Here is a 72,089-nt window from a genome sequence, read left to right on the forward strand (position 1 = left end):
GCATAAAATATCTTGAAGTAACTCTAACCAAACAAGTGGAAGACCTGTATGACAAGAGCTTTAAATCTTTGAAGAAAGAAATTGAAGAAGACATGAGAAAATGGAAATATCTTCCATGCTCCTGGGTAGGTAGAATTAATATAGTAAAAATGGCAATATAGCCAAAAGCATTCTACAAATTCAATGCAATGCCTATCAAAATCCCAGCAAAATTCTTCACAGAACTTGAAAGAATGGTACTCAACTTCATAAGGAAAAGTAAAAAATTCAGGATAGCCAAAACAATCCTGTACAATAAAGGAACTTCTGGAGGTATCACAATCCCTATCTTCAAACTGTACTACAGAGCTACAGTACTGAAAACAGCCTGGTAATGGCATAAAAACAGACAGGACGATCAATGGAACCAAAGCAGAGACTCAGATATCAGTCCACACACCTATGAACACCTGACTTTTGACAAATAATCAAAAACTATAAAACGGAACAAAGAAAGCATATTCAACAAATTGTGCTGGCATACCTGGATATCAATATGTAGGAGAATGAAAATAGAACCATACTATCACCATGAATAAAATTTAAGTCCAAATGGATCAAAAACCTCAAAATAAAACCAATCACACCGAACCTCACAGAAGAGAAAGTGGAAAGTACACTTTAATGCATTACCACAGGAGACCACTTCCTAAATATAACTCCAATAGCACAGACACTGAAAACAACAATTAATAAATGGAATTTCATGAAACTGAGAAGCTTCTGTAAAGCAAAGAACATGATCAATGAAACAATACAGCAGCCTACAGAATGGGAAGAGATTTTCAACAACCGTACATAAAAAAAGAAGGTTGACCTTAAAAACATATAAAGAACTCAAGAAATAGGTCATCAAGAGAACAAATAATCCAATTAATATGGGGTACAGAACTAAACAAAGAACTCTCAAAAATGAATCTAACATGGTTGAAAGTCACTTCTTAAGGAAATACTCAACATCCTTAGCCCTCAGAGAAATGCAAATCAAAACAACTCTGAGATACCATCCACCTGTAAGAATTGCCAAGATCAAAAACAGCTTATGCTGGAGAGAATGTGGTGTAAAAAGAACACTCCTACATCGCTGGTGGGATTGTAAACTTGTACAGCTGCTTTGGAAATCAGTATGGTAATTTCTCAGAAAATTAAGAAACAACCTTCCTCAAGATCCAGCAATACCACTTCTGGGTATAGACCCAAAGGATGCTCAATCATTCAGTTATATTCATAGCAACATTATTTGTCATAGCCAGAACCTGAAAACAACCTAAATGCTCTTTGACTAAGAATGGATGAAGAAGATGTGGTACATTTATACAATGGAATTCTATACAGCAGAAAAAAAAATGACATCTTGAAATTTGTAGGCAAATAGATGGATCTAGAAAACATCATATTGAGTGAGGTAACCCAGACCCAGAAAGACAAATATCATATGTACTCACTCTTAAGTGGCTTTCACACCTAAAGCATAGAAAAAGCAGCCTACAATTAACAATCCCTGAGAATCTAGAAAACAAAGAGGACCCTAAAAGATACATACATGGATCTAATCTATATGGGAAGTAGAGAAAGACAAGATCTCCTAAGTAACTTGGTAACATAAGGATCATGGGAGAGGATAGAGGGGAGGGGGAGGAAAGGAGGGGAACAGAGAAAAATATATAACTCAATAAAAACAGTTTTAAAAAGAAAGACTAGAGCCAGCTGGGCAAACTACAAACTCTGCATCTCCATGTCTGCTGTCAAAACACTCTTCAGATCTCCAACTCTGTTCAACTTTTTGAATTCAAGACACTTCTTTTTCTTGTACTGTTTCCACTTTCTGTTAGTAACTTTCCTTGCCAGATATCCCATGACTCTGGCATCTCTAACATTTTGGGTTTTCCAATGTAATCCAGGCTTTAACTTCACAATTTCACACAATAGCCTTTCGGCATTTAGAGACATGCCTAACACATGCCTGGCTTAAGCTGGTTTCCTTAGACATGGAGGCCAGTTTCATAACCTGTTTGTTTCTTTTATCCTTAACTCTAAAGCCAGAACCACAGTGCTGAAGCTGCCAAGTTCTGCTGCTTGCTGGTGCTGGAACATGCCCTTCTTGTTCAATTACATCTTTACAAACTTTCTGTGTTTGATTGTTATCTTACTGCCTAAGTTTGGCTGTTCTAGAACTTGGTTTGTATATCGGGCTGGTCTCAAATTCAGGGATCTTTCAATTAAATCTTCTGCAGATTTCTGTTTTCCATAGATTTCTTCACTGCTTAATCTTGGCTGTTCTTTAACTTTCTCTGTAGACCATGCTGGCCTCAAAGATCAGAAATCCACAAGTCTCTGTCTTTGGAAGAAACAAAATTTCAAAGTCCATCCCACAGTGACTTCCTTCTTCTAACAAGGCCAGACCCATTCCAGAAAAGCCACATCTCCTGATAGTGCCATTCCCTATGGACTTCTGAGGTCCAATTATGTTCAAATTACCATATTCAGCTTCAGTTCAGTTCTACTCTATGAAAGCTCAGCATGCACAGAGACTGCTGAATTCCTCAGAATATTGCCTGGTCCTCTAACTAATGTAACCTCTAGGCTAACACCCTTGCTACAAACTTCTTAGATAATTTGACCAATGTTCCAAGTATCAGAAAAGATCACAAAACCTCACTATCAATAACAGCACTGGACAAGAAGTCATTTCAAGATACTCATTATATTTTGGTGGAAATATTAGCAATGAGAAAACAGTTGATGAGAACACTGTCTCTGAAGTTAGTTACATACTTGACATTTGTAAAGAAAAAGTCTACTCAGGCATGATTAGTGAAGACTTTTAACTGAGCATCTGAAGTTCAATAGCCACTGAACTACAAAAGATACATTAAACCATATATAGTATTTGCAAAAGATATCAGAAGCAACAACGAAATTCTTTAAATCACCCCCCAAGAAGTTTGGTTTAGGTGGTATAGAGTTGGAATAATGAGAAGGAATTTATTTTTTGAGAAACACATTTATTGAGAATTTGAAGGGAAAACTTGACTAGTGTTTCCTGCAATACATTTCTCCTGTGGTTGTCTAGCATCTGTCTCTGTCCTAACATCAGCTTAGGGTTAAGGTTAGGGTTAGGGTTAGAATAAGGGAAATGCTGGGCAGAGTCCCTAAAAGTAAAAACACAAAGTCCTGGTGCTATGTGAAGGTCACACTGTAAAGGCTATGAGTGAGAAAAAGCATCATGACATGGCATGTTCTTGTCTTTGCTGTCCTAGGAAAACCCTTCACACTCCTATATCCCCAAAATAAATATTTATTTTCTCTACATTCAAGAGGTTAGAGGGAGACAGACAATTAATTTTTATTTTATAAAATAAAATGTTTATAGAACTCCCTTATCAAGTTGTAGATCAAGAATATTAATTTTTAGAGCTTGCCTTATCTCTGCTGGGGCTTTTTTCCATGTGTATGAATTTTCCTTTTGTTTAATATATTCTTTGAAAGATATCTGTTGCACTATATTAAAATCTACTCACGTGACTTTGTTTCAAATTTTAATTTTTTGTTTCATTTTAAATGGCAATTGAACACTTGGTCTAAGACATATTAAGCAAGTCATTTATCTTTCATCCATATTTATAGTTTCTTTCCCTCTTTAAATTTGAGTGTTTGGGAAAACGGGTCTGTTCATTATCATGCTGGATGTGGAAAATGCATGTAACAGTGCTAATTAGCATAGTTACACTAGATCCATCCAATCAAAGAAGAGTGACGTATATTATAGCTGTAATAGGACAAAAGTTCTGGTATACAAAACTTGTTCATGTTACAGTGTGTATTGATGGTATAAAAACATCAGCACTAGAAGTATCTGAAGAACAAAAAAAGCATCATCAAGAGAACTGAAAGTGCTCAAGGCAAGACCACAACAATACCAACCCTCTGAGAACTTTCACAACCACAAACTACTTCTTGCCTTCCATCCCAGACTAAAGAATGAAAAATATGCTCAAGCAACTGGTAGATGTTGAAGGTGTGGGTTAGCCAAGAAAGGCGAATGAAGAAAACGTCATTCTTGATCGTACCAGTTAATCATTTTTGTATCATAGAAGCTCCCATCTGATCATGACATATAGAGGCCTTCAAGAAGGTTTACCCCTATGCAGAAAATGTTTCTTGATATCTTAATATTACATGAAATAGTACCTGCAAAAAGAACCATTAGTCTCTGGGGAATGAAATTAGTAGATAGTAACTATCATGGGCAGTTAGAAGAGAACTTCTTCCATTTAATATAGTTGTATCCTGTGCATAATATAGAAGGACTTGTCAAGTCAGAGTGGAGAAAAGCTGGCTCTTCAAACAAGCTCAAAGTTGACAGAGCAAGGCAACTAACAACCACATGTGCATCAAGACTCTCAGCTCACTTCCAGTCAGTAACTAATAGATTTACATGTAGAAAAGGGACAGGGGTGTTAGAGCAGGAAATGACTTAGTATAGAATTCTTACAGCACATAATCATGGATGCTTGACCTCACTAAATAACCACACCCATCAATCACATTTAACTTCTAATTGCTATAGACTAATAGTTTCAGCTTGAAGGTCCTTGAAATGTCTTCCCAGTCATAAACTTAAGTCTACAGGAAAGGCTTTGTGAATTTGTAATGGGAGGAACTTGATTTTGTGGTCAATTTACTCTAACTTCCCAACTAATTCCATGACAAATGATCTGCTACAATCAAAATGTCCTGGCAGTTCAATTGAAATGAATGACTGGTAGATGTGATTCAGTGCTTACCTGGTAGTTGTTGTGCACCAACATGTCAGGACTGCTTATTTTATGTTGTTTCTGAAAGACTTTATAGATCAGAGGCGATTCCAGGGGAGTTTCAAAGTCCCATGAAAAGCACTCATTTAAATTTCATCAGTGACCAATATGGATCAAAATGACAAGAACAAAAAGGAAAGAAAAAGAAAAAGTTATAATGCCTCATTGCAGAGAATGACCTGTTGTCCATGATCAAATTCCACTGTCAATTGTCTATCTATTATGGCACGCTGAGGTCTGAGAATCTTAACATCCTGATAGCTCATCATAGTGATAAAGCAGGGCTTCTTTTATTTGTTGTTTTTTAGAGTGTGTCTCATCAGTCACTCCTCAGGCAGGTTATAACTAAATATTTTCAGCTACCCAGCTAAGAGCAGGATATGACATGCCTCTCAAGGAAAGATTCACTGATCATTTGGGGTGTAGCTCTTACCTCCAGGGTGTTCAGAACTGTATGTCAGGGAGACTTGGTAGCTCTCTAATAATGATTCTCTTACTTCCAATATTTGTCTAACCATTCGGAATTCCTTGTGGCATTCTGCATCTTCACCATGCATGTGTGCTTTGATGTCTTTGTCCATCAGTCAGATGCAAAGAGACCTGGAATTAGACTGACATGTCCAGGCACAAAGAGGAAACACAGAGTGATACAGGCTGTTCTTTTCAACACGCACCTTTGGATTTTACACTGTCTGTCCTCACCCTGCTTTATTAAGTGTTTGGTATTAAAAGGGGAGAGAACTGAGCATTAGGATGTCAAAATAGATGTTATAAGGTCAAAACATGAATGTATGAATGGTAAGTAGAATATATGAAAACAGATGATCTTTTGGAAAGGACCCTAAGCTTTCATTCAGAATTGAGTGTAGCATTATCTAAATTACTTTCTCATAAACCCCTCCTTGGAATGTCACCTTTCAACTGTCTCTTAGTCTTTCTTCCCATTTTCTTTCCTGTAGTCTACTTTCTTCCTGTCACTTGACACTTGTTTACTTGCTGATGTGACAGCGCGAGACAATAAATTGGACTTTAGCATAACCTTTGATGATTATTCCATTCTTTTGTGAACTTAAACAAATGATTACATCTCTAAGAACTCTTTTTATTCTTTTCTAAATATATATGCAAATATATATATTACATATTACATTCTCTCATATATTACATTAGTTTCCTCTCTCTCCCCTCCTCCCAGTGTCTTTCCCCCACCCCACCTACCATGACTCATCCCTCTCTGTCACCCCTCAGAAAAAGAGTAGACCTCCCAGAGACATCAACCAAACATGACATACCAAGCTACAATACGGCCAGACACATACCATCACATCAAGATGGGACATCCCACTTATAAGGGAAAGAGTCCAACAAGTAGACAAAAGAATCAAATACAGGGCCCATTCCCACTGTTAAGAATCTTGCAAAACAAGCTACTCGGCCATAACATAGACACAGAGGACCTAGGTCAGACCTCTACAAACTCTCTATTCTCTTTAAGTCCCCATGAGTCCTGGTAGGTTGATTCTGTGGGCCATGTCCTTGTAGTGTTTCTGATCCCTCTGGTTCCCATGATATTTTCTCTCTGTCCTCCACAGTACCTTCAAGGATTCTAATATTTGTATGAGACACTGAATTTCTGAATAAAGTCTCTCAGGTCTCTTTGAAGACAAACCTGCAAGGCTCTGATCCCAGAACACTCTGCAGGCAGGACAAACTGTAGGATGAAGGTTTTGTGACTGGGTTGGTGTCCCAGTCCCTATACTTGAGGCCTCGCCTGGTAACAGAAAATGTCTGATTCAGGCTACATGTCCACTATTACTAGCAGTATATCCTGGGGTTACACTCATAGATTCCATGGAGTTTCCATTGCACTAGGTTTCCACCTCACTCCCCAAATGCTTCCCAGTTCTAGTCATTTCTTCTAGTGTTTTCTCATTCCCACCCACCCACAAACCACCTGTGAAATCTATTCTATATGGCCTTCACAGGGATAGTCTTGTGTCCTCTCTTAAGGTCTCCTTTCTATCTAGCTTCTCTGTGTCTGTGGGTTGTAGCATGTTTTTCTTTTACTTTACAGCTAATATCTACTTATAAGTGAGTAAATGCCATGTTTGTCTTTCTGGGTCGGGGTTGCCTCACTCAGGATGATTTTTTTCTAGTTGCATGCATTTGTCTTCAAATTTCATGGTGCCATTGTTTTAACAGCTGAGTAATACTCTGTTGGGTAAATGAATGACATTTTGTTTATCCATTCTTCTGTTGAGGAACATCTAGGTTGTTTTCCATTTATTCACAATAGGAGAATAAAGCTGCTATGAACATAGTTCAGCAAGTGTCCTTGTGAAAGGATGGAGCATTTTTCGGCTATATGACGAGGAGTGTTGTAGTTGGGTCTTGAACTTTATTGATTCTCAATTTTCTGAGAAACTGTCATACTGATTTCCAAAGAGGGAGAACTCTCATCTAGACTTCAATACAAAGGAAAAATATGAGAAAAATAATCTTTCTGCCATATGAATTGTTTAACAGCATATGTTATAAAACTGAAATATATCCTGAGCCTATTTCAGCCCTGAGGAGGGGGCTCTCATCCTAGGCAAGTGGGAGAATGAGGCAAGAGAACTACAAACTCAAAGCAGTTTAACTTCTGGGTTACAGAGTGACCTCTTGAAAAGTATGGACAAAATTTACAATAAAGTTCTAATGTCTTGTCATGGAACATGAATGCATAAGAACAAACTTACCTTTCTTAAGGAACACTCTAGAGGAAAGGGATAGGGATATAATCTTGAAAGCAAACACCAGAGACCCATGTGGCACTGGGGCCATTCTGCTTCTGCGCTGTAAGAATGTCAGTGTTTCACTTGAGAAATGTTGCCAGAGTTTTGCAAGTTGCTACAGTGGGGAGAAACTCAGCAAAAATTGCATGGTTTCCACTACGTTATTAGGAGAATACATGTAAAATTCAATGTCAACACATTACCAAACCGATTTAGATGTCTTTTTGTTTAATTATTTAAGATACCATAAGCTGGCTTTGAATACAAATATTATAATTTCTTAAAGTTTCCACCTAGCATTAAATGCTAAATCTGTAGGACATTTACCATAGGAAATGCACCTTCCTAATTTTGTTTCTCATTTCCATGCTACAGTCTGCTTCCTTCACACGCTTGGTCAGACCTGAACCAGGGAGCTATGGCAGCTCTTGCATGAAATCAAGATGAAACCATTTTTCCAGTAAAAAAACAACAACAACAAAAAAAAAACCAAAAAAAAAAACAAAAAAAAAACTTGCAGAATTTTTCACTGTCAATCATAGAAACTGTGTATTCTGCTTTATGATTATACAATTTTGTCCATACTTTTCCTCTTTTCTAATAGATTGAAGCATTGCACATTCAGGACATTTTATTTTTATGTGAAACAAATAATGTCTGAATGACACCTACAACAAAGCTGTCATAGGACAAGGAATTCACTCCTATGGTATCCTCTACATGTCTCAGTAATCCCTTCACAATACTTTGACACTTCATTGGCTATTCAGGAAATTTAATGTAATTTTATTGTTTTAACTAAATTATCAAGACTTCAAAAAGTAACAGGGGAAAAAAAGACCAAGAAAAAATATCCCAGTACAATAGACATCTGATTGCTTTATCTGAGGTCTGAAACTGTCCTTGCTTGAAGAGGAAAATCCCATTTTCTATCACTTAGCTTGCCAGTTGTGAAAATGAAAATCCTTCTGTTCCATAAACTTTGTGGACAATGAAATCATACTTCTAATTGCAAAACTAAATCCCTCATAAATTTCCTCACACGCAGGCTACAATAAATTCTGAAACATTCCAAAGTTTTAATCATTATTCTTGGTGTGTCCTTGATATGATTAATGAAATACAAAATCCTGTCCAGTGACTTGGGACCAGACAATGTAAAGCAGAAAGTTCTTGTTTAATCCTGTAATGACTTATTTATACAAGGAAGATTTAATTTTCAAATATTCAAACTGCTTCTGGATTTTGTCTTATTCCATGCTCAACCTTCTCTGTGATATGAGAAATGATCTTATGGGGTACATTGCCACAATAATCACGTCTGTTGGCTGACATATTTATACATGGTTCAAACACATCTCGTAAAAGTATAGGTACTCTTTGGGTTTAACAAAATGCAATCCACCTCTGTATATGAATATTTTTGTATTCTCAGTTACAATACACCTTTCAGGTTTTTGACAGACTTCCTTTTCTCCTGCTTTCAAAATGTCAGTAATTTTGCTCTAAGCCTTAAAAGGCAGTCAAATTGCAAAAATCTTCTAAGTTTATGCAAGCTTAACGAAACTTGAAGTGGGAGTTGCAATGACTTCAGGAGCTGCTGACTTCAGTCTCACGTTGCTCTGTGTGATGGCGGCATCTGTTAGAATGCTGCAATATCACTGTCACACGGCGTCTATTATTTAGAAATGATAAGCTCTTTTATTACAAAATCTGAGTTTGTAAACTGTTTTTCTAAAGAATCCAAACCATAAATTTTAAGTCACCAAGTAAGAATATTTGAGAATAAATACATCAACGCACAAATATTTTCCTGTTTTTACTTGATCCCAACTTGTTTTCCAATGTGGGAACTCAGGTCAGAGTGAGAAGGTCCTTGTTGCAAGGCATAATGGGAGCATGGGCTGTGAGTGTTATGCAGTGGACAGAAATTTGGAAGCTCCTTTGCTCTTCAGAGCACTCCCTCCAGCATCATAGCACCTTCCAGCAGGGCTCCCTAAATGTGCACTGGTGTTAAATAAGGCAAGAAGACAGGCAAGCTCATTATTAAACCAAATTTAGGAAAATGTCATCAGAAACCAAAATGAAACAAGATATGGGACTTTCCAAACCCTAGAAGGTTTTCACTATGTAACATAAAACTGCAGGAGAACATAGTGTATATAATACATCTAGATATATTTCTATGAACTATCCTGAGAAAAGACAGTGTTCTGTTTCTCTTTATGTCCTGAAAATTAACTCACTGTTTTGGTTCATTTACAGTCTGAGTTTCTGCAGTAATTCATTCTCATTTCCCAGAAATATATAACCCTTTACACATTACTACACCCAAGGCTGTAGATGTCTCATTCCTATTACATAATTCCTCCCTTTATTTATTTTATTCTTTGTACAAGCATAATGGGAGCATGGGCTGTGAGTGTTACATAGTGTTCTCCAGCAAACTAAACCACCTTAAAAGTGATATAATAATATAACACTTTTGACCAGAACTTCATAGTAATTCAGTAAGTGCTTTTCAAGTAAATGGAGTGCCAACCTTGGTCAACTTCATCCACATAAAATCTGAAAGAGCTTGGGAGAGAATTCTAGACCCAAAAGAACAGAGTTAAGAATTCTTGGTGGTAGCATCTTCTCTGGTGAGCTCTGTTTGCTAGAGGCAAGAAGAGGTTTGATTCCTTTAAGAGAAGGCTTCCTGACTCAGCATTAGCAGCAAAAATTGTGTGTCTTCTTTAAGAGCCGTCTTCCTGGTTTATGCAGCTGTAGTTATGGAGCACTTAAAAGGGCTCTATGAGCAGCATGTTACAAATTGCTTAATGGGGACATAGACTTGCTGCATCCCTAGAATTGGGGTGGTAAGCATGACTCACAGAGGCAGCGAACATGCCTCTGCCATGTTGAACTGGGAAGAGCAAACAGGCAGGGCCACAGAGTTCGTCCTATCTGGATCTGTTTAGCATTAAGAAAAACAAAACACTGCTGGGCAGAAAATGATTACAAATACCCAAAAAAGACAGACTCAGATAAAAAAAAAAAAAAAAAAACTCAGAATGGGTCACAGTGTTGGATAAGTGTATGTAGGCTTGGGAGAGAAGAGAAAAAGACTATAGACAGTTGTAAAAAGAAATAAGTTTAAAAATGAAACAAAGTCTAGCCGGGCGGTGGTGGCGCACGCCTTTAATCCCAGCACTCGGAAGGCAGAGGCAGGCAGATTTCTGTGAGTTCGAGACCAGCCTGGTCTACAAGAGCTAGTTCCAGGACAGGCTCCAAAGCTACAGAGAAACCCTGTCTCGAAAAACCAAAAAAAAAAAAAAATGAAACAAAGTCTTTAAAGACACAGTAAAGGAGGTAATATAAAAGAGTACAGACAGTTATAGATTAAAAGAGTAAAGAAAAGCCACATAAATATGGAATATACACTGAGAGTTTGGATTTTGCATATTGTGTTTTTTTTAATATTCTACTCTAGAGAGATATTTGATTCTGGGAATGCTAAACTGAAACAGCATTAAGATATCTTGACTTCAATATTTGGGTCTAAGGATATATTGCTTTGGAAAAGAGTTTCTGCATTTGTTTCCACAAAGGATGGGAACCTGTGGATTCTTTCCAGGCTAATGTGGTTTGATGGAATAAGATCCCATGAAAGGTCTTCGTGAACCTTAAAAATATTTCATGCAAGAAACAGCAGGAAGTATTTTTGAGAAAACTATGCCCAAATTCCCAAAATGATTGTTTATAAATGTTTGTTTTCATTTAAAGGGAGATGTGATAAAGAGATGAAAATTCTGCATTGGTATGAACTATTGAACTATTGGTACAAATTTAAGGTTGATTTGGTACACTATGTATACGTATTTCTGTTTTTGCTTAAGGTATTATGTTTATACAGCTCAGTTAAAATGCAATGGATAATTAAAAATTATAGATTAATAGTCATTTATAATAGTCAAACTAGTAATCATGTAGTTAGGTTTTCAGGATATTCAGAGATATATTTCAGTTAGATAGATCATCTTCAACACTTCAAAGAATATGACATTTAAATGTTTTAAGAACTTAGACTTTTCATGACAATGAGACACATCTCCTGGCAGCACCAATCTACTTCAGGAGGAAGATGAGCATCAAAGTAGCTCCTTATGGAATTTGTTATTCATTTGGACAAGAAACTGCTCTTGCCTGAATGACTTGCTGCTGTATGAACTGGACATGTAGGACCCACAGAAAAATACTGCTGAACTTGCCTAAACTGAAGGTGAGGCAATCATTTAGCATTCCTGTTTTGCAGAAAAAAAAATTGCCAGACATTCTGCAGGATGCAAAAGAAAGTAATTGATAAACTTAGCAATTATAAGGCAGAACAGATATTCAAATTTCCTGCTTAATGGAAAAGTCTGCTGGATACTTGGTGCAGGAAAATTGTCTGTATTCTGTCAATTATGTTTTAAATAAATGCTGATTGGCCAGGCAGGAAGTATAGGTGGGAAAACCAGACAGAAATTAGAAATGATGCAATGAGAACAGGAGAATTCTGGGAAGACGGAAGTTGATTCTTCCCAGTCCTGCGCAGATCACCGAGGAAGCAGGATGTGACCTGCAGCTGAAAAAGGTACCGAGCCATGTGGCTAAAATAGATCAGAATAATGGGTTAATATGAGTCATAAAAGTTAATAAGAAACCTGAGCTAATGGACCAATCAGCTTATAACTTATGGAGACCTCTCTGTGATTTTCTTTGGGGCTGGCCTGCTGTGGGGTACTGGGCTGGACATTAACCCCAAAAAGCAGGCCCCTTCATGTTATAGATACTATGGCCCTGTATCCTGAAGATGGATGCCCCAAAATTACAGAAGAACTTTGGCTAACTGTCCAGGCAGTAAGAAGATTCTGTCAATTCTAGAACTTTGGAAGTTGCTTAAAATGTACTTCCTGTTTACCTAGGTAATATTATAATCTTTTGGGGTCTTTGAAGAGTTAAAGACTAGATAGTTATAGTCATAGTATTCTTTAGTTGTGATAAAATATAAGTTAGTTATAAATATTGTAACTGTAATTTTTGCTTGATACCTGTTTTGTTATATGTAATACTACTATATTAAAGTTAAACTTTCCTTTCTATTTAGACAGAAAAGGGGAGGTGATGTGAGATTCCCCTATGTATGCTGCGAATATGTTTTATTATAATTAGTAAAGAAGTTGCTTCAGCCTATGGCAGAGCAAAATAAAGACAAACAGGAAATTTGAACAGAGACATAGAGAGAGAGTAGGCAGAGTCAAAGTGATCCCATGCAGCTGCTGAAGGAGAGAGGCACTGGAACCCTTATCAGTAGGCTACAGCCTCGTGGTGATACACAGATTAATAAAAATGGGTTCATGTAAGATGTAAGAGGTAGCTAGAACTATGCCTAAGTTATCAAGCAAGCAGTTTGGAATTAATGTATTTTCTGTGTGATTATTCGGGTCTGGGCAGCAAGGAACAAAAGAGTAGTATCTGCCTACAACTGCTGACCTTCTGTCTCAAATATGTGCTACTGACTTCAAATATTATTCACACAAATAGAATGTTTCTTTTCTGGCCCAAGGATGAATAAGTAATACTTTTATTTACTCAATTTATCTCTGTTTTTTAGGGATTGGATAGTTTATCACTATAATGCACCCTCACCCTTTAATGTGGCCCCCTAGATGGCTCAAGAGGGAAAGGTGCTGGCCTCTGAACCACATGAAAGGAAGAAAGAATCAATATTCCCAAGGTGTTATCTGAACTTCATGTGTGTCCTGTAGCACCTGCATTTACACAAACATACATACATACACACACTAAATAAAATCACACACTAAATAACCAAAATTAAAAATTTCAACTTGACATTCCTGGATTAGATGGGCCTAGAAGCCACATTGAAAGAAGAGGCTGATTATAGTTTCAGAAATTATGAGAATAGGTGTGCGTTATCAGTCTACCAGCTTCTTCCCCAGTCCTCAGAATCCATCTCAGCACGTTCCAGCAAGCCCCATTTTACTGAGCTTATTCCTGTGACTTCAATTAATATACTGCCCAATCTGGCAAAGTGATCAGAAAGACTTACACCATGAAACGTGCAAGGCCGTGCCTGTTAGGATTTCACAGAGAGTCGGCAGTGACTGCGGTCCTACCATTCTAACAATGGATTGTGAAACGGAAAACAAAGCACGAGCTTTAACTCTTGTTTTAGACGCCACACAGTCACTCCCTGCTGCTGGCCGAACAGGCTCACGTCAACTGTGGCTCCACAAGCTTTGCCTCAATCGCCCTGACTCACTGACAGCAAGTGGCTCTGCCTGAAATCTCACACAGAAGAGGAGCCTGAGTTTCTGACAAGTAAAGAACAGCACTTGCAGAAACCAGCACACAGCCTATCCTGCACTGTGCCTGGGAGATGCTGTAGCAGATCTGTCATGGACACAGAAACAACATCCAAGTCCGTTGTTTCAATTTCTAACATTTTCACTCTGTTCCCCCTACAACATCAGCTGTAGCAAGATAACACTGTTCCCTCCGGTTCACACCTTTCTCTGATTTGTGCTGTCTCTCTATCATCTCTGCCTTCTTTTTTTCTCTTATCCCATATCCTTTTTTCATAGTATTACATCTTCTAAAACCCAGAAATGAACCTTGTTTATGATACCTAGATATAGATCTTACTCTTCCTTCTAGTCTGCACCTAGCTAACATGCCAATATATTAACGCTACCTCTTCCTTGGCCTCTCTTATTTCGACTCCTACATGTCTCTGTCTCCTATCCTTTCCGTCTAACAAACTAATACTGCTCACGAGTCTTACCTTGATTGCTAACATCCTTTTCTTTTCCCTTCCACGCATTCCCACAATATCTAACATTGTCAAGACTGTCATCTATTCACAGTGCCATGACGATCCCTTTACTCACTTGTAAACTCAGTACTTCACCGGAAGCTGGTTATTGTCACAACCTGGCTCTCTGTTAATCATAGTGGGGTAACAGCTGGATAGTGACTTTTGCTGAAGACAATACTCAGCTCACTGAAGTTAGCTATAGCCAAAACCTGCTGCCTGGAGTAACATGGTAACAGAGGAAAACATAAGTAGAGCTCTCTCTCAGCCTAGTCTCTCCTGAATACTGCAAACACCTCCACTGAAATAAGAAACACAATCCAAATTAAAATAACCATAACAAAAAAAAAAACTAAAACAATGATCTAACGTTAGATGGGCAAATCCCAATGCAAAATACAGGTAAGAAGAAATAGTAAGATAGTTTTTTTTTCTCCTCAAAAATTATCAATCATGCAGTAATGCTCCTAACAACATAGATGAAATGCTAGATAATGAGTTCAAAAGAATGACTATAAATATGATCAAAAAACCCTGCTGTACTCAAAGGTTAGCACCTTGCTCAGCCATCATCAGAGAAGCTTCTTCCTGTAACAGATGGGATCAAATACAGAGACCCACAGCCAGAAGTAGGCAAAGATAGACTTTGGAGCAGTTGGTCCTAAATGGGATGTGTCCATCAAATCTTGCCCCAAATCTTCCTCTTCATCATTGGTTAAGGAATCAAGCTGATACTGCCTTAGGAACTTTCTGCCTACTCTCTTGCTTTCGAAGTAACAGAAGGTGCTATGCACATGGTGTGAATCATGTGAGCTACAACAACAAACTAAAAGGACTGAATATCAGACTTCCCCCAAAGACTTGTATCTTTGCACATATATTACTGCGTGTCTCTCTAGACAAGTTGCTTTTACAGGGAAGGATGGATAACATAGAGATTCACACCAGGCTAAAACGCAGAGAATAAATATCTGTGGAATGCTCAGCAATCAATGGGACTTAAATATTACCAGCACTCCCCGCAAGGCCCAGGGAACATTATTAAAGAAAGCTAAACATGTTATAAGGTGCAGAGATCAGGAAAGACTGCTAAAAAAAATATATACTGCCTTCAGGCATGACGGGTCACTGTGCTCATGAACTCATGGCAGTTGTGGTTAACTACATAAGACCTGCACAAGAAAAAGCCAGTCAATATTACAGAATGAATGCAGGAGCACTAAAGTCACCTTTGTAAAAGGAGCTATTTATTAGCAGTTGATGCCTTCTGGTAGAAGGGAAGTCAGTTTTCTCCAGAGATAGATTGGCTCCTGATAGATTGACTGTGTCCCCAATGAATGGCTCCACATCCGTGTACATATGGGCAGCATTAACTGGATTCAGTGAGAAACAATAAATTTAAAAGTACATGGAATTGGGAAGAGGATGTACATGGATGCAGATCTGGGGCGCCATAGGGGAGAGACGGTTTGAATAAGATCCTAACACACTGTACATATATATGAAATTTTCAAAGAATAAACATTTATTTTAAAAACTCAAGTTAAACAAAAATCTTGTGAGATTGCCTTTATTAAGCGTCACATTTTAATTCCAACTGGGCATTCTAGAAAACATTTCATGTCACTCAGAGGGGATAACCATAGGAAACAGAACAACTTACTCTGTAGTCATTAGGCATAATTCAAGGAGTCACTGAGGGACAGAACTTAAATCCCTACTGGTCCCCCTTACCAAGTAAATATTCTAAACAAATATCTAACTGGAAAGCACCTGATCATGACAGAGCCACAAGGAGCCTGTACTTTTCAATCCTTTTCATATGGAGCAGGAATTGGGGTGACATATTAGAAGGCAGTGATTCTTTCAGATCAAGCTACATGTTTTCTATGTGTGACATTAATACTGATGAATCACTTATATTTAAAAAGTCAGTAGAAGAACGAGTTAAAGGAGAACACCACTGTATTGGTGACTATAGGAGATGTGTCCAATTGCTGAAGGGTTTCTCCTTATCCTGCTGGCTTCTCTATGAGTTCTTCTGAGATATTTTCATTGCGACTGTCTTGAGCTCAGTGTATTCATACATGCCATGCTCACCCCTACAGAGGAAAGAAAATTGCATATAAACATGATTATACACAAAAATGATTTGGTACAAGATTTTTTTTGCTTATCTGATTAAGAACAATATAAAATATTTTCTGAATACAGAATAGTTCATATAGTTGCTAGCAGATTATTAGGTGTATGGCTAAACATAAATTCTCCAATGGAGAAAAATATTCTTAACCATGTCTTTTATTTGGAAATAATTACGTGCTTGGCTTATTTTCAGATAAGATATCTGCTGTTTACATTACTTTATTTGGCCATATGACTAACTAGTACATAATTCAATCTGATTATATTTTATTGGCCCAATAAATAAGGAGGCGTACGCATCACACTGTACTGTGACTGAAAAGAAACAGAATAAACAACCAGCTTCACTTGAGCCTGCATTCACAATCTGCATTGTCACGGAAGAGGTGAGCAGGAAGAAGATGACTCAGATCCTCCTCCATTCAGGGTTCTGTTCTTCTGAAGCTGTAGTTTTAACAGGAACTTTTTAATCAGGGCCAAACAACCACCTAATCATCATAGGTCGAATTTTTGTTTCTTTGTTTCTTTTTGTTTTCTTTTATTTTGTTTTTAGAATACTTGTATTTTCTTTTAAGGAGGAAAGAAACTAAAGATTGGCTTGATGCAGGATTTTCAGATTTTAGCAGATGTTAGTTTTCTCTATTATTCAATGTTAACAATTCACTTCAAAATTTTTACGTCAATCTCAAGTGATCAGAAGCTGAGTTGAGTCATGTGTACATGCCACAGTAATTATTTGAGTTCTACCTGAGGCCAATTTTGAAAGTCATGATTTCTTTCCTTCTGATGGATGGTTTAATTTATAAAGACTACACTCACCTGTGATCTGCATTGTTTGAATGAGATCACATTGCATGTATATAGGACTATTCCCAGGATCATGAAACCTATACACACACAGGTTTGCTGGTTTCAACATAATTAAATGGTTTGACCCAGTTGTCTAAAGTCCATTAAGATATAGTGTTTTAATAAGTAGTTCATATCAAAGAGGCAGATAACTTAGTCCATAGTTTTGACCAAGTTGCTTTTCATTGTATTTAGGGTTACTGGAACACTGGATGCTCACAGAATTCTATGTGTATTGTCACACTGAGGCTGACCTGAGTCACCTTCCTCAGAAGATGATAGATAGATAGATAGATAGATAGATAGATAGATAGATAGATAGATAGATAGATAGATAGATGATAGATAGATAGATAGATAGATAGATATAGATAGATGATAGATAGATAGATAGATAGATAGATAGATAGATAGATAGATAGATAGATAGATAGATAGATAGATGATAGATAGATATAGATAATTTTAATGCAGACCTCAAGAACATCTACCTCCTTAAATGTCTTCTTAGCTAAGAAAAGTCTATACATTCATGTCTCTGACTTCTAAGTCTTCTGCATACTAATCATCCCCTTGGCTGATCATCAAGTGTTGATTCTGACTAAGCAGATCTGAATGATCTCTGGTAAGCCTGCACATAGCAATCCTGCTTCTCATGACAGACCACCCAATTCATAAAACAGTATGAGACTAAGCTATGTCTGCTTCATCCCGGGTGGCAAGAGATGAGCCTTAATGGAGGTACAGGAAAACATTTGCTATGCTGATTTGATAAATACAATCAAGAAAATAAAAATTTATCTGAGTTTACTATTTGGGATCTTTGGAAATCCTGTATTCAAATTCATTAATTGGGTTTTTCTGCATTTGAAAATAACTCACACCTCCAGAAAAGAATCATTCTAGGTATTTGTCTCAGTAATTCTCTGGGGACATTTTGCAGCAAATGCTTTATTTAACAGATGCATCATAGTTATTAGGTAAACTTCAGCAGAAACATATCAGCTGGAGATAGGCAGCTTTAAGTTATTTAAGAGGTGTATTCAAATATCTTGAGTGCTTTAATATTTATTTTCATTCATCTCAATGTTACCAGTTTACCATTTTTTTTTGCTTTCTGAAAACAGCTTCTATTTACATATCCCATAGAAAATCCTAAAAACAGGCAACAATTTATTTACCAAGGTGGTGTACCTACCATGGCCCTGAATGGGTAGTAGCAGCTTAATTAAGTATAATCAATCTTCTATTGCTTTTCTGCCCTTAGGAAGTACTTCCAACATCTAAAAAACTATTTGATGCTAAATATAGATGTAGTTTACCCCCAAAGTAGTGAAAACAGAACAGTTTCGTGGGAGCGGCAATTCTTATCACAAAATATGTATGTATTGTGATATAAAGTTTAGCTTACAGTTCTCGCCCATTTCCAGACATCTTGAATCCACCAAAAGGACACTGGACAGCCATAGCCAAATAGCAGTTCACCCTAAAACAAAGAAGAGGTGGCTACTGTAGATAATACTGAACACATCCCATAATTTCTAATCAGGAAATTTAAAAATTCAGAAGTCTCCTTAAGAACTCCTTTGTTTTGGTCAAGTATGATCACTGAAATTAAAAGTGACACTATACTCTAAAATGCAGAAAGCATCTATATATGTTACCTAGAAATAAAAGATACAACTATGAGTATGAATTCGCGTGCATGCATGTGTGCACGTGTGGCGCACATGCACACACTCTTAGTTTGAAACATGGCAGAGGGAAGAACAAATATGCCATAAAAGGAAGTGTCTGAGGCTGGGATTTAATTGTTTTTTAATGGCTTATCTGCATGAAGCTTTGGGGTAATCTTGAAGTTTATACATTTAGCAGCCTAAAAATCAACTGTCTTCAGCAATTATATGTGTCAATCCTTATTTCATTTGTTTTATTCATTGATAAATAGTTTAAACTGAAGTGGTGGCAGGAATTGGGCCCATTTATCAGTCTAGTAACCAGTTTTTATCAATATTTTGAAGATGTTTCTAACAAACACAGTAGAAAGTGTGACTATAACTAGAGAGGAAGTCATCGTAGATCAAGGCGATGGGAGAGGGCGATTGGAGCGCAGTTCTGCAGGCTGTGAATAATTATTTTAATACGAGTGCAGAAAGAATAATGTTCTGTATTTTATAGACCTGCTATTGACCTCTGACAGATGATTGGTAAAAATACATGGGACACAGTAAGTCTTTAGCAAATGTTGAATATGAACATACATGAGTTAATAATGCTGAATTTACTAGGACTTTTATCATAGAACAATCTCTGTTGATCATCGGTTATACTAAGTAGATGGGACTTTGATTAATTTCCTTTAAGAGACTTTGGAGGAAATGCCATGATAAGAAAAAAAAAACAGGCTTTTAATGATGATTGTGTATTAAGATTTTACAACATTTTTAACATGTTTCATTAAGGAAAAAAACCTACACTTAGAGTAAACCCCAGAGACAGGGTGATTAAGATTTCTGATTCTCAACCGCATCCCTCATTTGGTTGTTCACATAAATTTTTCATTCATCTAATTTATGTGCATGAGTGTGTATATATGAATGTGTGTGTGTGTGTGTGTGTGTGTGTTTGTGTGTGTGTGTGTGTGTGTGTGTGTGTTTAAGCGCTCATGGGGAAGATACATGGAGGCCAGAGAAGAGATGAGGGTAAAGTGTTCTTTTTTCCTTTTTATCAATTACTCTACTATCACTCAGGCCCACCAATTTTGCTAAATTGCATAGCCAGTGAAGTCCAGGGATTCTTCTGTCTCAGAGCACAGTGATAAACTTCCAAGCACAGTCCACCATATCTTGCTTTTATAAGGAAGCTAGAATGAAACTCAGTTTCTTACACTTGCACACCAAGTACAATCCTTGTTGAGCCATCTCTCTAGCCCCATGTTACAAGTACTAAAGCTCTCGGTGATACAGGCCTCATACTTCTCTGAAATTCAGGGAATGAGAAGTGTTTCAGTTTGAGGGGTTTTTTTCTCATTTTTTTATTAAAAATTTCCATCTCCTCCCCTCCTCCTCCCCCGTCCCTCCCCTCCCTTCCACCCATACCCCCATTCCACCCCTCTCCAAGACAAAGAGCCATCAGGGTTCCCTTCACTATGTTAAGTCCAAGGTCCTCCCAGCTCCCCCTAAGTCCAGGAAGGTGAGCAACCAAACTGACAAGGATCACAGTGAGCCCATCCATGCTGTAGGGTTTTTTCAATCTATGGATTATTCACATAGGCTTTACTGGTTGAAAATCCATATTTGAAAATACAAAATTTAAAATACCCCAGAATACAAACAGTCTTAACATTATGTTGGCATATTTCATAGCATTATGGATTTGTCATTTATGTCAAGCTGGCTAAACTCATATTAATACAGACACATGTGGAGAAGGATGTTTTAGAGCGTATAGCGCTCACTCTGCTATTTGTTGTATGCTCTTGATATGTTGCTAAATCTCAGCAAGCTCCCGGTTTTGATCACAGACAAGGTTAGAGATAACAAAGAGTAGATGTTGAGTGAGATAAAATGAGGAGTGGAAGGAATACATTACAATTTCGAGTCAATAATTAGATGATGACTCTCACTTTCATAGGAGGAAAAGGTATTTCAGGTGAACAAGAGGGTCATGAACAGCCTTGTTTGTCCCTTGGGATGCTTTTCAGTGCTTAGTTTTCTTTAACTGGACTAGGGGAGAGAAAAAAAAAAACAGCTTGTGCTGTTTCCATGACTGAGGGAAGGGAGTCTTGATGAGGAAAAGGTTGCTGAAGAAATAGTTCATTGAAAAAGGATGATGGGCAAAATCTCAGTTTGAGAGGCACAGCCTGATAATTTGTATTAAAGTTAAATTACAAAAATCAAAAAACAAAGTCAAAAGCTATAGAAAGGGCTGGAGAGATGGTTCAGTGTTAACTGTCTTTGCTGCTCTTACTGAGGACTTGAGCTGGGTCCCAGCACCTATATCCTATGGATTACAACAATCTACGACTCCAGGTTCAAAAGGTCGGACACTCTCTTTTTGCTTCTGCATGTACCAGGCACTCACGTGGTGCACAGACATACATGCAAGCAAAATACAAATGCACATATATTAATTTAAAAACTAATTAAATAGCACTAAGTCTATGGATGTAGACCTGTGATCCCAGCCTCTAAGAAGCATTTTGCAGGAGGATGAGAAGTGGGCCACAGAGTAAGTTCAAGGCCAGACTGAGAAAGTGAGCTCTTATCTTGTATTAAAAAGTATAAAACAGACTAGGATAGAGCTCACAAGTAGAACATATGCTCAGCTAATGTAACACCATCAGTCAATTTCAAATATGGTAAACGATAGTAACAGCAATAACGTCTAGTGTATACAAGGTACTAATATGCATTATCTAATAAATAGTTGATTATAATAGAATTTTACTTTCATATTCCTGTTTATATAGCAGAGTACCAAGTGCCCTAGCACTATCTAATAATACATATATAAATCAAACAGGCATAAAATGATCAATATTCTACATAAATAATTTGTAAAGCTGAAAGACGATAATTTGTTTTTATTTTTTATGTATAGAAACTATATTTCTAGCAGGTCAGATAATTTCTAGGAAAGTTCAAGTCTAGAGGAGGGCAACTCAGCCTGCCTATTTGGCTGATACAGGAAGGGCACATCTTCCTTCAGATGCACTTACCACACTACCCCGGCCTGCAGAGCAGAAGACACAGTGATGGCCTTGTCCAGGTCTTTTGTGAACACTCCAGCTGCCAGGCCATAGGAAGTATTGTTCGCTCTCTTGATCACATCATCTATAGATTTAAACTTCATGATTTGTTGCACTGGTCCAAATATCTACACAAGAATGACACAAACACAGGTTAACACTAATACACACTGCATATGCTTTAAATACACTTCCTATGCTTTCTTAGAAGCCATTCTCCATGGGCTAAGATGTTGTCTCTCTTTTCAGACCTATGTTGTAAGGATAAAAGCAGATAGCCATTCATGTGAGCCCAGAAACATGCTCTGATTGTGTGTTTCTTTTCTCTATGGAGCAGACAGCAGTCTTCATGGCTGTGTTTATTCTTACACGATGTGGCTGAGCTTCCCAAAATGTAAGGTCCGAAGAATAAATCAGGAAATGCATGATTTCCTTGCAAATGTTTTAAATCGTAAGCCTAGTTTTCTTCAAAATACTGCACAAGACAAGAAGACAAAAAAAGCAATGCTTTGCTCTGAGAGTAACAAACAGACAATGATTGAACAGTGTTTATGCCTTGAATACTAGTGTGTCATTGATTTAAATATCATCCATTTTATTATATTTGGAAAATTTTGTAATTATAAAAATTAGTTAAAATAACACAAAATTTTTATTGAGATTCTACTAGTCACCCAACCATGTATAGAATTACCAAAAAGTCTAAAAGGATTTATTGCTGGAAACCTAACTCCAGAAACTATACTAACCAAAACCTCTGGCAATAGTTCGAGTTACAGGACAGGGAATGGGAGTCACAATTTGTCTAAACCAGGATAAGCCAGTATTTCATTTCTATTGGAATCTAGTTAGTAAAACCCACACACAACTCAGTCTGTATCTCATCCCCCCTCCGAGGTAATAGGAAACACCTGGATTTTCACATGGATACAAAAGTACTATATTTTGGTAAGGTTATTTATCAAAATTAAATAAAAGGCTTTTCTGAATGCTAGTACAATTTTTTGGGAAATATGAACATGGGTTGGCAAAACCCCTCAAGCACCAAATGGTTTTCTGGTTCCAAGTCAATTTGAGTGCCGTGGGGCAGTTAGAGGCCACTCCCTGAAGGGTAGGGGCAGACCCTGGGGCCCTAAATTCTCTCATAACCCTATAACTGGGTTATAGGAATGCAAACACTGTCAGTGGGAAGCAGGTGGTGCAGGAAGACAGGGGTTTGCTCAGAGCTGCAGTAACTCAGCTGACTCAGTAAAAGCTCCGGTTCCTATTGTGAAGCAACAAATGAGATATTCCAGTGAGCCACGATAGGAGCACAACAAATGTTTCCTTGAATGAAGATTATTTTCTGCTTTGTTGTCCTTTGTAGAACTGTTAACCAAAATCCATAAGAGCAATAGGTCTGATTAAAGAAGCATTGACCAATAAGTGCAGTAATGCAAATGCAGTTGAGTACTGAATTGATGCAGATGTTCTAAGTGTGTTGCATGGTCCACATACATTTGATTTTTATTTCTTTTCTTTATTTTATCTCCCCACAAAGCTGAATTGTCCCCCTTTCTCTTTATTTGTTTACATTATGGAGGTAAAGAACATAACCTCTCAGATCCTCTGCCATATCAGGGACATGTGTATAGATGCATTGAAGGCTGAAATTATGAATGAGTGTTTTTGAGTCACTGTATCTTCCTATTTTAGTGTAGTACATGGCACTTTCATTGTCCAGGGAATTGCTCTTATCTCAGCATATATTAAAAGCCCTCATATTTGTGAAGCCTATTAGCTACCATTTTAATCACAAACTAGTTCCTCTTAATTATATGTTGAATATCTGAGCACCGTCTTTATTGATGCTACCTAGATTGAGCTCCCCAGGACTCATCCTCACTTCTCTTACATAGCCAGTCCACCCTGTCTCTGTTGGTTGACTTTTTTACGTGAATAATATAGATAATGCAGTGGATGCTGTTCTGTGCCTGGCATTTGTATCACAATATGTCCACATTTTTTCCTATTTTTACAAAGGACAGAGTCATTTTCCATTCCTTTAAGACTGTAAATTAAGCACCTACAAAAGCTGTTGTGGACTTTTTTCTGGGTTTGATATTACCTAGTTGTAGCCCATTGTACTCCTCACTAATTAGTCTTGATCACAAGTTACTTTAGACTTTATCATCAAGCATTTTAGGGGAAAGCTATTCAAGGAGCTGAAGATTTTAAGGGAACATACAGGTTATGCACAGAAGAACATGACAAGCCCAGAAACAGAAACAGGTAGGACGATTACCTCCTCTTTGGCGATGCGCATCTCATCGGTAACATTGGAGAACACTGTGGGCTGAACAAAGAAGCCTTTGTTCCCCCAGCGTCCACCACCACACTCCAGTTTGGCTCCTTCTTTCTTGCCACTCTCAATGAGATCAAGTATTTTATTATGTTGCTCTTTGTCAATCTAATTGAAAGAAATCACAAGAAAAAGTGGCACTAAAGATAACATATTGCAAATGAAGACTTCCAAGTGCCCGGATATTCATAACAAATGCAGTGTTTCAGAATAGGTGACAGATACTCATCTAATTCTTCGCTATGTTTTTTTTTTCCCATGAATTAGGAAGAAAACCTTAAAAATGTTTACGTTTATTGTAGTTATGTAAGCACAGAAATTTGGTGACATGAGAATATAAGAAGGTTTCATACAACTGCTGTTTATTCACTTTGGAAGAAAAACATGTCAATGATGGAACACATTTGTCTAGAATCTTAATCCTGAGTGAAATAAAAGAGTTAAATGAAAGAGGACTTTGACCCAGTTTCTGTGGGTATACACCTTGAGAAGCAGATGCTCTTGACTGGAGAAGACCACGAATCTTCAGAGATAGTTATATGTTGGGAGCAGTGAGACCCCAGATCCTGAATTTCTTGTAATCCCCTGAGCTGAGTGCCTACAGCTGTTCTGAGCACGAGACCTTCAGGAGTTCCTGATGGCAGGAGAGTGGTTTCTGGTGGGTTTGGCTGGGGCGTGGGTATCTCTATATAATCTGCCCCTGAACACAATAAAGGGGGCATTCTTGAGGAATTCAAGGATGACCCATGTCTCTGTCTCTCTGTCTGTGTGTGCGTCTGTGTATTTTAACCTCCTGCCCCTTGCCCGAATCTCGTGAACTGGGTTCAAGTGCACAGAGCGCAGACACGGGGGCGCGGTGCACGGCAGTTATACAAGAGCAAAAGTTTAATTTGGGTGAGAAAGACAAAGGCATTCATATTTACAGTTGATGCAACTACACAGAGGAACTCAGAGACCCCATGGAATGTCTAGCTTTTGATAAATATAAGGAGAAGCTTTTCTGGTCCTACCTTCAAAAACACTCATGATATTGTTACAACAGAGAAGTTGAGGATCCTGCAGAGGGTTGGAGAGTGCTCTATTGCTTATAGAATGGCAAATGAGATGAAGGATTTGATTATGAGGTAGAATTTACAGATATGTATACATTTACAGACTAAAAAAATTGTAGAAATTAAGAATTTTATCAATTAAGTGCAAGAAATAATAGTATTTTAAAATTTTCCTTTCTTTTTGTGTGTTATGTGAATGCAGTGTGCAGGTGTGCATGTTTGCATGCATGTATATATAGGTAGGAGCAAATGCATGTACATGTATGTGCACTCGCATATTGAAGAAGTGTATACAGGTGCATACCATGTATGTATATGTCTGTGGATGCCAAAGGTTGACACTGAATGTTTTCCTCAATCGTTTTCATTTTTTTCTACTGAGGGAAGCTCTTTCACTGAACTCAAAGCTCCGGTCAAACTAGTCAGCTTTTATATGGGTGTTAAGAATCAGAACTCTGTTCTTCGGGTTTATGTGACAAATATTTTATGTGCTGATCAGTCTCATCAGCCCTTCTTTCTATCCTTATTTCCCACACTGGCTCCTAGAATGTTTCTAGATAGAAAGAAAAAAATGGCCAAGACAAAACAGATTGATCTTTGCTGTTTGAAGTTAGATTCATTAAATCACCAGATCAAGATAATATCAGCTCTCAGTGAGCATGAAAAAGAAATTAATCTTACTTAACCAAAATAGGATCTAAAAAGATTAGTCTTACATCCTAAATACTTGCCTTTCTAATGTTTACTCACCTGAGGACCTTGATTTATTCCTGCATTTAGAGGATTTCCAAGAACGTACTTCTTAGCCCGCTCAACACTCCTTTTCACAAACTCGTCATAAATTGACTCCTCAACAAAAAGCCTGGATGCTGCTATACAAATCTGACCCTGATGGAAGAACACTCCTTGGTGTGCAAACTCAACAGCATTGTCCACTGCAAAAGAAACATTCACAGGAGAAAAAGAACATTTGCTAAAGAATACACACACACACACACACACACACACACACACACATGCACACACCATAATTTTCAGATGCAATATGGTGATAGGAAAAACGATGAATCATCTGATGAAATATAAATTCAACACATTACACTGCATGGAAGCCAGAAAACAATAAACCTCTTGATCCTTTATTTACCATGGAAATAATAACAACAAGGGAACTCTGACAAGATGGTGCCTGTTACGACTTCTGAAGAACATACATTTGATTAGAAGATAAAATATCATTACAAATAACTTTACAACTATTTCCATTTAATAATTCTTTAGTCAATTATGTTTCTTTTAGGTGTCAGCTTTTAACTAATAGGAGAAAACTGAATTATATATTGCCTTTAGTAATTTCAAACATTACTGAACACTTTTCTCAGTAAAAAAGCTGTCTTTCTAAAAGTGACATTCAAACAACTAAAACTCACTACATGAGAACAATTCGCCCTTCCACCCTTACTCCAGGAAAAATACTTCTAAAATTTAACTAAAGCCTTAGTCACACAAGCAAACTGAACTCATAATTTAGATGGTTCAATGTGCCTAGAGTTTTATAGAATATATTTAATTCTATACAAAAAGATGTGGATTTTTGAGGTGTGTGTGTGTGTGTGTGTGTGTATATATATACTTTTATTTTATAAATAAGGACTACACAGTTCATGACTGTAGAACCCGGGTGTGAAACTGTGAGCTAACAGTAGTTGTTGAAAGTGCGGTGAGGAGAGGTGACAGAGAGTGACAAACTAGTCATCTTGTTAACCAAGTAGTAAGTCCTAATATTTCTAGTACAGATCACAATAGTGACAACAGCGAATTCCATGGAGCCTTTGTTTATAGCCTCATTTTAAGTATGAGCTGAAGAAAGATGGGTTAAAGGAATTCTTGACCAAAAATCTCAGCTAAGTCGCTACTATTTAGGAAGTAACATAAGGATTTCATTTGGTAATAAAATCATAGTGATCTGAATCATCATTAATAGGGTTACATCAAAATGACAAACTTAACTACCCTTGAAATGGAAAGAGAGAGATAAATGATTTCACAGGTTTAATTTTCTCTGGCTCTCTAGAGATGATGGTCCAGAGTGAAAGCAGAGGAAAAATAGGAACTTGCTGGCTACCATAATAAGATAATTTTGGTTCCAAATGTCTCAAGTATCTTGTGTCCTCAATACAATTAAAGGTATGGAATTATCAAAACTGCATCATATATTCTAGATGCAGCCCATTTATACTACCTCAGATTGACACTGGGAAGTAGGAATCCATGTCAACCCAGGACAGAATTCTCTCTGTGTTTATCAGCTGTGTGCTATAGGAAAAGTTTGAAAGTTTTGCAGAATCATCACAGACTCTTGTCAATTCTTTTTTACTTTGAATTTACTTGTACTCCAGTTGACTGTGATATCACCAGACATCAGGAGGAAGAAGGTAAGACACTAGCACTAACAAGGATTTGTACTCACAGTCAGCATCTGCAAACACAATGCAAGGACTCTTTCCCCCCAGCTCCAGGGTGACTCTCTTCAGATTGCTTTTCCCTGCAGCTTCTTTGATTAATTTGCCAACCTGAAATCAAACATTGCAGAGGAGGAGGTTTAGTTTGTTTTTGTGTGGATAGGTTGTTTTAATACTTTCCATTTATAGGACATTTGAACAACCATTTAATTTTATTTGGAAGACACAAGAAATTATTCATGGGCAGATATGAAAGCTGTCTTTATGTGTGGATGGGTAAAAGATTATTTTCATTTTTGTCAGAATGTCCTCTCTGTATTTGATCAGAAATACCCCCAAGCACCTCATGTATTGACTTCTCATCATTTTACTGACATTCAGAGAATTCTGTCTAGTCAAAATAGTAGTCTGTCTATCATCTAAATATCAACCCTCTTCCTCTTTTTATATACCCTCCCAGCCTGGACTGCCTCCAGGTTGGTCCCTTACTTGGGATCAGCTCTTGGCACAGATCCTCTTTGAGCCTTGTTCTAATGAGAAGAAAAAAATGATTCTGTTCTCCTGGTCTCATAATACTCATAAAGATGTTTCTGAGTCAGCCTCAAATGATGTCATGTCTATCTGTGTAAATCTCATAAATACCCAGTCACCACCTAATTCCCCACTTATTGATCACAGCGTCCTCACTCATTATTACCCTCGCTTCCTCTCTCTCTCTCTCTCTCTCTCTCTCTCTCTCTCTCTGTCTCTGTCTCTCTGTCTCTCTCTCTCTCTCTTTCTCTCTCTCTCTTTCTCTCTCTCTTTCTCCATCACTCTATCTCTCCTACTACTCTTCCCCTTCTCAAACACATGTTGTCTTTCACAAATGAAACTGGCTCTGAGCTTTTTGCTCCTACTACACTTAGCTGGAAACCCACCATTCTCATTTCTTCTTTAATTCTAGTTGCTTCTTCAAAGAAAACTACCTTGCTTTTGCTTTATTTTATTTTTCTGTGGATTATGTCCTGTCTAGTGCATTATCTATGATTATTTTTGGTTTTGACTTTTGTATCCTGTTTTGATTTCTATTGATTCTTCATTATATATATTGAGAGCACAATAAGCTAAGATGGTCTACTTTTTTTTCTTGAGACAACCTTTGTATTTTGTTTCTTTTATTGACTGGTTTTCTATTTCACCAGAACAATAAGGTAATTGTTTAAGTCTAGGTGTGTACATACAGATGGCTAATAAAAAGTGGCCTTGAATTTTCACAAAAATAGAAAATGATTTTTAGCTTACAATTTCATTTCTTTGCACCTTCAAGAAAGGCAAAACAGAACTCTTAAGGTGTGATAATGTGATTATCATATTGTTTCATTGCCATGTAGGGCAAATGTAGCCAGTGCCCACCACCACTAAAAAATGACTCTGTTTTACTTCGTGGCTGGAGGTCTATTTTAAAGGAATGTAATAAAAGTTTCCCTAGAATGGGTCTCATTGTTATCACCATGAAAGACACTGTCTCTGCCTCTTACACAGTATCTTTAAAGAAACAAGCACAATGAGTTTGAGTAGAACTAATGCTATTTTTGTTCTCTCTGGTGTCTAAAAATCTGTTGTTAACATGTCATTATTCAGTATTAATTCACGAGCAGTTGTACCAGCTCTTGCTTTTACTGTGTGGAACTGAATAAAGTAAGAATTACAGTCCCTGTGCTTCTCAAATAAAGAATCTCAAATTGCGAAAGGATTCTTATGTTTTTCTGAGATATACCCTTCTTATTTGAAGCCAGAAGTTTCCTAATCCCCTTATTTCATTGTTTCCTTTTTAGAAGATAAATGGGCATAGTGATAGATAGCATTACAGGAGTAGCCAAATGGCACCAAGTTGAGGATTAGTTAAGACAATCACACAACAAAGCTGCTCCCGGATTGAAGGAACATCAGGCTCTGGCAGAGGCAAACTGGAGAAGTGAGCCTAGGATCTGGGCTCAGATGTGCTCATCGCATCCCTAGTGCAGAGGATGTGGAATCTAGGCTTCCTTTCATCTGCCTGTTCTACCTTGCTATGAACCTATTACCTACTGGCATCACCATCGCTAAAGCTATCAGTATGTCTTAGTACCCTCGCATATTTTTTCTAAAGGTAATCATGACTGTGTGGTTGATTTAACCTATCTCAATCAGAGATTTGCACTATACAATATTTTTCTACTGTCTATGACAAACAAATATACACACATATGAAAGATGAAGAAAATCAAAATTCAAAGTCTTATTTCAATTCTCTGTGCAGTTTAGCTATGTCGCTAACTGCAATTATAAGGACATTGACTTATTCTCAATCACTACATAGAATGAGCTTTCACAAAACCTGGAACACGTTCCATGCTCACATATGTTTCCTTCCCTTGATCCCTTAAATAGAACTTTGTAAATATCCAATGGCCTTCTCCATTCTACCAGTATCTTGTGTTGGCAGTAAGGTGTTGTTGGGAGCCATGCAGCCAAGTCTCAGATCAGCATATGGTTATCTGTCTATCAGGTTGCCTCAGGACAAAACACCTGTGGAAATGAACTCTCACTTGGCAAGGACCAGTAGTCCATGGGACAGCGATGTAGGAGGATCTTCTTTCTATGTGTTGCTTTCATTGGTTAATTAATAAAGAAACTGCTTGGCCTGATAGGTCAGAACATAGGTGAGTGGAGTAACAGAACAGAATGCTAGGAGAAAGAAGCAGAGTCAGGCAGATGCCGTGAAGCTCCAGCTTGAGATGGACACTGGCTAAACTCATGCTGGTAAGCCACAGTCAAGTGGCGATACAGATTATTAGAAATGGGTTGAATCAATATGTAAGAGCTAGCCAATAAGAGGTTGGAACTAATGGGCCAGGCAGTGTTTAAATGAATACAGTTTCTGTGTAATTATTTTGGGTAAAGCAAGCTGGGGAGCGGGAAAGGGCCCCCCATTCCTTTTACAACAGGACAGCATAGGAATTTGAAAATTTCGTGCAGCTCGCATGCTCTTTTTTCTCTCATTATATTGGGGGTTCTCTAGATGGTTTTTAGTTTGACTTTTCCAAGCACACATACAATAGCTGTAATTTCCCCAGGAAATTCTGTTCTTTCTAGAATATTTTCCCCTAAGACTCCCCTAAAGGGAGGATGCTTCTATTCTCTGATTTTTAAGTACAACTCCTGATCCTGACAACTTTTCTGACTCAATAGAGACATTTGAGAAAACACCACTTAGAATATTAGCAATGGCTCAAAGAATTGAAAGGGAGAGCAGGGCATGCAGACACAGAGTAGGGGAAAACCTCAGGACATAGTGCCACTGTTGAGACTACCTTCCCTGGACACCATGTATAGAATCATTGGTAGGATCTGGCATGCTCTGAGAGTAAAAGCTACAATTCAAACTATGTGATGGGCAGATCCATCTTTACCATACACCTGAGCTTATATTGGTGGAAGAAGCATGGTATAATGAGATGGGAAAAGAATGCTTTATTGAAGTCTGCCTTTTACACAGAGATTGAGACATGGAACCCGCTTGTAGAAAAGGGAACTGTACAAAAGCATATCTTGCAGGCATGAGAGAATTGTCTGAGTTTGAATATTGTTGTTCTTAAAGCATTGTACCCACATCAATACTTTTTAACTTTGTAACCACAGTTAACTGCCAGCAGGCATAAGCGCTTCTAGAGCGGGATATACCTGACTTGATATTTAGCTAAGCATGCAAAAACGCTGAACTTTATGTCTAGAAGGTTATGTACAGAGTAGGAAGGTTTATTTGAAGAAGCATAAAGGGGAACATTTAGGACTTCCATAATAATCACAATGTATTTCTTAAATTGTGTTGTATTTCCTAAAGTCAAAAATAGAAGCCAATAATAAAGCTGTGCATGTAATCTTGATAAGAAAAACTCTGTTTATGTATAAATAAATATGGCCTGAGCTATTTGGGGCCACTTGAGCGCAATCCACTTGGTGGTCTGAAGCTTTCTTTGTACCAGCACCCCTTCCCTGTCAGGACCTGAACTCATGATTGAGGACCTGGCAAGGTCTATTCAAGTTCACCTTTCCTGACCATGACAATGAGTCATGCAGTATCTTTTCTGTCAATAGTTAATAACATTCTAACCTGGCAGGGTGACTCCAGCATGGCTTTGCTAAAAGAAGCTCAATATCTATATCTTCTGTTTGTAATAGAAACTCCTTCGACCACCAGAATTCTATTTCACAACTCTGCCTCCAGTGCCCCCTCTCCCCTTACTGAGTCTTGTTATGGTTATGTGTAGTAAAAGGAACAGCGGGCTGCTTCCCACCGCCTGGCTCCCTGCTAGCTTTACACCCGAAATAATTACACAGAAACTGTATTCATTTAAACACTGCCTGGCCGATTAGTTCTAACCTCTTATTGGCTAACTCTCACATCTTGATTAACCCATTTTTAATAATCTGTGTAGCACCACAAGACTGTTGATTCCAGCAAGAATCTAACCTAGTTCCCTCTTGGGCCGGAGAATCATGGTGTCTGCCTGACCCTGCTTTCTTTCTCCCAGCATTCTGTTCAGTCTACTCCACCTATCTAAGCTGCTGTCCTATCAAAAGGCTAAGGCAGTCTCTTTATTTGACCAATGAAAGCAACAAGAAAGAAGATCCTCCTGCATCAGTTATGGCAGGTTCCCATTCTTCAACTTTTATCTACTCAGATGTACAAGGCACACAGAAATCCAAGGCTTTCCAGATAGAAACATGGAAGAAATTGCAATGTGTCACCCTCTCGGGGTGTACTGTGTAGACAGCATTTCACACAGGAGCTATAGGTGAGACTCTACCATTGTCTTTTCTTATTCTAGAAGCAGTAGTTACATTGACTCATACAAATCACTGTGCCCTAACTTGTATTTCCTACCACACACTTAACTAATCATCTGACTGCCTCAAAGAGTATATTTCTCCTAAGAGACACTAGTGATTACACTAAAAATCATTTACTGTAATCTTTCAGGCACATAACAGCATTTTCTTACTATTCAAAATTTCTAAAGAAAGTTATGACTGCAAGACAGCTTCAGAGAGCATATTTCTGCTTCTTAAAGAGGAGATATTCTGGAAATGACTCTACCTCTGTTGATCCCGTGAAAGCCACTTTGTCTATGTCCATGTGTGAGGAGATGGCTGCCCCAGCAGTTGGTCCATAACCAGGGACAACATTCACCACACCAGGAGGAAATCCTGCCTGCAAGTTAAGAAGCAAGCAGTTAATAAATCAAGAACTTAATTCATAAAAAACCTGAGGGGGAAACTGGAGCTATTTCTTTATGCTCACTGTGGGGGTTCTTCTCTCAAGAAAATGCACCAAAGTGTATCTCTCCTTTATTCATTATTGTCTTTAATTTCTTATCCATATGAAAATATCGCTATACATGGTAATCCCTTAGGACACTATGTTCTATGGGCAAATCTGTCACCATTGGTGTATTATTTGCTTCTCATTTGCTAAGATAAAACATTAACCAAAACAATATTGGGAATGAAGAAATTTATCTGGTTCATAGGTTATGTCTATTGTTGAGGGAAGCCAAGGTAGGAACCTGGAACCAGGAACTAAAGCACAGACCATAGAGAAATTATATGCACTACCTTATTTTCTCTGACTGGCTCAGCTACTTCTTTTATGCAGTTAGGCTAACCTGCCTAGGGATAGCACTGTCCACAGTGGGCTGGGACATACTACATCAATCTTCCATCAAGGAAAAATCCCAGAGTCCAATCTGAGGAAGACAATTTCTCAATGATGTACCTTCTTCCTAGGTTTGTAAAGTTGACAACAAACTTGCCACAACTGATCACTCCAATGATTAACTGCATCAAATTTATAAAAGAAACTCAAATAGATAAAATATCAGAGTGTATGTTAAATTACCTACACAGAAAGATAGAATTTACAGTCACCACCATCAAAACTGGAAACATATTGAAACAACAGGTATATTGGCAGTGAAGCCTCCAACCTTTAAATATATTAAAACTAAAATCTGGTGATAGATGGAGATAGAGACAGAGACCCACATTGGAGCACTGGACTGAGCTCCCACTGTCCAAATGAGGAACGGAAGGAGGGAGACCATGAGCAAGGAAGTCAGGACCACGAGGGGTACGCCCACCCACTAATGGGAGCTAATCTAATGGGAGCTCACCAAGGCCAGCTGGACTGGGACAGATGGAGCATGTGATCAAACCGGACTCTCTGAATGTGGCTGACAATAAGGGCTGACTCAGAAGCCAAGGACAATGGCACTGGGTTTTGAGTCTACTGCATGTACGGGCTTTGTGGGAGCCTAGTCTGTTTAGATGTTCACCTTCCTAGACCTGGATGGAGGTGGGAGGACCTTTGACTTCCCACTTGGAAGAGAATCCTGACTGCTCTTTGGACTGGAGAGAGAGGAGGAGGGGGGCTGGGGGTAGGGGAAGGGAAATGGGAGGAGGTGGAAATTTTTAATAAAAAGGAAAAAAATAAAATAAAATAAAACAAATTAATAAATAAGTGAATAAAAAAGAAAATAAATAGAAAGTCACTGGTGAAAAACTAAAACATAAAAATAAAAATAAAATAACTTCAAAGAAGTTTACAGAAGCAACCAGGCAAGTTATAAGCTAGATAATAAAGATAAAGTTCAGTATTTTACCATTTGAAAAAAAGGCTACATTTCCTGATTAAGTTACATTCATGAGATTTGAACAATGTTAGTGACCCGTTACAGGGTGACTGGCTATGAGCCTCTGTCATTATTTAGATAGACACACATCTTTGCTGACTGACAAATGCTGCAGCCTGGGCTTCTGCTGCTTTCATCTGCACAACTGGACAGCATCAGCGTGTGATCAGCGAAGCTCATGGTGATGAGAATGAGGTTGTAGGTGAACGGGGGATCCTGAATTCGCCTGCACGTTCAGACTCTGGAGACTTACCTCTTTTACTAAAGATGCCATATGAAGAGCAGTGAGAGGGGTTTGCTCTGCTGGTTTGACAATCACTGTGTTCCCACAGGCAAGGGCAGGGCCTATCTTCCAAGTTAACATGATCAACGGACCATTCCACTAGTAAGAAAAATTAAACAATGGACTCTTAGTATTGCTCAAAGCTACATTTGTTAATGATGCTTGCTACCCTGATAAAAGTTGACTAATATTTTAGAAGTTGTGTATAATTATCTAGTTTATTTTACTTAAAATTACAAAAGAAACTACAAAATGATAAAAAGCTTAAAACAAACTATGTAGGAGAAGGGAAGAGGAAAGAGCTACCAAATGCAATCAAGTCATGTTATTCTGAACTCTTACTTTACAAGAAAAATACTACTTCATGGCTTCACATATAGTTAAGCATGTTGTAATTTACTTGTGTTTTTAAAATGTCAAATCCTCTTCCTCTTTCTTCCTGGAAGGCACTTATGATATTTTATCCAATATAATAATTCAGAAAAATCCACATCCAGGAGATTTTGTGTGTATGTGTCCTAGGGAGTGAACCCAAGGATGTATGCATATTGAATGTGTTCTCCACACCACTGAGCTAGGTTCAGTCCAGAAAAACAAAATTGTTAAAGTTTACACAAAGAGGTGTCAAATCCCCATTCTGAGGGTGAGTATTTGAGTTCAGATCATCCCAGCAAACCTGCTGGTCAGCAGTAAGTAATAAGATATGTGACAGCTTCTTCTCTATTTAAGGCATTCACCACCAGGGAGTCCTGAAAATACTCCACTCTACTTTAGATGGATGTCTTAAGGATTAATCAAGAAATTCAGGGTTATGGCATAGCAAACATCTGTGTATCATGTGTGAAGTCCAGTGTTTGATCCCCAGGGGGAAAAAAAAAAAAACAAAAAAACAGGACAAAGAGGGGAAGTTAAAATTTAAATTTTTCCAATAATCCAAACTGGTAGAGTGATGTAAATGTGTTTGAGTATTTTTTATGCCTTTGAAATACTAAACTGCTCCATGAATACATTGGTGTGTGCAGTCTTACTAAAAGAGAATGACTGTCATTTCAAAACCTTTGGGATACTTCATTGTGATTTAATTTAGCCTTTTAAACTATGTCAGCTGTATGTGGCCAGTGTCCTGTCTTAACTTTCAAGAAAATCTGGTTACATTCAGAACATGACTTTTTGGAAGAAGAATATTGACTCCCCAAACCTGCTACCTAAAGTTAAATACAGGTCACATACTTTCCCAATTGTTATGGAGATTATTCCTTCCACTGAAATAAAAAAGAAAAAAAAAAACATTTTCCAGGATTTGAACCATTTTGCTTCAGTTACTACCCACAGTGGGAAGTCTCAAGGAGGAGACAGCAGTGCTGGGAGCTGTGTCCCATAGAAATGTTCAAACACAGGTGAGCCATAATAAACCTTTGTCATACAGTTACAAAGCACAGCTCATGAAACCAGAACAAAGCACAGTTTCCAGGGGGAAAAAAACATGCAATAAACTCTTAGGGCTTTTTTTCAATATTGAAACATCCTCAAAGGGTAAAGCATTATATTAAGGGGTTTCCAGACAAGACAGCTCATATACAAGAAGCAAAGTCATAGGAATGAGTGCTTCAGGTAGTCAACATTATTGAATTTACTTCACACATAACCATGACATAAGCTTCACTTGTGTGGGAATGGGCTTCAGATCAAATGGAATTACAGCTTTCTTTCTCCCATCAGAGTCATGAAGTAAGACTTACAGGGATGATTTGGCCACACACCCCAATAGGCTCACGTCTTGTATAAGTGAAAATATCTCCATCTGAAAAACAGAACAAACACACAATCCAATAAAGCCAAATGCAGGGCAGGGTGATGTGCGGTTTGTAGGAGAGGAAGTCCACAGTGACTAGCAAAAGGGAAACAAAGCATCCTGTCTCCAAAGTTAATCACATAAGCAACAGAGCTCTCAAATAGCAATTTCATTCAAAAGACCGAGGTACAGGAAAATAAGTGACAGGATTGGGGAATTCCCATAGTCTGTTAAGTCCATTCCCTGTATTCCAAGATGGCTGCCTTCTTCGACACTCTCATACCCACAGTGGTGCAGAAAGAAACTGGGAGATAATGTCCCCTCTGGATACAGGCAGAACCATGTGCAAAAGTTCCCAGTATCTCAAATGTCCCAGGAGCGCCAACTTTTTAAAAGGTAAAATCTTTAAAATAGTAAAACTTCTCCGAGAAGTAAGAAGTCTTTCTCTTAGAATTGTTATAGTTTTGGAGTTTCCTTTTTTTTTCTACCAAACATAAATGTAATCTCTTATTCGATGAATGAAATATTTGAAATGAAATGTGGTTCTTATCTGTCGTGATTTGAATGACTCTTGTGCCTTACTATCAACACAAACCTAAATGTATCTTGGAAGAGGAACCCTTAACTGAAAAAAAAAAAAAAATGCTCCCATGAGATTGCTCTGTAGGCAAGTCAATGCAACATTTTCTCAATTATTGTTGGATTCGGATTGGCCCAGCCCACTGTGAGTAACACCAAACCTTGGCAGATGATCCTGGATTGCATAAGAAATCAGGCTGAGCAAGCCATAAAAAGTAACCCTATAGTATATTCTTTTTGTCCATGGCCTCTGCTTCAGTTACTGCCGCTAGGTTTCTGCCCTGAATGTAGTGTGGAAATACAAGTGAAAGAGACTGTTTTGTTCACTAATTGCTTTTGTTCACAGTTGTTTTATCACAGCAAATCCTCATGATGATGTGGTTCCATTTAGAGTTTTGCTCTTGTATGTTTTGTTCTGGCTTTCACAGGAACCTACTGCTAGCACACAACCTCTTTATGTGTCCAGATGTACAGGTATTTTGAACAGCTTCCTCTGTGTTTCCCAAGAGTAGAGTAAGAACTGCAAAATAGCCTGGTTCATACATAGTGCCCTGTTGTCTCCTTCTCTTCTTATATCTTATAAGAGGTGTGAGAAGCTGATATATCTTATACTGTGTCTTCCAGTTTGAGTGGAAGTACACATCAGAGGAAAAACTTGAAGTGGATTATTTGTGTTCCCGAAGTCATTGTAAATAGAGACGTGACACTGCCTCCAACCCTTCCCAAACTGATTCTTCTCTCACATGAAATATTTACTGGGTGTCTGTTCTGCTTCTTGCATACCTCACTAAGCAATACACCACACTTCCATGCAAAGATTCTTAATCCTGCTGAATCAGAGTCTTATCTTGCTTTGATGCTTTTGGAACAAATTAGTATATATTGGGTTGTTGAAGTATATTGGACTAAGTAACTGGGCACACATCAGCACAGCTTACATTCTGGACATGCAAAGTCTTAGGTAATAATCATACAGAAGAAGTACAAAGGTCATTATAGGAATGGCACTCAATAAATAATTTCTGTGGCCAGTTTTGAAAACTTGGGTCCCTAATACATCTCACTCGAATTAGTGGGTGAGTCTATGACAATGTTCTTACTTAAATTCTGTCTAAAATATCCACAATGTTACTCTTAATGAAACTTCTAGCACCAGAACTCTGTTGGGTCAACGTGAAAAGTAAAGTAATTATTTACCTAGTTAATGGACATATTTGACAGGAAGAATTTGAAGTATTCTGTTCTGCAGGAACTGCCTCTACTTCTGCCATCACGCAGGTAGTTTCCCACATGTACTTACCACTGGGTATTGTTTGGCCATGGATCTTGTCAGCCCAGCCTGCACAGTACTTTAATGTTTTTATGCTGATATCTAAATCCATCATGTATGCCTGCGGAAACACTTTCCCAGCGTTCATTGATTCCATTGTCTGAAAAATAGGTAGTAATATCAAAGTCTAAATATTCAATAATAAAAATTACATCAAGAATATGCAGTCAATGGTTTTAGAAATTATGTACTAGAGTTTTAGAAATATAGAGATTCTTAAACCAAATGTTCCTTTGAAAACAACTTAAGAAAGAATTAAATGTCTTCTTTGTGGTCACATAACAAGATCCTGATGCGAGAGGTAGTGACATTCTGATTGCCTGATCCCACTAAACTTCCTGTCCGATTCTAAATACCCCTGGCTAAGCGTGTCTAAGAGCCGGTTACATAAGTACTCAGCTGCGAAAATGATTCTTAGTCTCCACATCCTATCAGAGTTCCAACAAGCTTGCACTTGTCGTCTGACTGTAGCAACAATTCAGGGTCTGAACTATGCACAATGTCAGCGTCGCCATCCTATTCCTGTCATGTATAAACGATCTGCTCGCACAATTGTCATACCCACACCTGTGTGTTCACAGAACATTCATTTCTGGATGTTCAAAACTCTAGACTGGCGAGCAAAACATCACCGCCATAGCAGAGAGTTTAACTATTAATCCTTTGTTTGGGAAACATTGTCATAAGTATTTCACTAATCCCTCCACTCAGAGCTCAATGACCACCATGAAAGAGAAGGCAGAGAAAGTATAAGAGCCAGAGAAGATGGAGGATACCAGGAGGACGAGGCCCTATAAACAGCTAAAACCTCTAAACGAGGTGCACATGATCTCACAGATTGAAGCAGCAAGCATGGGGCCTGCATGGATCTGCATCACATCCTCTGCAGATATTTTAAAGCTTTTATTTAGCCTCTCATTTTATGGGATCTCCTGACTGTGAGAAGAAGTGTGTCTCTGATTCTTCATGCCTGCTCTTGGAGCTCCTTTCCTTCTGTCTGTCTGCTGTGTTCAACTTCAATGTGATGGGATTTTTTTTTAACTTTACCTGATTGTATTTTATTTTGTCATTTTTTGGTTGTTGTCTCTTAGAAACCTGTTCTTTTCTAAATAGAGACTGCAAGAGGTGGATCTACATGGTGGGGGGCAAGGAACTGGGAGCAATAAAGGGAGGGGAATTAAAATCAGGATATATTGTATGAGAAAAGAATCTATTTTTATAAGAGGAAAAATAAAAGATTATGAAGTTCCACATTTTCTTATCTTAGCGGTACCTTCTCCTCACCCTTTTATGCAGACTTTAAAGGATGCTTTGAAATCATACAATCCACTGGGTGTCTCCTGGCAAGATGCATAGGTTTGATAATTGACCACTATCTTAAATTAACTCAAATTTCACTTTATATCTATTCTTTTATATCTATGGCTCTCAAGCAGACAGAAGAAGTTAAGATGTTTTACTCTGCAATTAAGACAAATGAAAAGAACTAAGCTTTTGAAATGCTAATTACTTTCAGTAGAATATTTCAGTTAGTATACATTTACTACAGAGCTATGAAATCTATTTTGGCATGTTTTGAACAATTAAAAATCCTAAAGGAATAGATGATTTTTTAATAATTGCAGAATTGTTGATATTTTTGATTAAAATTATGGTTTGAATCTTGTTGTTACTTAAGATTCTGAAGCTAATAATATTTACTTTGAATTGAAACCTGTGTAACACTTTGTTTTCAGTTGGTTTTACTAAAATTTAATGCTGAAAAGAAAGGAAATATACCCTCCATCCATAATCTATACTGACTTATCTAACTATTGAACTTTAAAAATACAGCCCCGAGAGCATAAAGAGATTTAATGAGTATATCAAAATTGGGCTCTGGACTCTGAGAAATTCTAGAGAAAAGGAAGGAGCAAGTTTGTCAGTCTGGCTCTAAACCAAACTGACCATTCAATTGGAATGGTGAACGCTCCCAGGATCTTCCCCACTGTCTCCCTTTGGTGTAAGTTAATACTCACAGCCAGCAGTAGACGGTCTCTTTCCATTAAGTCAGCCAGCTTGTTCAGCAGACGCCCCCTCTCTGAAGCATCCATGGTGCGCCATGTGGAGCCAATCTGAAAAGCCTGTCGTGCAGCCTTCACGGCTTTGTCCACATCTGCCTGGAAGTCACAGAACATTCATTTCAGAATATTCAAAACTCTAGACTGGCGAGCAAAATATCACAACTTAATAAACTAGAACACAGTCCTCAGAGACAAACGCTAGTCTACATTAGCTCAGGGTCCAGAACATTCCACACACACTGCACCATAATATGATAGAATGATTTCTCTTGAGTAATATTTCAAGTAAGCTCCATATCCTTATCAAATAGTTAAACTCTAGAAGAGAAGTACTGTTTTAATAGTTTTTACTTTATTCCATGTAAATAGGACATCGTGTTTATTTTATTTGAAATAATGTTCTGGTTAATTTAAACACTTTATCTCATTTGATTAAGAAAATGCTGTGAAAATTCATTTTACAGATGAAGAAATTAAAGCAAAAAACAAAAGGCTATCTGAAGACAAATAGAGTGGCTATGAACCATGTAACCTGATCACGACTCTACATCTGGCACTCATCTTTTATAGCCTCTCAGAACAGCGCCACCACCTGGTGAAAGTTGTGTTAATTTATGAGCTGTGCTCATCATTTCACATTCAAACCAAAGCACTGTGTGTATGGTAAGCCCCTATTTCCCAACTGCATGCGAAGTGACCCACTCTAGTCCCTAAATAAGTGGAGGACAGTCTTTTCTTAATAAGATACTGCTTATAGCCTCATTAACTGAAGCCAAACGTAGTAATAGAATAAAGTCACACTCGCTCTACTTGGCTTTCTTGGTTTTGTTCATGTACTTTAATCACCGCCGCATTTTTCCTTTAGTTTACTCCTTTAAATCCTCTGAGCCATGTCCCTTCCACATTGCCATGGTCACTCCTGTCCTCTGTAGAGCCCTCTTCACGCTTCTAGTCTCTTCCAGTCCACCCTGAAAGTGTCACTGCTTCTTCCTCTCCTACTTCGTGTGCTCTTTTTTACTTCATCAGATCTACTGCAAATAGCATGCATGTAAGGACTATTGCACAGCTTTTTGTCTACGGGACTCACCAGTATAGGGTACCCTATAAATCAAGATGATAAAAAGGACAGCGGGCCTGACTTGTTGTAATGCACCTTGCGAAAGAGAATAAAGTGGGTTTTAAACCACACATTTTAAACTAGTGTGACCAAGTTCTGTGTGGATCGCTTTGCTTTGTTCCGTCACTCACCTCTGTTTAATAAGAACTCTCTTGAGCTTCCCGGCCTCTCTGAGCAATGGAGTGAAATGACTTTGAGACACCATGTTACCATGCACGAAAAACAATTGCCTCCCGAAAACTGTTACAAGTAAATTTATTCTTCTGGTTTTATCACTTGGGTCATGGCTCTACTTTCCTCAAACCAGATGTTTAATCTTGCAGGACCATAAATAGACTAAAGACACTGAGTTTTTATTTTAAAACATGGTTTCTGAGTTCTCCCTTTTAATTTTGAGGCATCCAAATATACATCCACTATATAGCTTTCTCTCAGTTGACTAACAATAGGACAGTGAGGTATAGAGTTTGTTCTGAAATAGTCATTAGATGGGAGGAACCCCTACCTGAACATTATCATCATGCTATTATATTAAACACAGGCCTCCTGTTAGCTTCCGCAGCACATATACTAAAATTAGCATGATACAGAGAAGATTTGCATGACTCCTGCACAAGGAAGACAGGTAAATTTGTAAAGTATTCCATATTTTTAGAAAGCCAAGGAAAAGCAAACAACCAGGTGAAGGAAACTGTTTGAGACCAGATCATGGAAATAGAAGCAGTAAAGAAAACACAAATTGAGGGAATTATAGGAATGGAAAATCTAGGTAAACACAGGCCTTCCTTAGTATGCTAGAGGAATTGTCTCCCAAGTCATCGAAAGATAATCTAAATTCATGAGTGCTAAACTTAGTATTTACATATTACCCCTCAGACACCCCTTTAATAACCATACTTCTGATACTGAATACAAATGCTAGTGAAGTAATAGAAAAACTGTACTGTTTTAAGAATAGTGGCCAAATTTTTCTGTGCACTCAGTGTGCACACAGCTGTGACAGACCTCAGCCCATCATCTATGTCAGCAGCTACACATTTCAGGTCCCAGGGTTGAATGGACCAAATTAGAATCTGAGGGTGCAGATGGTCCACTCTATTCAAGCTGGACTGTGCTGTGCCCCAACTTGTTTGAAGATCACTTATTTTATCTTTAAACTCACAAGTGCCTCATATTTCCTATGTGGCAGACATGTCAAATGTGCACAAGAAGGGGTTAACTGTGGTCCTAGAAGACAAGCCAACATGAAAATGATTACAGCATTCCAGTCCATTCCAGTCCAGCCTTTCAGCTTCTCTACCTTCTATCACAAAGGTCTTTTCTGTTGTAACCTGTGAAGAGCCTCCCATTCCCTCTCTCCACTTCCCACTTTCTCTTTAATGCTACTAGGTTAATTGCCATGTAATTTATCTTATCACAATCTTGTGCATGTTTGCAACTGCTGGCTTCACCCACAATCCCAAAAGCAAAGAGCAAAGCTCTCTTGTTTCAAGGTCCAGTATTTTCTGGAAAGACTTCCTGTTCACATTTCTCCTACTCTAGCTGAGACGGCTCTTCCCACCTTTGCTTTTCCATACAGAAGGTCCTAGGAGCAAGCCCATTTACTTCCAAAGTCTTACACATTTTTCAAGGCCTGTTTTATTATAACAACTTACCTCAATAGTCACCAGACACCCAGCTCAATGGCAGATCATAATAAAGACCGACTAAGGTACAAGAAGAAATCAAGTTCTTTATCACCCCAGTTACTATTATACTTAAATATCGTGGACCCTGCTTTAGTGATAAGGAAGGAAACGTTACCTTATTCTAGTGATCTTTCCTTATGCTACTGAAACACAACAGAACTAGAACCAATATTTTATTCTATATCTGACCTCCACATTCAATTTCCTCAGCAAGGATGTTCAATGACACTGCTTTGTGAAATGGTCACTGCTGCTAAGTCACTCCACATTGAAGACAACAGTGGTTTTTCAGCCTGTGGGTGACCCTGTTAGAGTGTGTTTCATGAGACGCTTTTGTCTCCATTTTGAGGAAGAAAGATGACTGCAGCCTCTAGGTGGACCAAGGAACTCCACCATCTACCACCTGCCCAGCACAGTCTGAAGAGTAGCATACTCTTGGGGGTAGAAAGCAAGCTTTCTTGTACATATACTAGGGAGAATTGAAAGTATGTAGCCAAGTAAGCATATTAAAATCGAATCAAGGAAATCACAGAAAGAACTTAACAGGCACCAAGAAAAGGGTGCAACTCCCTTGCCTGGATCACAAAAATTGATGGACGGCTAAGACTGCAATGCATGGGCTCTGATCGAACTATTGTCTGATACACAGTGTGTGTGTCAGGTACCAAGGGCTCCTTGGCTCAGCTGGGCCCCTGATATTGTCCAGGCTACTGGGCAGCCGGCCCGTATACATACTCACTTGTATGAACTGCTCTTTTCTGTTCTAGACCCAGTCTGGCCTTTGATCTTGCAGCTGAGCTTTGCAGCTTCTCTATTCCCCCTGACTCCAGCCACTCCCCAGCAGCTCTGCCCAGGCATGGATTCCTCATCATTACAGGTTCTTTCTAAACCACCTCTGAAGCCTCTGAACTCTGCTGCTGACTTTTTAACTTGTATTTATTTAGTAATCCATAAAAATATGCATATACAGTGGTCCAAATACATTTACTATGTGATGTGTGTTATGAGAATTGTTAGCGATTAATCCTGCAAGAAAGAATTTGCATTCCCCTCAAGTAGACTACTAAGTTGGGTGAATTTTATACCAAATTGCTCTCATTTGAATGGCTATATCTTGTGAATTTATTGCTATTCAATACAGTTAGACATTATAGAAAGACACAAATATATTCATTTGTGCTTGGATATGACACATAAGCTTTTTATGGCTTATTCTTATTGATCTTTATACAACAAATAATACTATAAATAATTCTTTTCCATTATGTGATGAATATTTTTCATTAGCCAAAATTACAGGTCCCATAAATGTTTTTGGAAGCATTTTTGTGGTATTTTTTTAACTTTAAGTTTATTTTATTGTAGATTTTTATTCAGGGGCTGGCATTTCCACGATATTTTTGAATTAAACAGAAAACAGTGACCAGGTTAACTGTGATTTACTGTCATCAAACCTTGTGACCTGGGGAAATAAAATACTACAGTTTGAAGTCAGAGGCACGGAAGAGGAAAAAGAATGTGTTTACTCTGGCTCCGGCCCCACCTTTGTGATACCATGAAAGGCTTGATTTGGCCTGTTGACAGCCCCATTCTACTTGTAGATAGAATCTCCAAAACCTTTAGCCTGTGACCTAATGAGTCACATACTAGCATACCAGACTTGACTGTGAACTTGACCAGGTTAGAACAGTCCTATAAGCAATGCTAGTCACTCTTCATTAGATCCCTCACAAATGATTGAACATCAACAATTCTAAAAGGAAATTTTGATTAATGATTCCAAAACACGATACAGATATAGGAATGTGACTGTGAAGCCAGCTCTTGCTTATCACTAACAATTTTCTTATAGCAGTGGTTCTTGACCTTCCCAGTGCTGTGACCTTGTAATACAGTTCTTCATTTGTGGTGACTCCCACCAAAAATGTATTTTTGTTGCTACTTCACAACTACCACTTTACTACTGTTATGAATTATAACTTAATATCTCTGTTTTCTGATAGTCTTACGTGAGCTCTATACCAGGGTTGTTCGACTCCCCCCAACCCACAGGTGGAGAACGACTGTCTTAGGGGATTCATTTGTTCAGCCAACCAGACTGGCACAGTGACTTGGCCTGCAGTTTGTCTTGGTATTAATTAGTCTCCTTGCTCTATCTATGAGAGAGGCAGTTGTCACAAAGCACAGAAAAGATCAGTGCTCACTGGCAAGGCTGCTGGGATGGTCACCAGTTTTACCATCTGTGCCTTTGGAAGAAGGTAAACCTCACTGACTCCCCTAGCAAAGTCATCAGCCTGCCTGACAAAGATTCTGGTGAACCCAGGTAGAGAGTTGTTTTCCTGATGAAACTAACAACAGTATCAGAGCAAAATGTCCCATAGAAGCTAAATGTTCAAGGCCTCTATGTTAAAGCATTGATAATATGACTTTTTGTTACCTTGTATGTACAGACTCATAGTCTTCTTTTTTAGTGTCATTTTATTGTCAAGGAGAAGGCATAATTAGCTGACAGATGTTGTATAATATTAGTTAAAGATGTGTTCCAATTGTTTATGCTGTGGAACATTTGTTTAATTATACAAAGATGTGCTGCATTCTTCTATGTTGCATTTGTTTAACTCTATGAAGCTGTTACTTTTTCCATCTAAAACACCTGATTGGCTTAATAAAGAGCTGAATGGTCCATAGCAGAGCAGAAGAAAGGATAGGCAGGGCTTGCAGGCAGAGACAATAAATAGGAGGAGAAATCTCAGGGAAAAGATCAAGGAATGAGAAAAGAGAAGAGAAGAGGATTTAAGGAGTCAGCCATCCAGCTACACAGCAAGCCAAGGAGTAAGAAGTTAAGAAAGGCCCATAGGATAAAGATAGAAGCTCAGAGGCAAAACAGAGCTGGGATAATTTAAGTTAAGGAAACGTGGCTAGAAACAAGCCGAGTTAAGGCCAGAAAGAATAAGTCTCTGTATGTTAATTTGGGTACTGGGTGGTGGGCACCTCAAATAACCAAAGAACCAAGAGCCAAAGAGGTATTAAAAAAAACTACAGAAAGGCACTATAAATATGGTACTATATTAAAACTCCATGCCCCATACTAAATGCTAATGCTAACCTTTACGAAAAGAGACAAGTTCTAGTATATTACGGATATTTATTCTCTACCAAATGTATACGAGGCAATTTCTTATGCCAAGGACAACAGAACATTTGCCCAACTGCCTGAGCAGTCACATTTTCATGTCTTTCACTGAACTTGCAGTGGGCTGTGAGCTCAGAACAGAGAGAAACAAAGATTTCTGGTGTGAATTGACCCTGCGGGTGTTGGAAAACTTACCTTGTCCCCTTCTTCCACCTGACAGATGATCTCCTCAGTTGCAGGGTTAAAGACGGGAAATTTCTTGCCACTCACTGAGTCATGCCATTCATTGTTGATGAAGATCTGTGGAATCCAGCAAAAGCAGACAAAAAGCATTTAAATATGCAGTACGGTGAAGAGTTTGATAAACTAGAGTTGAGGTATTAAGTGTTGCCCAAATATTATGAGGTTTTCCCTGTCTAAAATATGCTCACATGTGTGTCATTTAACACCTAAAAAAACATAAAGGTTAGACAACTGGGAATTTAGGTGTGTGTTACTAGGACGTATCTAGGAGAGGCACCAGTAGATCCCTGGAAAAGGGTGGGAATTTCAGTGTTTGCGCATTGAACTCGGGTTTTATTAAGAAACTGTTTTTATCTGCATTTGACTCCAGTCCTTCCTCTGTATAAAAGAAATCTTAGCCTTGTAATAGTGCCATTGTGAGAAAGCTAACGGAAGCATTGTGGCTTATTCCATGTGCACAAAAATATTATTAGCTAATGACACGTTTTTGAGTGTGGAAGGTATAATCTCTTGTTAACTTAAATTCTCTAAAGATTGTGCTTTTTTATTTACACATATGTGTTTTCCCATGTGAGTTTCATATGCATGCAGGTGCAGGAGGACAGAGGGCCTTGACTGCCTTGGAATTGGAAAGTGGTTAAGGTGTATGAAATAAGAAAGTAGAAATAAGACCTCAAATCCCAGGAAACAAAATCCTTCAGCCCTGAGATCCTTGGAGAACCCTCAGAACTTCTCTCTGAAGTCTCTGTCAGGCAGGACATGACTGTGCAAGACAGACTGACAGAAAATTAGGAGAAAATGACAGGAGAATGACATGGTGGGAAACAGATCTGGGAAAAGTCAGGCAAAACTATTCTAGAAGTTAAAAATGATTCAGGAAAAGTACACCAGGGCTAAGATAGCTAATGTAGACCATTCCCCATGAGCCAGCCCTGGCCTCAAGTGCTTATAAATTAAATGTCTGGCTGATATACCCCCTCAGAGCCTCTCATCATCCTACATCAATGGTAAGAAGGCAGAAGCAGGTGGAGGTGACTGAGTGTGACCAGTGGCCCTGTACCTTTCAAATGAGCTCCTCATGCTGAAGCTCTGTAGCAGGAATGGGGACATATGGAGCATCTTCTCACCACTCCTAAGGTGTTACAGACAGAAAGCTGATGGGTACACTTGGATTTATAGAGTTATAAAGGCTTCCAATACAAAAGGGTCTGTATTTTTTAAGGAAAAAAGAAATGTTGTTCTCAAACACTGAACTCCATTTTCCCTACTCCAGTCAAAGAGGAACTGAACTAGGGGATGAGACCTGGATAGGAGAGGCGATGATGCAGTGATGGCTTGTTTTGTGTGCAGAAAACAAAAACAAAAACAAAAAACACTCTGACAGTTAAGATTATGTGACTCTCTGGATATACCTGTTATTCTTTTTTTATTGTTATTAATCTGCTTGTTTGTGCCTTTTCTTGTGCACTAAACACTGTTCGAGTAGGAAAAAAAAATTTCCTGGTCGAGAGAATAGAATCTCAGACCTGGGTGGAGACTTAACATTAGAGTTGGACTGGTTCAGTCACTTTGGACAGGGAACCACTCCTTAAGGGGAGCTGGGCTCCCCTTAAGACAAACTAAAGAGATAAGGAGAATAATTAGTCCTTTAATGAAATACCGTACTTTCTCTTGCAAGAAAACCCACCTCTGATGCATAAGTTTGGACCACAGCTCTGTAGCATGATAAATCTGATCACTCATGAGTTATTCAGAAAAGCATATATTTTCCTTTTCCTCTTTCTATGTCTCTTCTGAGAATGCTTTTCTTACAGTTTGATCCTTTCTCCCAACATTTTGAACTTCCTATTCCTTCCCCGAAAACGTCCCTGCCCTCCACGTGGCTCTTTGTTGGCCGTGTGTTCCTTTTCAGTGTCTGTCTGAATGATGAGAATGTTCCCCTCCTCCTCCAGTCTCCTACTCTCAGCAGCTACTGAGGTTCACATCTGGTTTGCCCTGGGGTTTTCCTTCTAAGTTCCAATAATAGTCCTCCACATTCCATTTGATTCTTTTCATAAATTATTCCATTAATGAGACTGAGAACCCCAAGAAATGACCCTGAATTTCCCTGACATCAATGCCATATACCTCTTGCAATAATAAAGAAGAAAACTAAAACAGTGAGAAATATAATACAAAAATTGAGACGCTGGTCAGACAAAGCAATTTGACAAATACTTCTCACCCTTACCTTTCTGGTTTACAACTAGGAGCTTAGTTAACAGTCATTATTTCAACCCCTCTTAAGAGTGAAAATCAAATACAATTCTCCATGGAATGCAGTAAAGGAACACGCAGAGGGATAGAAAAAGCTCCCCATTGAGATTTAATTGCATCCATAGCTGGTGTCTTCCCAAGTGTGACAATGCACATCAAATAATACAATGCTTAATAAGTAGACCAGACTTACATAGAAAATCAAAATTCACTGAATGGTGTTGCTTATTATAAAGTAGAGAAGTATTTGAACATCAAATAAATGTGTTCTGGACTCTAAATACTTAGTCTCTCCATTCTCCCTAGGATGTCTTTTTTTTTTTTTTTTTTTTTTTGGTTTTTCGAGACAGGGTTTCTCTGTAGCTTTGGAGCCTGTCCTGGAACTAGCTCTTGTAGACCAGGCTGGCCTCGAAATCACAGAGATCCACCTGCATCTGCCTCCCGAGTGCTGGGATTAAAGGCGTGCGCCACCGCCGCCCGGCTCCCAAGGATGTCTTTATATAATGTTTGGAGCAAAGAAGTTTCAGTCTGGAAATGTCGGTCTCTGTTAAGGGATTACTGGTCCTGCCTGCATTTGTACACGGCGCTTTAAGGAATAGCTTATTTTTCTAGTACTTTCACCTCATTTTTAATTAGTAAGTGCTAAATGAAACAACCTAGAGAGAAGACAGCCCACTTTAAAACTTCCTTGAGATACACTAAAATACACACACACACACACACACACACGAGCACAGTCTTAAGAAAATTCATAAGTGACAAATGAAGAAGAGAGGGAGGGGCTTTCTGATGACCTAAATACATTTCCATTGAAATTATGCAAACCAAACTCTTCTTAGTGATTAAACTGTAACTATATAAACAATGTGGACAATTTCCATCTTCCTATATTACCTGATTTGTAGATTGTGACAGGTATTTCTTCCAATTGAGAAGAGGGTCAGAGTCTATGGAGTGCACACAATTTGACACCTGTGAGCTTTTGGGAGTGTGGACACATCTTTGTTCATATATTCTCCTTCAACAAAACATAAACTCAAAGAATTTTCTGTTCAAGAAAGCCTGGTAAAATCATGCCCCAGACATGTCTAACTGCTTATGGATCACGGATCATGACCAAGGTCCACTCCTCTCTAAGAACCTTAGCCTAAGCAAAGAGCCCTTAAACCAGGCAGCTCCCTCGCTTCAGGTGCTTGGGAAAATGCAAAAGTTTTCAGGGATTCAAAACCAACTACATTTGCTCACAAGGAAAACAAAATAGATGAGAGTAGACATCGGGTCTCCTCACTAACTTTAACACTCTCTGATTTCCTTGTTTGGATCAGAATCCAGCATGGTTCTCCCCAGAGTCAAACAGTTCATCTCTCACTTTGTTTTCTGCATCAGGCCATAACACGTCTAATTTTAAGTGACTTTCCCAATAACTTGATTGGATGTGTGTGTGTGTGTGTGTGTGTGTGTGAGAGAGAGAGAGAGAGAGAGAGAGAGAGAGAGAGAGAGAGAGAGAGAGAGAGAGAGAGAGTTTTCTTAAGTTTGGAATCCTAAGATATGTAACAGAAGTAGGCATGAAACTGTTCAGGAGGCAAAATGACGAGAGTCGCTCAGGACGAGCCCAGCCTAATCATCAGCTCTCCCTGGCTGCAGATTTCCAAGCCTGGGTCAGATTCCTGCTCCTGTGTCTCTAAATATTTAGCAGTTAACAATTGTGGTTTTTTTTTACCCCCAACAACAGCAAGCCTGCTTGGAGAAATAAACAACTAGTATTTCTATCTCAAAATAAGAAAAATAATTCAAGTCCATTCTGGGGATTTGGCAGCAGCTTCTATTCAAGGTCCAGGGTTACGTCCTCCACCCTAGCACTGTCTACAAACATAAAGCCGTGTTCTCCTGTCCACTGCGCTATTTTGAGAGAGACAGTGAGAGAGACCTTCCCATGTGCCTGGCTCCTTCCAGTAAGTTCTTCTGTTTTCCCACCATAAGTGTTTCCTGCACAGGCTTAATAGACCTGAGCAGCACAGTCTGCTTCACGGCACTCTGGCACAAGAATCATTCACATAGAGCACAATCCTTTTTCCTTGGATGTGTGTCTTATGAGAAGTTGTCTGATATGGCTTAGAATGCACCACTGAATCAGGCCACTCGATGTGCAAGCTTTTTGTCTTTGTGTCTGCAAAGAAGCCACAATAGGCCATGCTTTAACCAGGACCCCAGGGAAAGCCCCACCTGCAAGTGTCTTTCTTACCTTGGTGTACTGAATCTTCAAGTCGCTCAGTGGAGCAGGGATTTCAGGTTGTGCAGGGGAAGACATTGCTGCTTTGGCTCCTGGAACACTGGTGACAGGCTCAGCAATTTGGTTCTGTTAGCGCACTTGCTCCTTTTTATCTACATGCACTAAGGGTTATTTGCATATTAGGATATGATTGGATGGGCAGACTCAGAGCAGGGCAGAGAGAACACTACTCTCTTGTAACACCTAAGGCTGGCAGGGAGCCTTTGCCTTTAAATGTGAATCCTTAAGGAACCTGCACCTCAGCCCTGAAGTTCCATCTGGAGACTGCTCACTATTTCCAGATGAATTAATTTACCAGGCCAAACCTGCCTGTGCTGAGAGACTCCTCAAGACCAGGAGCTCTGGACCCTCGAAGCCAGTTATCATTTTCTGGGTTTTTTTTTTATGACATTTTAGGTTATCATGTAAGCTTTCCTTCTCTGATAGAAAGGGAAACAGGGAATTTGTGAAGTAAAGAAGAAAAGGTTCTGTTGTCAATAGCAGCTGGGGGATAGGACAGTTGTAGAATATTATTTTAAGATGTACTACATTTGTTTATGCTGTGGAACATTTGTTTCTTTTCTTAATTTATTAGATTTTTTTTAAAGTCCCAATCCAAGTTCCCACTTCCTCCCCTCCTCCCATTCCCTGCACACTTCCTCCTACCCCATTCCCATTTAATCCTCAGAGAGGGTTGGGTACCTTGCTTTGTGGAAGTTTCAAGGCCCTCCCTGCTACAGGTAGGCTGAGCTAGGTATACATCCAAAGCGATTAGGATCCCAAAAAGCCAGTACATGCAGTAGGGATAAGTTCTGGTGCCACTGCCAGTGGCAGTTGTGTATAGCAGGGCTACTGAATTTTTTGAGTTGATCTTGTATCCTGCCACATCACTGAAGGTATTTATCAGCTGTAGGACGTCTCTGATAGAGTTTTGGGGTCACTCATATACACTATCACATCATCTGCAAATAATAAAAGTTTGACTTCTTCCTTTCCAACTTGAATCCCCTTGATCTCCTTTTGTTGTCCTATTGCTGTTGCTAAAACTTCAAGAACCATATTGAAGAGACATGGAGAGAGGGGACAGCGTTGCTTTGTTCCGGATTTTAGCAGAATCACTTGGGTTTCTCTCCACTTAATTTGATGTTGGCTGTCAACTTGCTGTAAGATGTGTTGTGTTCCTTTATTATCGACAGCCAACACAGTCCTGCTCTTCTGGCTTCATCCGAATGGTTGGTCAGGTTGCCGTCACATGGCGAAAGGGATCCTAGGATGGCTCTAATCTGAGGATAAAGATTCACATACTTGCAGTTCCAGTCATGTCTCTTCGTTGTTCAACGTTAATTCTACTTTTCTTGCCCCGATTGCCTATAATTTCTTAGCTCTAACTCTCCATCTCAATTCTAAGTCCAATTCTCTGTTACAAACTCTGTTCCAGTTCATTCTTGTTCTAATTACTCTGCATTCTTTTTCTTCTTCATTTTCCTACATTTTTATCCTTCTACATTCTTGCTCTTCCAATCTTATTTCTTCTCCATTACAAACTCCCGGGCAGATATACATACATACATACATACATACATACATACATACATACATACGTACATACATGTATACACACATGTATCCCTCCATTTATTAACAACTTGTTAGTAAAAAAAAAAGCTACAAGGAAAATTCTCAGGGACACAGGCATTTAATGAAGGTATGTAGTAAACTTATCAATTAGTTTGTAGCTAACCATCCCTGCAGCTGTGGGAGGTTCCAGTCGTCTCTTAAAGGGGCCTCTACAAAAGTTACAAAAGGAGAAAACCTTTGAGAGAAATAAGGAAGATGAAAAGAATATGTGCATTATTCTACATTTCCTAAGTGTGATTAATAACATCTGGACATGGTTAGTCAATTAATAGTACTTTTTATCACCTGAATCCCAGGACCTAAACAAAAACAATTACTCTATTGCATCAAAAGCTGGTACAAAGTGTTAATTGCTATTCTCAATCAGAGCAGGAAGGTGTGAGTGAAGGAAGCTTAGGTCAACAGAGGTGCCATTGGTCTCTTGAAGGACTATGATATAACAAGGACAGACACCTACAATATCAATCTAATTTGTCATAAAGCTATGAAGAACGTAGATCTAGCAAGGCCAGATACCTGCAATTCTGCTGTGTGAAAGTTCCCCTATGATCACTCCACAGGATTTCTGATTGACCAAGTAATACTGTCAGTGACTTAAATATAGAGAAAAGTTTCCCAAGAGTTTTTGTTTTTTTTTTTGTCTGTTTTTTATTGTAGTGTGGGACAAAGGTTTTCTTATTTATTTTATTTATTATGTCTTATTTTATTTGCCATAATTACACACTTTGGGGAAAAAGTGATCCTACTAACAGAACTCAGGAAGATTGTACCCAACATATAAGGCATACATTGCTTAAGAGTCCCAAAACTGGGTTAGAAGGGGACTATCTTATCTTATCACACAAGAGAATTTAGTTAGAGGCAGCCAGCTACTCAAAAGGCAGCATTTTTCACAGGCCACACCTGTGTGAATTTATCGTCCATCAGATGTGTAAATCTCTGGTGGGTTGGCCTTCTAAATGTCAGCTGATTCACTGTGTAACCCTATGGCTCTCATGATTTTATGCTGTGCTTGTTTAACTCTGTAAAGCTATGTTATTTTGCTTGTCTAAAACACCCGATTGGTCTAATAAAGAGCTGAACAGCCAATTGCAAGGCAGGAGAAAGGATAGATGGGGCTGACAGTCAGAGAGAGTAAATAGGAGAAATCTAGGAGATTGAGAAGCAAGAGAGGGAGGAGGAGGGAATCAGGGTCTAGCCATTCAGCTGCACAGTAAGCCACGGAGTAAGAAGTAAAGAAAAGTGTATAAAACAGAGAAAAATAAAAGCCCAGAGGCCAAACGTAGATGGGATCATTTGAGTTAAGAAAAACTGACTAGAAATAAATCAAGCTAAGGCTGTGCATTCATAAAAAAAGAATAAGTTTCCGTGTGATTTATTTGGGAGCTGGTGGCAGCGCCCCTAAAGACAAAAGAGTAAAAAAAACCCAACCAACTACAGAAGACCAGGAATCTTCAGGCCAAAGCTGGCAGAATATACTATGTCCCAGGTTAGAATGCTGCTGGGGAGAAAGGTCCTCTCTCTAGACTGTCTTTGGCCACCTTTAAAAATTCAGACAATCTGGCCTATATTCAGTCTGGGTAAAATCAGATCCTCAGAGTATCTCAGAGTATCTTTGCCTTTTCAGTGGGAAGAGAAAACTGTGCAGGCCTTTTCAGTCAGAGGTCACAGTCACTCATTGACCCTCAAAGAGCATTACACTATTTGAAAAGGAAAAATCTTTAAAAGTGAAAGGAATGTCAGATTTTGGAAAGATTTGTACTTGTGAATAATTACTCTAGGACATCAGTTTTCAACCTGTGGGTACCCACCCCCTGTGAGAGGGGTCATGTATCAGATATCCTGCATATCAGACATTTATATTACTATTCATAAAAGTAGCAAAATTACAGTAATAAAGTAGCAATGAAATAATTTTATGACTGAGGGGTCTCCACAACATGAGGAACTGTATTAAAGGTCTCAGCATTAGGAAGGTTGAGAACCACTGAGTTCCACTACAGTCTAGGTGGTGTACAAAGAAAGACTGTAAATTTTATTCCCTAAGAGTTTGAATTCAGAATGTTTTGAGCCTGGAACTCTGTAAAAGATCATTTTGACCTCCAGTGTTTTCATTTTTAACACAATGCTACTCTGTGTAGATGCTCCAGCACAAGATATGGAAGGAACTAAATAGCATTCTTTGGATGCTCTGGTTATTAAGAATAAACAATGACAACCTCTTTGTGGTAAAGTTGCCCTCTACCCTGCATGGGGACTTAGTTAGGGCAGGAACAGGAGCTTGGGAACTGGTTTCTTTCCACCCTGACCCTAGCTCCTTATTTGGTAAACACAGAAAGGAATGCAGCTTATGATCATAGACCTCACAAGATAAGGCTGAAATCTCATTCTAGGCAAAGCATCCTGGTCTGTTATTCCTCCTTTCCATTTCTACCTTGATAACCATAAGATGATCCCTATATAAGCTTGCAGTAAGAAGGTTGCTTGTTTGTTCCTGGCTGCCCCACAATAACCACAGCGAACTGTATTAATTAAATCACTGCTTAGCCTATTAGCTTTGTATATTTTTAGCTCACTCTTATATCTTAAATTAATTTATTTTTAATATTTTATATTTTACCATGAGGCTCCAGGCCTACTGGCAAGGTTCTGACTTGCGGCTTCCAACTTTCTCCTCTGGAGGCTCCATGGAGTCTCTCAGACTCTGACTTCTTTCTTCCAGCATTTAGTTTTTCCCGCCTATCTCAATTCTGCCTTGCCAGGCCCAAGAAACCGCCTCAGCCCTTTAATAGGACAGAAAATTAGGTAGGCAGAGTAAACAGAACAGAATGCTGGGTAGAAGGCAGTGAGGCAGACGCTTCAGGCAGTCACCATAGGCAATCGCCATGCCTTTCCTCTCCAAGATGGACGCAGGTTAAGATCTCTCCTGGTAAGCCACCCCTCGTGGTGCTACACAGATTATTAAATATGGGTTAAGCAAGATATGAGAATCAACCAATAAGAGGCTGAAACTAATGGGCTAGGCAGTGTTTAAATGAATACAGTTTCCGTGTAATTATTTTGGGTGAAAAGCTATCCGGGTGGCAGGACGCAGCCCCGCCACTCCATCTACAAAATATTTTCGTCTTTCTGGGACATGTCAATTCTGTTGTAACTTAGTCTATGCTCATAAAAAGGAACAATAGACAATACATAAATAAATGTGTGATTATGTTTTTATATAGAATTTTATTTTTTTAAAAAGAAAACAGTCTTTTTTTTTTCATTGTACATATCAATTCAAGTTCCCACTCCCTCCCTACCTCCCATTCCTTCCACATACCCTCCCACCCCACCCCCATCCAATCCTCTGAGAAGGTAAGGCACATTGCTTTGGGGAAGGACCAAGGCCCTCCCTACTATATCTAAGCTGAGCAAGGTATACATCCAAAGAAAATATGTTCTTAAAAGGCACATACAGTAGGGATAAATCCTAGTGCCACTGCCAGTGGCCCCTCAGTCTTCCCCAGCCATACAACTGTCAACCGCATTCAGAGGAACTAGTTTGGTCCTATGCTTATTCCTTCCCAGTCTGGCTGGAGTAAGTAACCTCTCCTTAGCTCAGGTAGACTGTTTCAGTAGGTGTACCCATCATGGTCTTGACCTCTTTGCTCATATTCTCATTCTTCCCACCCTTCAACTAGACTTTGGAGCTCAGTCCAGTGCTCCAAAGTGGGTCTCTTCCTCTGTTTCCATCAGTTGCTGGATGAAGGTTACTATGGTGTTATTGAGGATATCAGCTTATGCTGGAGAGGATGGGAAATAAGGGGAACACTCGTTCATTGCTCATGGGAATGCAAACTTGAACAACCACTTTGGAAATCAGTATGGTGGTTTCTCAGAAAATTGGGAATCAACCTACCTCAGGATCCAGCAATATAATTCTTGGGCATATACCCAAAAGATGCTCAATCATACTACAAAGATATTTGTTCAGCCATGTTCATAGCAGCATTATTTGCAATAGACAAAACCTACAAACAACCTAGATGCCCTTCAACCGAAGAATGGATAAAGAAAATGTGGCACATTTACATATTAAAGGTAAAAAATGTATATATTGTAAGAGAACAATGACATCTTGAATTTGCATGCAATGGATGGAATTAGAAAACACTATAGTGATTGAGGTAACCCAGACTCCAAAAGATGATTATGGTATGTACTCACTCATAAGTGGATACTGGTTATAAACAAAGAATATTGAGCCTATAGTTCATGATCCTAGAGAAGCTAAGTAATAAGGTGAGCCCCCCCCCCAAAAAAAAAACATATATAGATCTACCTGGAAAATCGAAGTAGACAAGATTGCCAGACAAAATTGGGAACATGGGGTTGGGGAATATGGAAAGGGAGAGGGGGGGAGAATGGGAGGTGTGAGGAGAACTTGAGGGAATGGGGATAGTCGAAATGGATGAAAACAGAGATGAGAGCAAGGAAAGAGATATAGTTGATTGAGGGAGCCATTATAGGGTTAGCATAAACCAGGCTCTAGAGAAATTCCCAGTAAATACACAAGGATGACCCCCTCCCAAGCAATAGATGAGATGGGGGTCTAACTTGACTTGCCCTGTAGTCAGAGTGATTATGTTCTTAAAATAGTTGTATTTGGGAAAAATAGGAGACAAGTCAGGTCTGGAGAACAGAACAATCTTCTAGATTCTCAGACAGTACATTTTGGATGTCCTTGAGTACCCTGTGCCTCTCTTTTGAATTAAGATAGAAACTTGTGCTCCTCTAATCTCTTGCTCCCTTTTCATTTTGGAAACATGTTTTCTACTTTGAGTTAAATGCACAATTGCACAACAGCTATTACATAACATGCAGACTGGGTCTCTGGACGATGCCCAAACAGCTGCATTTTGCAAGGGTCACAGTTGGTTGTGGATCCAAAACTTGTTTATTTGATATCAGGAAGGTAAAACCACAGGTTGTAAAACATTCTTGGCATTCCCACTTACTTTCTGAGTAGGTACATCATTCACTGTCTTTCACTAGCTAACTAAGTAGTAATGTACTCCTTAAACCGAGAATCACAGCATGTAGTTAAAAATCTTTGGAGGCAGCTACCAAGACAGCTCATTAATTTTCAACAAGTTCTTACTAACCATTATATGTGCCTTCCAAAACTTTAGATTCCTTTGCCAGGATGTTTTTTCTGCTCAGTACTGGGCTCTGGCAGGAATTTCCAAGGTGACTGCTGCCAAGTCCAGAATTTACTTCATACAAAAGTTTATTTCTAGGGATGATTACAAAAGTCAAAGACTTTTTCATTCATTTTTCCCCTTAAAGAGGAAAAATAAAGTTTTAGTAAGATGATGGGAACTGGGTAGGCTCTCCTCATGACTAGACCCAAAACTTTCATTTGATGACAGAACGGGTACCTTTTGTATTTTTTTATTTATGTACTTTTTTTTTTTTGCATTTTTAAGACAGGGTTTCTCTGTAGTTTTGGAGCCTGTTCTGGAACTAGCTCTTGTAGACCAGGCTGACCTCAAACTCAGAGATCCACCTGCCTCTTCCTCCCTAGTGCTACAATTAGAGGTATGTGCCACCACCACCTGTCGCAAGCTGGTACTTTTTAACATCAGGTCCTTGCAAACAATATTTAATCACTTCCTTCTCAGTGATAAGCTAAATTTCATGCTCATACACACATACATACAAACAAATACAGGGTTACATTTAAGCAATGACTTCCAACTCCTGTTAACCATGTACTTCTACCAAGAAATGTACAGACCATGACTTCTGCCATCACTGAAACCAGCTCAACAGACAACACATCAGTAACACAGTTCCGTTGAACAAGCAGTTTTTTTACAAGAGCAAAGGTCTTCCTTACATAGGTAGTTGAAACTTCTACTAATAAGAATAATATAAATTAATATAAGATTAGGTACAAAACATAACTGAATAGTGGAATGAACTCTTTGGCAGTGGGCCAAATGTTTGCATCCTCTCAAAGTGCACGTGCTAAAGTCACAACCTTCAGTGTGCTGCTGTGAGAAATGGGATCTATGGGATAAAAATGGGTCATTAAGGGGAAGACCTTATCAGTGAGATTAATGACTTCAAAAGAAAGAACCCAGAAATCTGACTTTATAAGAAAGAACCCTGAGAAGCCTCTTAGTGATTTCCTTTATTCTAGTCCCGGCCTCATTGCTTTGACTTTTTCCATCTCTCTTTCTTTTCTGGTACTATGGACTGGACCCAGAGCCTCAGACATGATGGGCAAAACCCTAACACCTAACTATGTCACCAGCTTTTCTGGCAAATGCCTTCAACGTGAAGATCCAAGAGAAGTCAGGAACCTGCTACCACACAGCCTGATCATGCTAGACTTCTGATGATTGAATTTTTACCCTCCAGGACTCTTCTTTTAAAAGACATCCAGTCTCTGGTCTGTTGTTAAAGTAGCATAAATCGACTATGATGCCTTCTTTTCACATTGTCTAACTTCAGGATCCTAGATGATTCATGGAGCTCAGAATCTTGTTCTGATTCATGCAACAGCCTTCAAACTACTGCTTCCTTCATCTTTGAGATATCCCCATGACAAATATTTCTTTACATTTTAATAGCTATGGTTTATCTGATATCACAACATTCTTATGCCTGTTCAGGGTTTTAACCCTTCTGTAGTTTGTTATCAACCAGATGCTAAAAAGCACTCATGAAATGAAACATGTACATTTATGGATTAATTTCTATTACCTACTAGTGTTCTTATTTAGCCAAATTTTTCATGTTTTATTTGTGTCCTCATATGTTCTATCACTATCCTTCTGTTTGTTACTAATATACTGTGTATCTCAGGCATCTAATGCAGTTGAACCACTCAGTGGATAGTAAGGTCTCTACAATAAACTGTGGATTAAAACCTTTATAAGGTAATTATTTGAGCTTAAAGAGGTTTTTGCTAATCCTTGTGGGCCACGGTTGTCTCCTGGAACTTGGCTGGCATAGGCTTTGAAATTACCTTGCCAACACATATTCAATGTTTTAATCTATACTTTCCACTTGGTTTCCTAATGGTAAAGAGAGAAAGCAGAAGGATCAGTCTCCCTATGTTTCTGAGATTTATGTTATGCATAGATTACCCTACAACATGGTCATCATTTTGCTAGAAGTAATTCTCCTCCTTCACTTTTCTGCTCATAGCTTAAATCCCATTAGTTCAGTCATTTGAGTGAATAAGACAGTGAATGTGGACTCAGCCTTGGGGCTGAGCCTCACTGAAAGGTGTTGAGACAGAACTGATATTTAAAGGTGGGAAGGTAGTCTTTCTCCTTCTTTATGATTTGTTAAACTTTTTAATAGTAAAATTTATAGAATTTAACTATTTATAGTTATGTGCCATTTTAGAATATTAAAAATCAATGAGACTTCAACCATTTACGCCCAGCTCTGTGAGCCATGTTCACCACCCCAGCTCCAAGGACACAGGGGTTATATGTAACCATGAAGTAACTATAGCACACTACCCTCAAATCCCATTTAAGAGCAGGAACTCAAAAAAGAGCCAAAGTTAGTGCTGCCAGCATGATCAAGGAAGCTGTTTCTCAAAAAAGTTGCACAGTTTTTGCTGCTAGTGTTGAGTCAGAAAGACTTATCTTAATGGAGTCTTGTGTCTATTCACCACCAGCAAACAGAGCTTATCTGAAAAAATGTGGCTACCAAGAAGCTGGATGTGGCTCCTGTTTTTGTGGTTCTAGAAGCCCCACTTTTTTTTCTTAAGCTTTTTTAGGTCTTATGTAGATCCATTCTTCATGTTGGGTGCCATTTTGTAAATCGAGATTACTCTTTTTTTCCCCCAGCTATCCAGACCCAACTAACAACACAAAAACTATATTAATTACAACATTGTTTGGCCTATTAGCTCAGGATTCTTATTAACTAACTCTTACATCTTAAATTAATCCTTTTCTATTAATCTGTGTATCACCACTAGACTATGGCTTACCAGAAAGTTTCTAGTGGCACCATCTTTCTCCTTCTGCAACTATATGGCATCCTTTTGACTCTGCCTACTCACTGTCTGTATCTTTGTTTGGATTTTCCACCTGGCTTTACTCTGCTTAACCGTTGACCCAAACAGCTTTATTCATCTGCCATTAAAAACAACACATAGAGAAGGACATCACACATGAGTTTACCTATGAGAGGGTATGTTTGGCATGGCCTAAATGTGAATCTCTAGATCTTCTAAGGCAAAGGAGACAATAGCACAATAATCACGAATATACAAACATTAGTGTGCTTAAAACATAGTTATTAAAGAAAGTAAGCCGTGATTTAAAGTCTCAACAGTCTTATGTGGAATTGCCACCTAGTGAACAACAACTCTTTCAGGACTTTAGAGTCAGGCATCCTACTGTACAGCAGTGAGTGTTGTCTAAGACAGTGCCAGCACCTAGACCATTAGAGCCATTTCTGTGCAGGAGCATTTAGGAAGGGAAAAGGAGGAAAGAAATTGGGAGAAGATTGGGAAGCAGGATTAAATACCAATGACATAAAAATTCCCAGGGATGCAAAGAGGTGCTTTGAGGGCTTGAGGGCTTAATGGTATCAGGAATCTTAGGCAATAATGTAGGTGCTGACATCTTGGCTCACGTGATCAGCTCCACCTTGGTACCATGTGGTTGCTGCAAATCCACCCAGTGATGTCAATAAATAGAAAGAAAGTTGCAAAGTCACATAGTAATTCTCAGCCTGTAGTGAGAGCAGCACCAAGGCAAAATGGGCCTGGCCACATCAGGATCCCTGTAGGATCCCCGCACCTTACAGTTTAAATGTACATAGTGGGTTACTGCTTCCAAATCTTAAGTCTCAGTTTACCAACCACTGTCAATGCATACATTTCTGTATGTGGTCTAAGAACACTTTCAGGCCCTAGTACTAGGATACTATAAACTGAAGAAAGATTAAGAAAGAAATTGAGTTGTGTTTCCCCAGGCCTTGACTAATTAACCTGCAGAATCTTTTCTTTGTTCTCAAGTACTCAAGGGAAACAATAGATAAAAAGGAGGGGAATTTCCATCAATTAACTCTGTAAGATCTTGGAGGATGCAAATGAACTGTGGATTTATGGGTTTGGAAATATTTTCTAGAATCAAGGCTAAATCCTGAAGTAGCAATTAACATGGTAAGGATTTAGCCAAAAATGCAAAGAGAAAGAAAAGTAGGAGGAAATGAGGAACTTTGCTGAGCATGATGCATCACTCCTGTAATCCCAGAAAGAAGGGAGAAATGGAGAAAGGGAACAAAAGATGGTGGGATGGAATGAGAAGAGTAATGGGCAGCCTTCATATAGGAAGACACCATATTTTAGCTCATACACTCAAGACAGAGATTTCTGTTCTTGGAAGTGATCTGAAGCTCAGCATTTATGAGGAAAGCAGTTGAGAAAGGAGTCAGGCCTATCAGGAAGCATATTTAACACGTGCCAAGAAGCTTACATTTTATCCTTCAAAGGGTAGTGGGAGCCACTGAACAGTCAATGGACTTAGACTTCACAGAGTTTATCCTAATTTGTGAAGAAAGGGGAGTGAGGGAAGACTGGTAGGGTCCATTCTGACCTTGTGCTCAATATTCAATTCTCTTACCCCTGTATTACATATCAAATGTTCATGAAGTATCTGGGGGAACTATCTCCTTAAAAAAAGTCCTTTTTTATAACTTGATCTAAATTCGCAAATGCAACACTATCTTCGAAAATATCCATTTCCTTAGTTTTCTCTTAATGCTAAATTTTTACCTTAGAAAGAAACTTCTTATCAATAATAGTCCATGATCAGGTTTTCAGATGGAGTAGAGAAAGGTATGTTAAAGTAACAAACACATTTATTTTAACTAAGGACTTCAGTAACAAACTAACATGATCCCAATCATTACATGTCGACAAAGGAATGTCAGTGTGGCATTGCTCCAGAATGGAGCCAGGTTTTCCCACTATGCAATTGTCCCTGCTATCAGACATTGTAAAGGTCAAGCAAACAGGTCCCCACCTTTCACAAAGTGCTGTGTCATTATGATACGTGATCACAGAATGACTCACCCCCAAGCTTCACTGCTCACAATGCCAGCAAGTGAAAATCTCCACCTACCTCATTCTTGACCTTGAAGCAAAGATTGTTCAAGGAAAGCTGAAAGCTGCTTAGCCTTAAATGTTGTTAACAAGGCAAATGAAAATGTTATGTGCACATGGATATAGCTTTGGGAATAAACTGCCCACATTACATTAAGCAGAGAGTATCCTCTGCAGTTGTTACTGAACCATTCACACAAGTATTACTTACTGTTCTGCTGCTGTGCCAGAACCCCTGAAAAAAGCACCTGGAGACAAAACGGCTTCTTTTGACTCCAGCTTCCTTCTCATTCAGGAAGTAGTGTGAGAAATGCTGCTTCTCTGCCCCTCCCTCCTTTATTCCCTCTTTGAAATAGCACCTTCATTGCCTTCCTACAGAGCCTGGACACAGAATTAAAGAAACCAGCATTGTTTTATGTTCTATAAGATCTGGACTGACTTTCATGATTTTTAGAGTTCAGGTAATTCACATACGTAGTTCAGTTATTTCATCTTACTTTATCCAGTCTTCTTTATCTTTATCAATTTTTTTAATTTGAAGATAAAGCATTATTGAAATAAAAAGGAATTAAAATAACCAAATTGAATCATATGTGTCTTCTACATTTCAGGGTTGTACATTTCCAATTATTCCTACGCAATTTGAGAAAAATAAAATATAATGCTTTTTTCTTGAAGTTTATTTTCCATTCTAAATGATATTCCTCTTGCCAGATATATCACAGTTACATATCTTTCAAATGAGAATGTGAAGTAGAAAGGTACACAGGGAATACTAGAAACAAAAATAGGGACTCTTACTGTGTTGAGTGATGCTTACTACTTATAACATACAAGTGGTTTATGTTGTTGTTACACAAAAGAAGCAATTTAACTGAGGAAAAGTCTTAGTAGAAATAAAATATAAAAACAACAAAATGAAAATAAAAAAATAACTTAGCATGAAGTATATTTGCATACAAATAGAAGATGTCCAAACTTCTCTAGCATATTCACAACCAGATCTTTAGCCACGGGTTTCATGGCTATGGATTCTAGCTCTCTCAGGTATAAAGTATATTTGAAAATAATTAAATTTGGGTTTGGGGAGATGACTTACTCAGGAAAGTATTTACTATACAAGCATGAAATCCCAATTCCCTATCCTGAGCACACAGCAGAAAGGCCAGGTACATCACTACAAGCTTGTTATCTAAGCATGGGAGACAGAAAGAGGAACAGTCCCAAGATGTTTTAGTAGCCAATATAACCAATTAATGTGCTCATATTTAATGAGAGGCTTGGCCTCAATAACAAGCTAGACAGTGATTGAGAAAGAAACTCAACATTGACTTCTGGCATGTGTACACATGGACACACATATATGATAGCCCTAACATAATTATCTACATCAAATATAAATGAATTTATTCCTGCTTTTCTATTTCTTTATCGATGCAGTACAAAAATAATTTTATATAGGAAATGGTAAATCATTGGTGAAAAAATTAAAGAAGACATTAATAAATGAACAGATAATCTGGTCTCCTAAACAACCAACGGTTTTATAGAAATTTCTCCAAAAATAAAGACATTTTAAGGATCATTTATCAAAACTCTGAAGGCATTTTTCTAATAGAAATATAAAGTCATCCTCAAATTCTTGTGGAAACATGAGTGATACATCTTTCACTTGGTATGTATAGGACCTATAGCAGACCCATGTAGACACTGTGATGGGTCCTAGCTTAGCTGATTCAGAGAGCTGTGTTCTCCTGATGTCCTCCATGCCTTCTGACTTATTGTTCCACCTTCTCCATTGCAGGATTCCCAGAGCTCTGTGTGAAGGGATTTAATAGAGGCTTCACATTTAGACTCTTTCTCAGCATAATACCTGAGTGTAGGTCTCCGCATCTGTTCCCATCTGCTGCCAGAGGAAGCCTCTCTGATAATGACTGGATAAGGCACAGATCTATGAGTATACCAGAGTATTGTTGGGAATTATTTTATTGTTTTATTTTAGATCAGTTATGCTTGGGTTTACCCTACATCTCTGGGCTACTTAGTCTCTGGTTCTTGACTACACAAACATTTGTTCTTGGATAAATAAACAGTGTTGAACATGGATTACTTCTTGTGGAGTAAGCATTAAGTCAAATCAGACATTCATTGGCTAGTCGGATAAATTCTGTGCCATCATTTCCCTAGCATATTTTCTAGGCAGGACAGAGAGTAGGTCAAAAGTTTTAGGACTGTGTTGCTGTTCACATTTCTCATTTGGTACCCCACAGGGTATCTTTTTCACACCAAAAAGACTAGAATATTGTGATGAAGGCTTCATGTAGGCACCAGCTTGACTTCTCCATGTTCAGTGAGTTGTGTGTGAATGTTGTGCTTATTAATGGGGTTCTTCTATCAGTTTTCAGAGAGTAATTCTTTGTCTTAGCATTAGCCCGGATTGTTTGGGGATTTCCATGGACCCTTGCCAGACAATTCTATTTAATGCAACCCAGTTCCTCCCCTGGAAGTCTTGCCTGGCTATAACAGATGGTCACTTGAGATTCTATATTTCCCATTATGAGGAGTCAACATTAAGATCACCTTCACAGATTCCATGAAGTTTCCACTGCACTATGTTTCTACATCAGTTCCCAAGTTTCCCAAAATTAAATAAATTAATTAAAATTAATTAAAAATTAAATAAATTCCCCCCAAATAAATTAAATCTTAATTTAACCCATTCCTATTAATCTGTGTATCGCCACATGGCTGTGGCTTACTGGCAAGTTTCTGTCTGGCGTCTGTCTCTGGGGGCTACATGGCACCTCCTGACTCCACCTTCTTTCTTCCATCATTAAGTTTATTTTTTTCCACCAACTCTGTTCTGCCCTGCTATAGACCCAAAGCAGTTTCTTTATTAATCAGTGGTAATCACAGCATACAGATGGGAATCCCACATCAGATTTTTCTGTGTACTTTTAGCTGTCCCGGAACTTACTGTGTAGACCATGCTGGCCTTGAACTCACAGTGATCTGCCTGCCTGCCTCTGACTCTCAAGTGCTGGGATTAAAGATGTGCACCATCACACCCAATTACTCTATTTCTCTTTTAATGGACTTTCTCTATTTTTTTTCTTTTTCTCTCCCAAGCCTAAATATATTCTAAAGAACACTGTGTATCATATAGAGGTTGTTTTTCCCCTCTGAATCTGCCTTTAATGCATATCTCTATAACTTTTTCGTACCATAAGAGTCTTTAATCTAAGAAGTGAGGCTAGATTTAAAGCTGCAAATTTGGCGACAGGCTCAAGCCCATTACTTAGTTCTTTGAGAGTCTGGCTTCATGGCAGAAGTATTGGCGAGAGCAACATATATTGCCACAACTGTGTGGAGTTTCTATGTCCATGCCACCACAAAATGTTGCAGACTGGTCATAAAAGCCATTTAAGTGTTTTGTGGCAGGGCCTCTAAAAAGAGCTGTGGAGGTCCAAAAATGTGAGCCTATTTCCACCTTGTCTGAAGGTCAGAGAGTTTGAGGCTGTTCAAACTCTGGTTGTCAACAACCACCAGGGCAACACATCCTGACCCATGATGTGGTTACTTAGTTCTTTTGACATTAAGATGGCCCATATAGGTAGATCCACGCCATCCAGACAAATGGTCAGGATATGCAAGTATACTTCTGCCACTTCTTTTGTAGTAGGTGGTTTAACCTGGGGAGTGGCTGCTAGCAGGATACTTGGTCTAGGCTCAATTCACTACCTAAACAACAGAAGGCTAATGGCTTGATGTTTCAAAGTATTGAAGCAATTAACTGTTCGAGTTGTCCTTTGTGTCATATTAAAGAAGTCTTTGTTGCCTTCTTCCCCCCTTTTGTATTGGGATATAAAAGATTATGAAAAATTAAACACACAATTGATTTCGGTATTCACTGGAACTTTCTCCCAATACTATCCTATATCTCAGTTTTATTTTTTAGTCTCATCCTCGTATTCCTTACTAACATTTCTGATCCCCTTGCCTCTACCCTGCTAAGAGGTATTTTTGTCGAAGTTGGTCTCCATCAGTTTTTGTTGTGAATGCTCAGTCAGGAAGCCTTTTCTTAAAGGAGCCACACCTTTGCTTACAGCCCTCAAACAGAGCCTACAGGATTAAAGATGGTTATCAAGAAGCTGTATTTGACTCTGTTCTTGTCTGTCTAGAATGCTTTTTTAAAAAAAGCTTTCTTGAGCTTTATGTGAAAATTCTTGCCAAATGTTTGGGAAGCATTTGGTACCTTTTCTCAGTAAGGCATTCTCATCTTGCTTCCTCCACACCTAACTTGTGATTGCATGTCTGTCTAGTTGTGCACTCTCTGCCTGGCTCCAGACCAATCAGTGTTTTATTAAAACAATACAAGAGACAAATCTTTACAGTGTAAAAGAGCATTATCCACAGCAGTCTAGCTGCAGGAAGAGGGCTATGGCTGTACTTGACTGCTAATCTCCTACTTTCTTTGTATCAAAAGATGAACCTCCATTGCTACACTCCTATTGGAATGTTAATCTCTCTTTCCATGGACCAGAATAAATAGAACTAAGTCTATTGTCTGGAATTTCAGAATCTATAAGCCAAAACAAATAATTTTGTCTGTCAGATACTTGGTTCCAGTAATGAGAAAAACAGCTAATACAATGTTAATTCTGATGTCTTGAAATTATGCATGGTCAAAATTGGTGGAGACCATCTTACTTAAATTACCATAGTCCAAAATGCAATTACAATGGTCTTGATATAAGTGTGGCAGAGATTTAACTATAATAAACAAAGGCAAAGTGACCAATGAAAGGAAATATTGTGATTCTGACTTGAAGCTGTTTGAAGGATCCAGAGTAAAAGAACAAAAGGGTCAGTAGCAAAAGAGTGTAATGTAGAAAAGACAAGGCTATGGTTTCTCCCCTAGAATCTCAGGAGGAAACAGACCCTGATCATCAATTTACTATCATCTCCTTGACATGAAATCAGATTTCTGAGCATTGAATTCTATGATCACACCACTTGTATGGTCCCAGTATAAACAATCTGCAAGAGAATACATCTGTGCTGGTTTTGAACAAATTCACAACAAATAACAAACTACTAAATGGAAGCTTGAGTTCAGAGATGCCCAAATTACCTCTATCCTTGATGATGAAATGAACCACTTTTCATATCATTAGTTCATGAATTAAACATTGAAAAATAAGAGCAAAAACCTCATGTTAAATACTTTGTAGGACAAATTAGAAGATTGAGCTTCATGATTATGGAGAGTTTCAGTGTTCCAGAGCAAGAGCAAGAGTCAGGCCATCCCCAATCCCATAGCTATTCATTGACAACCTCTTTTTCTAGTCTGGCAGCCTTGAAATTTTCAGGCGACATCTTTCAGAATGAATTAAATCTTCCAACAACTCAAATTTCAGCATTTCATCAGAGAGCTCTGAGACCCATTGCAGAGCTTTCACATTTTTCTGTAACTGCCTATATGATACACCCATCAATGTATCTGAAAGTGCTTTGATTTATGACTTTCTTTGTTCTATAATGTGTAGAAGTTTCTCTGTGAATTAAGCATCATAATCTTCTAGGAAGCTCCTAACACAGAAGATAAACCTGTCTTAAGGAACTTCCTGAAACTGACCAGATTCACTCACTTAGCCCTCCCTCCCAAAAGTTAACAATAAAGACTGCCAAGAGTCACTCTGAGAAAGCAGTACAGCTGCCTAGAAATAATTTAAACCAACTGAGTCACTTGGAAAGGACGCTTTTCAATCTGTTAAGCTGCCTACAGAGCATACAGTGTGCTCCAGGTTCCAAGTTTGTGAGCTGTGAACCATACTAGGGTACATTTCAATGATACATCTGCCTTCAAGTCATTTATGCTCCTTTAAGCAACCTCTCATCCATATTCCTATAGGTAACTCCAAAAGTCTTTGGTTCACCATATTGGACTTCAGTGGTGACTGTACCTTGGTCTGTCATGGACTCCCTAAAGCATATACCTATAAAATGAAAACATTTTCAAATTGGGGCTTGTTATTTGGGTCAAATTAGGCCATGGCAATTCATTTTTCACTTAAGAATAATCTGTCTGTTATGTTCTTTGAAGTAAGAGACATTTTGAGTTAACAGTTTTGATGACTTAACACAATACACTTTGACCATAAGAATAGTCTGGACATATTTAGCAGAATGAACCATTGTTCACTCATGGAGAAGACATGCAGATTGTCTTCTCATGTGGTGCCACATTGGTAACTCATCTCTGCAACCAATTCTGTCCTTTGGTTTAGTAGAGAGACTGCTAATTTATCCTGAGCTAGCTGGATATCATTTCATTTTCACTTGTAGTGTTCATTATTTTTAACTGAGTAACCTAATATCACAATAATTATCAAAGAAAAGTTTGGTTTTAGAAAATCAAATCAGACTAATGGGTTAAGAACAGCATTTTGAAAAATAAAATGCAGTAGAATATAATATGTACTTGTGCATTTTATGTACTGTAATTCAATTTCATTTCATAAACTTTTCTTCAAATATACTGCTAAAAATGCTGTATTGTTAAGTTGGCAACATAGACTCCAGCCCCTTGCATATATCCTAGCCCCTAGGCCTGAGAGTTGTATTGGTCTGGACACTAAATCCCAGTATGCCAGGTCCTGACCCCCACCTCCAAGGGAGGGGTCAGAACCACTCCCACAGAGTATTTGTGTGAACTCCCAAAAGAGAAATGCATGGTCTCTTTTCTTTCTTCCTGGTGGTTGGTTGCATTAGTGGCCTTCCGGTACACCCTTGGGGCCACCCAAGAGTGCAGAAATCCCATTAAACCTGGATATGTCTTAATTTGGCTTGTGAATTGGCTTGACTGGAATTTTTGTGTCAGCAAAGAGCTTGTGTTACAAAAAATTCCTAACATCTGGCAGCCCCACCAGGTAGGGCAGTCTTTTCTGCATGGCCCTAGGTCACATGTCTAAAGCCCCCAGTCTACAATCTGAGCTCTCTACACCATGCTAAAACTGGCTCTGGGCTACAGCACCTGTGTCTTGGTGAGTCCCTTTTTCTTGTCTATGCTATAGGGTTTAAGGGGGGGCCCATTTGTACTTTTTTTTGACATAAGCTTGTGCCAAGAGTTTGATCAGCAGTGGCCAGACTGGCAAGACCAGGCTCTGCTGAAATGGGATTTGTTTGTTTTGGGATGCCAAGCATTCAATTTCTACAACCCTGTTGTGCCTGAGAGCTATTTTAGCAGACACACAGCAATAGACTTAGGCCACTTGGTTGGGCATAGACTTTAAAATGGGCACTTGCGGTTCAAAGTCAAACCCACTGTCGCCCTGGGATGCCTCTTACAAAATCTTTTTAAATTGAGCCAGTCCCATACAATCTGTCCTGAATGGCTAATTTCTCTATGCACTAAGATTTGGCCTCAATATGATCTTGACAATGGGGTGCATTGCCCACCAGAAGGAAGCCTTGAGCTTACTGTCCTCTAGGACCTAGAAAATTTGTTGTCTCTGTAAGGACAAATGGGTAGAGCTTACATATGTCCATGGTTTGGGGGCTCTATGCTCCTGCCTTTCCCTTAGCCAGTGTCTCCCAACACCACACAGCCAGAGGCACTGGCCCCTCCCCTACTCACTCAAGAGGTGGAGCAACATTCTCCACATTCCTCTCCTTCCCAATCTGAAGGTTCAAGGTCAACTTCCAACTTTTCTCTCTCAGATCTCTTTCAGACAGAAAGGCAGCTAGGTTCCTTTTCTACTAATCTTTCTGCTTAAAGTTAAGAAAGGCTGAGGAGAGGCCCCAAACCCTTATATGAGAATTGATGTAAATGGCCTTTAAAGTTTCAATGCCCGAGAGGAATCAGCTGAGTCTTCCTGACAGACAAGACTACAGCAGGCAGCTAACCTAAAAGGCCAGGCCTTAGTAGCTGCTCTAAGGTCACACATAGGGGGACAAGGGAAGCCAACCACAAGGCTCTGCTCTGGTGGAGCCCAGCCTAAGTCAACCTCACAGGCAAGCTATTTCAAGTGTAGTCTAAATGGTTATTTAGCACGATATTGCACTACACCTCCTTCGAGGTTATGCCCTATCTGCCAGCAAACTGAACACTAAAAATCACAATGCCCCCATGTGTGCTTGTCCTCTATGCCATGCCACAGAGGTCCAGCCTCACCAACATCGGCAAGTGAAACTGTGCCAGCCTTAAACTTCTCAATCTTGCAGAGGATTGATGCTGCCCAGACTTGGTATATCCAGTAACCCTATCCGAGTCTAGGGTAAAGCTGCAAGTAGTGGGTAAGTCCATTACTTTTATTCTCACTTGGGCCTTACATTCCCCTTATTATTCTTTTGGCCCTTTTTGGGGCACGCCACACCCACTCCGGGTGACACCCCCCCACCCCTGACCCACCATATTGGATCTCTCTCTCTCTTACTGTCCCCTCTTGGCGTGCGTATGTGTGTCTCTCTGTCTCTCTCTCTCTTTCTCCCCCCTTCTCTGCCCCTCTTTTTCTTTCCCCTCCATAACCCCCTGAATAAATATTCAACATGTTGTGTCTGTCCATGTCTCTGTCTCCTGTCAGCCCGCCCCGGCCGCTGAGCATAGGTAGGAGCACAGATCCAGCCCCCTCACATCTATCCTAGCCCACAGGCCTGAGCATTGTATTGGTTTGGACTCCAAATCCCAGCATGCCAGGTCCTGACCCCTCGGGGGGGGGGGGGGGGGTCACGACCACTCCCACAGAGTATTTATGTGAGCTCCC

At 38.8% G+C, this 72,089-nt stretch overlaps 1 protein-coding gene and 1 non-coding gene across 2 annotated transcripts; one reads left to right on the forward strand and one right to left on the reverse strand.

Annotated features, from left to right (window-relative positions):
• Nucleotides 1-16,046: 16,046 nt before the first annotated feature.
• On the reverse strand, nt 16,047-51,665 carry LOC119814113 (aldehyde dehydrogenase, cytosolic 1). The gene is made up of 13 exons (XM_038329452.2): nt 51,531-51,665; nt 46,985-47,089; nt 40,807-40,947; nt 38,759-38,888; nt 36,827-36,888; nt 35,058-35,186; nt 33,211-33,324; nt 28,100-28,202; nt 26,380-26,564; nt 24,521-24,685; nt 22,207-22,364; nt 18,898-18,972; nt 16,047-16,594 (listed from the first exon to the last, which is right to left on the reverse strand). The coding sequence occupies exons 1-13, from the start codon at nt 51,594-51,596 to the stop codon at nt 16,522-16,524; spliced, it is 1,506 nt and encodes a 501-aa protein (XP_038185380.1). The 5' UTR covers nt 51,597-51,665; the 3' UTR covers nt 16,047-16,521.
• Nucleotides 42,519-42,621, forward strand: LOC119806015. Its single transcript, XR_005284070.1, has one exon. It is a non-coding gene; the product is annotated as a U6 spliceosomal RNA (small nuclear RNA).
• Nucleotides 51,666-72,089: the final 20,424 nt, after the last annotated feature.

The sequence above is a fragment of the Arvicola amphibius genome, chromosome 1 (genome assembly GCF_903992535.2).
Source record: "Arvicola amphibius chromosome 1, mArvAmp1.2, whole genome shotgun sequence".
Classification (NCBI taxonomy): domain Eukaryota; kingdom Metazoa; phylum Chordata; class Mammalia; order Rodentia; family Cricetidae; genus Arvicola; species Arvicola amphibius.

Excerpts from the sequence above, each read along its gene's own strand:
- LOC119814113 (XM_038329452.2), bottom strand. The coding sequence starts at position 51,596 with ATGTCTTCCCCTGCACAACCTGAAATCCCTGCTCCACTGAGCGACTTG. Across the intron at positions 40,948-46,984 it reads AGGTGGAAGAAGGGGACAAG|GCAGATGTGGACAAAGCCGT; the intron begins GTAAGTTTTCCA and ends TGTGACTTCCAG. Across the intron at positions 35,187-36,826 it reads TGTGTGGCCAAATCATCCCT|TGGAATGGTCCGTTGATCAT; the intron begins GTAAGTCTTACT and ends TTTTCTTACTAG.